This window comes from Chenopodium quinoa, unplaced genomic scaffold (genome assembly GCF_001683475.1).
Source record: "Chenopodium quinoa cultivar QQ74 unplaced genomic scaffold, ASM168347v1, whole genome shotgun sequence".
Lineage (NCBI taxonomy): Eukaryota > Viridiplantae > Streptophyta > Magnoliopsida > Caryophyllales > Amaranthaceae > Chenopodium > Chenopodium quinoa.
Genome location: NW_018745617.1, coordinates 4,735,937 through 4,808,025, shown reverse-complemented (window position 1 = coordinate 4,808,025; position 72,089 = coordinate 4,735,937). Strand labels below are relative to the sequence as shown.

Genomic DNA, 72,089 nt, shown 5'->3' with positions numbered 1-72,089 from the left:
TGTACTTGGAGAACTAGGGGGAAATGTTGCCGGATTTTCCTTAAAATTGGAAAGTTGACATACATTCACTAGTGAGAGTAGACATTCAAGGATGGATTAGGTTGGAGTGATAAGGACCCTTTAGAAACATGCATTTTTTTCACTATATGAATGGTATATTCACGTTTTGTACTTGAATATGATTTACATAAAATATGTAGCACTTACACATTATAAATTATATGGTGCTATATATGTTTAGAGACAATTTACTAAATGGAGAAGGATCGTGGTTGGATGTATGGTAGATGCGATACATTGGAATTTTGGAATGGGGTTCAAGAGTTTTGCGAGAGGGCTTTAGCTTATCAACGCAAACTGGGTGGCAAAGGCCTTTATTGTCCTTGTGTTGATTTTAATAATGTGAATGTGGTCGATAGTGTTGAAATCATTAGAGATCATGTATTATGTCGTGGGTTTAGGCAATCATACCATGTGCGGATTTGGCACGGAGAAAGTGGAGAGTACAGTGGGGATCTTGATCGGAATGATGTGCGTGTTAGAAGCAATGAGATTCATGTGGACAAGGAATACGAGAATGATGACTATATTGTTGATAATGGTGAGGATGGAGCCGATGATGATCAGGCGGATGAGGTCGAGGATGAACAAGTGGATGAGATGTTGCATGGTGTTGAAGGTGAAGTGTTTGAGTTATTATCGGAGGCTTCCAAAAAGCCTTTGTATCCCGGGTGCAAAAAATACTTCAAACTATTGGCCGTGCTAACACTTTTCAACATTAAGTCGAAGTATGGGTGGACGGACATCAGTTTTACTTCTTTGTTAACCGCATTATGTGATAAGTTGACTGATGGGAATGAAATTCCTAAGTCTTACTATTACGCAAAGAAGCTCATGTATCCCTTTGGTTTGGAGTATAAGAAGATACATGCATGTCCTAATGACTGTATTTTGTATCGAAATGAGTATGAACAACTGCAGGAGTGTCCACGATATAAGCGGTCGCGGTACAAGCGCATAAGTTGCAATTCTGGCACGGAGGGACCTCTTGCTAAGGTGTTGTGGTATCTTCCCATTATTTCAAGGTTTAAGCGTCTGTTCTCAATACCAAAAGACACTAAAAACTTGAGGTGGCATGTAGAGGGAAGAAAGAAAAACAGAATGCTGAAGCATCCAGTTGACTCTCCATAGTGGAAGAACATTGATTTGAAGTTTGAGGAATTTGGTAATGAAGTCAGAAATTTAAGGCTTGGGTTGTGCACGGACGGGATGAATCCATTTGGCACTCTTAGTACCCAACACAACACATGGCTGGTACTTTTAGTGATTTATAATTTGCTCCTTGGTTGTGCATGAAACGCAAGTATGTAATGCTTTCATTGCTAATAACTGGTCCTAAGAAACCTGGAAACGACATAGATGTTTACCTTGCGCCGCTTATTGACGACTTGAGAAAGATATGGGACGATGGGGTTTCCATTTTCGATGCTCATCAGAACGAGATGTTCACATTACGTGCAGCCCTTATGTGGACCATGAATGACTTCCCTACATATGGCAACTTGTGTGGGTACAAGGTCAAAGGGAAAAAAGCATGCCCCATATATATTGATGACACATCAAGCGTATATCTGACTCATTCTCACAAAGATGTCTACCTATGGACTCGAAGGTTCCTTAGGCGTGATCACCCATACCGTAGGAAAAAAAGGCTTTCGATGGAACCGTGGAAGAGGATACTGCGCCTAGACCATTGGCTGGAGCTGAGATTAGTGCTCGGGTGAAAGGGATACGAACAGTGTTTGGAAAATCAGAAAAAACTGTGGTCTCAGCTGCTGTGTTTAAGAAAGAATCAATCTTTTGGAAGCTTCCGTATTGGAGAGAACATGACGTTAGGCATTGTCTTGATGTGATGCATATAGAGAAGAATGTGTGTGATGCTCTTTTGGGGACGCTTATGAATATCCCAGGCAAAACAAAGGACGGAGCGGTTAGATTTGAAAGAGATGGGGATTCGTCCAGAATTGTGGCCTCAAGAAAAGATTAGAAAGGGGAAGGAGCCGAGAATAGAAGATGAAAATGTTTCGAAAAAAGGAAAGGAGAAGAGCAAGGGAAAGGGAAAGGTCAGAGATGCGTCAAAGAAGAAAGATAAGGGTAAAGGGAAGGATGAAAAGAATTATTTACCCCCGGCTTGCTATACATTGTCAAGGGTAGAGAAACGTATGTTTTGTGCATGTCTGTACGACATTAAGGTTCCATCAGGGTACTCATCTAACATGAAAAGATTTGTAACCTTAAATGGAGAATTGAAGCTGACAAGTATGAAATCCCATGATTGTCACATTATGATGCATGTATTCCTACCGATTGCAATCCATGGTATTCTACTAAAACACGTGAGGGAAGCGATTACAAGCCTTTGTTCATTTTTCAATACAATTTGTAGCAAAGTTCTTGATCCTTGTACACTAGATACTATGCAAGCAGATGTGGTTGTGACTTTGTGCAAATTTGAGATGTATTTCCCACCCTCATTTTTTGACATAATGGTTCGTCTAGTTCTTCATTTGGTGCGTGAGATTAAGTTGTGCGGTCCAGTGTTCATGAGGTGGTGCTACCCTTTTGAAAGACACATGGGTACATTACAAGATAAAGTACGGAACCGGGCTCACCCTGAAGGAAGTATGATGCAAGGGACCGTGGGTGAGGAGATAGGTAACTTTGTGGCGGACTACATAGCCCTTGCTTAACCTATTGGTCTTCCTAGTTCTCGACATGAAGGTAGACTTGATGGTCATGGCACAATTAGGTCGAAATGAATGTCACCAGACCGAGATGAGTTCTTACAAGCACACCTTTATGTGTTGCAACATGTTTCAGATGTGCACCCATATTTAGACGAGCACATGGCTAGTTTGCGTGATGAATTTCCATCCAAAGATGAAAGGGCACTTATGCAGTTGCATAATAAGAGGTTTGTTGATTGGTTTTGTGATCGAGTAATGAGTGGATTGAATGATACTAATGTGACCGATACAGTACGGTGGCTTGCGTACGGTCCTAGGGATGATGTCCGTTCATTTGAGGGATATGACATCAATGGGTACACTTTTTGGACCGAGGGTCGTGATTTGAAATCTTCTTCCACCCAAAACAGTGGTGTAACTCTTATGGCATCGTCAAGGGAGTTTACAATTTCTAAGGATAAATCACCTGTCGATGCAGAGTTGTCATACTATGGTCGAATTCAAGAAATATGGGAGCTTGATTATTGTGACTTCACGGTTGCTCTTTTCAAGTGTAAGTGGGTTGATAATATCAGGCGTAACGTCAAATATGAGGACTTTACTCTTGTAGATATTGGCCACTTGAATGATAGTGCAGAACCATTTATCCTTGCATCTCAAGCTAAGCAAGTGTTTTACGTAACTGACCCAATGGATTCAAAATGGTCTATAGTGCTAGCTGGCAAAAGAAGAATCCTAGGCATTGGAGACGTTGAGGATGAGGAATAATATGATGCGTTTGATGATTCAGCACCTTTCACTGTTCCTAGACCTGTTGTACTAAATGACATAGACAACGAAGCAGGTTATATGCGATCAGACCACAACGAAGGAATTTCAGATTGAGGTAGTTTGATTAAAAGTTAGTAATGGTTTCATTGAAAATATAGTTTAGTTATCATGTATATAGGAGCATAAGTAGGAAAAAATGACATATTTGTAGTTTGAAATTGCCTAAGTGTACTCATTATCATGCATACACAAGGTTATAGGACCATAAGTAGGTAAAAATGGCTTAAATAGCTTCTACTTAACCCGATTCTTTTGTTTTGTGTATGAACTAACATTTATTCATTCTAACAACCTATATTCAATATATTTAACATGTTTGTAGTTTGAAATTGCCTAAGTGTACTCATTATCATGGATATACAAGGTTATAGGACCATAAGTAGGTGAAAATGGCTTAAATAGCTTCTACTTAACCCAATTCCTTTGTTTTGTGTATGAACTAACATTTATTCATTCTAAAAACCTATATTCATTATATTTAACATGTTTGTAGATTGAAATTGCCATTTTGTACTCATTAGCATGCATATACAAGGTTATAGGACCATAATAAGTAGGTGAAAATGGCTTAAATAGCTTCTACTTAACCATAATAACTATCATGCATATACTTTACTATACACTAATATTGTTTTATGATTGCTTTGACAGGTGCTTATATCTCATGGCGGACGATCATGATCCTCATTGTGTAGAGGACATTGACGATGATGAGTATGAGGACGAGTACGAGGATGAGGACGAGTACGATGATGATGAGTCTTATGATGTGAATAAGGTGGATGACTTGGGTGAGCCAGAGGATCAGGCTCAAGATGAGTTCGAGCGTAGGCTTGAAGATTTTGAAATTTCAGCTGAACGTGCACCGCCTATTGTAAATACAGCACGTGAGATTGTTGGTGAGAACCCGACTCCTGAAAGTCAAGGCCAAGGACAAGATGAAAACAACACAGGTGGTGGAGGGGGGGAAAAGGCACCGGCTCAAAGAAAAAGAAGGGGTCCGACGAGAAGCTTTAAGAAACCGGACGGTTCCATGGTCTTGGAGTATGACAACAACGGCCAACCCGGGCCCAAATGGCGTCGACAATATGCTAATCAAGTTCTCATATGTTCGCGGAAAATCCCCATTACACTTGTAATGCGGCAAGTACCTCCGGATTTGATTCAAACATTTTGGGATGATACAAGGGTAAGTGTGTTTTTGGCACATTTAGACAATTTAAGATACCTTAACCTTATGGTTGTTACAAAATAGAAACTAATAATCGGTTTTAATTTGTGCTTGCAGAGGCTGTTTTCTATTCCTAATGATCCCGAGAAGAGAAGGGTGTTTGAATCTTTATTAGCGGAAAGATTCAGAGGCTTTAAGACCAAGTTGACTAATGGGTGGATCTACAAGAATAAGAAGAAATCAAAAAAGAAGAATGCTGATGAGGATGACCGTCTCCCGTGGAAAATATGGCCGACCGTGTCAAAAGATGATTGGGAAGAGTTCGTTAGAATGAAGACTTAAAAGAAAGCCATTGTAAGTTTGTGTAAATCTGATCTCAATTGAATAATATCTTGACACTTTTTGTAGCAATGATAGTAACATTTTTAGTTTTGTAGGAACTTCGAGAGCAAAATAAAAAGAATGCAGAAAAGAAGGAATACGTCCATCGTATGGGTCCTAAGACTTTTGGTGAAAAGAGACTTGAGTGGGTCGATTCGGGTTTATACCCTAAATTGCTTCTAGTGGCATCGAAGGAACCCTCTAGTTCCACGATCACTACATTGGTAAGTTGTGCCGGTGATTTCTTTTGTTCTCTCCATACGTTTGATAAGGAAACCGGAAAATGGGTCATCAAGGGTCCGGAAGCCAAAAAACTGGCGGATAAGTTTGTAAGTTACCTATGAATTGTTGAAATTAAGTCGCTTTTGCATCTAAATCACTGTACAAACCATTAACTGTTTTACTGAACTCATTTTTCCTTATGCTATAGCTTGAGCACACTCAAGAGATGGTGGAGGGCAAATTTGAACCAAGTATGGAGAATGACCCTTTCACCATGGCTTTGGGAAGGCCATACCATCCAGGACGAGTAGTAGGTTCGGGAGGGTCATTGCTTGGATGGAATAAGGTGATGGGTCCCGAATACACAAAATCGGGTAGATCTTGAGCCAGTGTTAACTCACCGGGGGAGTTGGATGCCAAGGTGGCATCAATTAAGGAACAAGTACGCAAAGAGTTAGTTGGTGAATTGAATGCTTGGGCGAAGCTGATGAACTTACCGACTTTGCCGTTCCTCACGAGTACCCCGGTCGACTCATGTTCTGAAACAAAAGGACAAGGAGAAGGTGATAGACATGGAGGAGATGAGATACGCGGTGAAGATGTGCCACCTGAGGTAAAATCAATTGGGTTATTAAATTTTTTAAAATACTGAGTTAATTGAGATTTGAGGTGCAATGATTGATGTACTGTTGCAGGTTCCTACTCCTACACATGCGGATTCGATGGAGCTTGAAAATCCAACACCGCATGAATTTCCAGAGTTACAGGTGATTTGTAACCCTCTACCTTAATGAATTTTGTTATATTATCTATGCTGTTGTAAAAGTCCTATTTAACTATCTTCTTTTTATATATATACTTGTGTAGGAAGACATCCGGTGTGCACTTCTAGCCCTAGGGCATGCAAATAGTACGGCGTTGAGTTGGGTGGCGTATGGTAGTGCCTAACCGACGATGGGTGCTACGGCGGGGCCACATCATTACTCGGTTGGGATCGATTCAGTGGTTGCGGGGTTCGAAGACATCCCACTACCCGTACCGATAGAGGAGGGTTAGATAACAACGCTTTGGCAAGCTGTGAGTAGCTTCGTTGATTGGCCACGTGCATGGGTGAAGTTGATTAATAAGGAGGAAATTTTTTTTTTTCTCAAACCATATCATAATTACATATGTATAAGTGAATGTGAGTTAAAATTGCATAAAAGAAGCAAAGTTCTAAGTTTTTTGGCGCATTTCATCAAAATAAAGCTATTTTAAGCCGAAATGGCTACTTACTTGCCTATTATCTTCATTTCTCAACTTATAAACTCCTTCATCTCAAAAAAAATCATAATGACATATTTATAAGTGTTTGTCATTTAAAATTACATAAAAATCGCCAAGTTCTAAGGTTTTGGGTCCAATTCATCAAAATAAAGCATTTTGAGCCGAAATGGCTACTCACTTGCCTATTTTCTTCATTTCTCAACTAATAAACTTATACATTCTCAAAACATACCATAGTTACATATGTAAAAGTGATTGTGAGTTGAAATTTCATAACAGAAGCAAAGTTCTAAGTTTTTTTGCGCATTTCATCAAAATAAAGCCATTTTCAGCTGAAATGGCTACTCACTTGCCTATTTTCTTCATTTCTCAACTTATAAACTCCTTGTATCTCAAGAAAACTCATTATAACATATTTATAAGTGTTTGTATTTTTAAATTACATAAAAATCGCCAATATCTAAGGTTTTGGGTCCAATTCATCAAAATAAAGCATTTTGAGCCGAAATGGCTACTCACTTGCCTATTTTTTTCATATCTCAACTAATAAACTTATAAATTCTCAAAACATATCATAATTACATATGTAAAAGGGATTGTGAGTTGAAATTGCATAAAATAAGCCAATTTCCAAGTTTTTTGGCGCATTTCATCAAAATAAAGCCATTTTGAGCCGAAATGGCTACTCACTTGCCTATTTTCTTCATTTCTCAACTTATAAACTCCTTTCATCTCAAAACAACTCATAATGACATATTTATAAGTGTTTTTCATTTGAAATTACATAAAAATTGCCAATTTCTAAGGTTTTGGGTCCAATTCATCAAAATAAAGCATTTTGAGCCGAAATGGCTACTCACTTGCCTATTTTCTTCATTTCTCAACTAATAAACTTATACATTCTCAAAAAATATCATAATTATACATGTATAAGTGATTGTGAGTTGAAATTTCATAAAATAAGCAAAGTTCTATGTTTTTTGGCGCATTTCATCAAAATAAAGCCATTTTGAGCCGAAATGGCTACTCACTTGCGTATTTTCTTCATTTCTCAACTTATAAACTCCTTGCATCTCAAAATAACTCATAATGAAATATTTATAAGTTTTTGTCTTTTGAAATTACATAAAATCGCCAAGTTCTAAGGTTTTGGGTCTAATTCATTAAAATAAAGCATTTTGAGCCGAAATGGCTATTCACTTGCCTATTTTCTTCATTTCTCAACTAATAAACTTATACATTCTCAAACAATATCATAATTACATATGTATAAGTTATTGTGAGTTGAAATTGCATAAAAGAAGCAAAGTTCTAAGTTTTTTGGAGCATTTCATCAAAATAAAGCCATTTTGAGCCGAAATGGCTACTCACTTGCCTATTTTCTTCTTTTCTCAACTAATAAACTTACACATTCTCAAACCATATAATAATTACATATATATTAGTGATTTTGTGTTGAAATTACATAAAAGAAGCAAAGTTCTAAAGTTTTTGGGCCCATTTCATAAAAATAAAGCCATTTTCTTCATTTCTCAACTTATAAACTTATTCTTTCTCAAAATATTTTAGATTTCGCATGGAAGAAAAAATTCAAAGAGAAAGAGGGAAGAGAAGCCTAAAAAAATTGATCAACGTAAAAAGAAGGGTAGTGAACAACGGTCCAAGAGTGAACAAGCGTCGAAGTTGCACTCTTCGAAAGGTTTACCCATGCCACCTACTCCACTTGTTGAAGACATTGTTCTTCAATCGCTCTCTGCTCATATGACCTTTCTTCACAACCATTCTTGTCATTTGGTCGATCCCATGGAACTTGCACTTCTTAAGGCAATGTTCCACTATGATGAGGATGCAGTTGCATGGATCAGCAAATAAGATGTGAAGGAATTTCTACTTGGTGTAAAGCTTAACATTTCCCTCATTCAAACATTCATGAGGTACTTCAATTCCCACATAATCTATACTTTTTTCAAGTTATTCAAATTGATGGTGATTATCCTACATCTGATTAATTATTCAATGTCCATGCACGTAGAGCACTACAGGAACACTTAACTGACACTGATTCTCCTTGTAAAGTTCGGTGGTTATGCCCCGAGCAGTTATCCACTACTAGAATCATAGGCAACCCTCATGATGTGTTGTACTATGTTGAACAGAGTATTAGGGAATCAGAGCGTGCGGGTGTCAAGTTCATATTCGCCCCATGTTATAGAGAGTAAGTCTAACCATGTCAAATTCAATCGATTTGGCCTCATTATATGTTGACTCCTAAATATTAATTTGCTTGTCTATTTTGAACTTATGTAGGGAGCATTGGAGCCTCATGGTGATTTGTAATTCCACTAAAACAATTTATCACCTTGATTCAGCTCGATCATCGGAGAAGTGGCTCGTGAAGTCTATATTGCAAAAGTAAATATATATAGCAACCTAGTGATGATTATTGCTAATAATAAATAATTTAGTAATCATACGACTAATCAAATTTGAATGTACTTTTTTTTACTACAGTGTTATGAAGAAGCTACATTGTCGTGCTCCAAAGGGTCCAACATGGAAGTCACCGTTGGTAATTTACATGATATTGTGATTATCTTGAAAATCTATGTTAATAAATATTTTCTCATTTCCTTTTCATGTTTCAATGATGTGATTTGTTTTTCATATACTAGTGCGCACAACAAGAGAATGGACTTGATTGTGCTTTGTATGTGATGAGATTCATGCTTGACATTGTGACTCATTGTACGAACACTCAATAGCTTGATGAGGTAAGTCCTAAAACTTATTGAAATTCTATATTGATGTGATTTCTAGCCTTAGACACATAATATTACCCAACAATGGCATGTTATGAGAAACAAAAAGGCCATTTCACAAGAAAGGTAGAAAATGGGCTGAATAGAACTCATATGGGCCATTTTTGGGCCATTTTGTGTTAATATGCTCTTTTAATGTGATTTCTTTCCTTATACACCTATAACTAGATAATATAAACATGTTATGAGATAAATAAAGTTCATTTAATAAGAAATGTAGGAAATGGGCAAAGTAAAGTCATATAGGCCATTTTCGGGCCATTTTTAGTAAAAAGCGTCATAAACCTTAATAAAATGCTCTCCTATACAATTTTAGGGCTTACACACATACAACTACCCAACATTGACATGTTATGAGAAAGAAATAGTTCATTTGATAAGTAATGTAGGAAATAGGCTACATAAAAGTCATAAAGGCCCTATTTGGGCCATGTTGAGTAAAATGCGTTGTTAAACTTATTGAAATGCTATATTGATGCGTGATTTCTAGCCTTAGATACCTAATATTACCCAAAAATGACATGTTATGAGAAACAAAAAGGTCATTTCACAAGAAAGGTAGAAAATGGGCTGAATAGAAGTCATATGTGCCATATTAGGGCCATTTTGTGTTAATATGTTCTTTTGATGTGATTTCTTTCCTTATACACATATAACTATATAATAGTGACATGTTATGAAATAAATAAAGTTTATTTAATAAGAAACATAGAAAATGGGCAAAGTAAAGTCATATAGGCCATATTCAGGCCATTTTGAGTAAAAAGCGTCATAAACCTTAATAAAATGCTCTCTTATACATTTTAGGGCTTACACACATACAACTACCCAACATTGACATGTTATGAGAACGAAATAGTTCATTTGATAAGTAATGTAGGAAATGGGCTACATAGAAGTCATATAGGTAATATTTGATAAAATACATATTGTTTTTCCAAATTAATTAATTTTAACATAATGTTTTTGTATTTCAAGTTTTGCAAGGTCCAAAAGGATGGTCTGTTGACAATTAAGGAGCTTAATGAAGTTCGTGACATGTTGGCGTCTTTTATTACCTTCAACATGTAAATGGTTTTGTAATTGTAAATTATTTATGTTGACTTTTGAACTATATAACTTATTATTCATTGTATATTTACTTACTATTACTTGTATATGTCAGCAACTTTTTTTTTTGTATTGCGTTTGGGAATATTTATATCTATATATATAATTGAATTCTTGTTTTTAATATTATTTTTGTATCTTATTGTAATAATTAATAATATTATTATTAGTTATTATAATAATAATATTATTAATTATCATATTTAATATAATTGCTGGAATTACAGGTTATTATTATTGCTGGAAACAGGTTTTTTTTTAAATATTATTGCAGGAAAATTTGAAAAAAAAAATAAATAAAAAATAAATAATTTGGTAAATAGGCACCGGTTAGGCACCGGTTAACCGGTGCCTAATTGGGCATATGGCACCGTTAACCGGTGCCTAATTGGGCATATGGCACTGGTTTTCAACCAGTGCTAAAAAGTGGGTTTTTGGCACCCCCCACATAGGCAGCGGTTCAAACCGGTGCCTTAGACCGAGTTTGAACCGCTGCCAAAGCACTATTTTCACCTAGTGAATAGCCCCCTGCTCAGCCGATTCTTTTCATAATTTCAGCAAATAAAATAATTCTTAGCTTTAGAAAAATAATATCTTGTCTCTAGTCACCAAAACTTTTACCCAATACACCCATGAATGGTGTCGGTCTCTTAATGCCAAAGAAAGAAAAGAATTAGATGTGTTCCACTTGAGGGGAATTTATGGTATCAAAGAGGTAGATCTTGACTTAGATTTTATTCATACCGCTCTAGAATATTGGGATGTTGATACTCATTGTTTTAGAATAGGGTATGATGAAATTAGCCCTTTGCCGGAAAAATTTGGTGCTATTTTAGGTTTCCTTGCAATAGACCTCATAGTAATCCCTAGAATAGATGCATATTATTACAAGGATTTTCAACGCTTCTTCAATTTGAAAGAAAGGGATCTATCAAAAATAGTAGATGGCAACATAGTTAATTTGAAAGAATTTGCTCGACATTATTTTGATAAACCTTACTCCGAATCTTTTCATATATATAGAAGAAGGGATTTCTTATTTTGTATGCTTAATCAATTTTTTCTTACTAGTGGTAAAAATAATGAGGGTAATCAATTATAACCACCATACTAGAACAAATTGAATCAGGAAGAAATCCAATGCCATTGATAGTTGGAGAGACTATGATTAGTCTTGATGAATTGAAAAGGAACCCAAAAGCACCTTTTCGAGGTTCTCCAATTTTATTACAGGTAGAAAAATAATATTTTTAATTACAGAAATCAAAAATATATTTTTGTATAGTAATAATATATTTGCATTGCAATTTTTTTATAGATGTGGCTAATGGAAAGGCTATAATTAATTAGCCCTCCGAACAACATTGAGAAGTACACTCCGAATTGTTTCGTGAGGAGGAAGAAACGCTTCTCTAAAATGGGGCGCCACGAATGGAAAAGGGTCTTCGAATCTCGCAATTTTTTTATCATGTGGGTCGTCCCGTGGTGGAAAATAGAAAGGATGGTTGGTGTCAACAAGCAACCTTTCTGCCGTCTTCCAAGTTTGTCCTGTATGACTTATTACTATCCCTGAAGGGTAAAAGGACAATACGGTTTACTTCAGAAATTCCTTCCGGAGATCTTCGTCCTCCCTACGAGTTTCCTGTCTCCCAGGAAGTAGACAGATTTGATGCTTATTGTAGTGCTAGACCTTTATGGGAAGTAATTACCCAAAAGATTCCTCCTTCCTTGCCCAATGATGTGAAGAAGTGGCTGTTGAAGAAACCTTCAAAGGACTCGAAGAAAAATCAGGGTAAAACTGATGTGAAGAGTCATCTAGGTGACAAGGTGGTTCCTGTTAGGGAATGCTTAGGTGAAAGAATTGAATTCAAGACACCAGCAATGTCTAGGAAGAAAAGTACTACAAAAGATAAGGGAAAAAGGAAAGCTGACTCCACAGAGAAAAAAGCTTGGGTAGAAAAGAAGCATGGAGTCTTAGCTGAAGGGGAAACTATCTACTCTAAGATTGAATGTAGGTCCTCCAAAGGATGCCTACTAGCTAAGGTTATGGATAAGGAGGAGGAGGCAGACAAAAATTAGAAAAGGGCTAGGAAAGAAAAGGAAGATTAGGAGCATTGCTTAATTTCCAATTATTAGAATTAGTTTATATTTTTTTATTTAAAGTTAATTTATTTCAGCTTTATTAAAATTCCATTAAAAATATAATTTTATTTTATTAATGAAATTTCTGCTTTTAATGAATTATTTACTTTAAATTTATTTTATTAAAGCAATGAAAACCGAAAGAAATTAATTTTCCAGAAATTCTTCGAGTACGGAAGTCGAAAATTTCCGAAAGAACACCGAAATATTCCCTAAATTTAAACTGCGATTTGGCGCCACCTATCTGCGACTGGCGCCGGCTACGGCGGTCTGGCGTCAGGCGACGGTGCCGTTGTCGGGCGCTAACGGTCGTCGGCTGGCGCTAATGCTCAACTGCTGGCGCTGGAACGTTTTCTGTGACGCTGATATTTCGCCGATCTTCTGTCGAATTTTTAATTAATTGTGGGATGCGAGATTTTTTGAAAATAAAGCGGCCGGACCCGTAAAGGGTTGCCTACGTATCCTTTCTTAAGGAATCAGGCCAAACGTAGCTCTCTTGAGTATCATACTCAAGTAATTATGGGTAGTATTTCTTAAGTTGGTCAAGATTTGTCATGTCGCCCTTATTGCCATCCATATTAGTTAGTTTTGATGCACCTCCTGACAGGATTGTTTTGACAATGTAGGGTCCAGACCAATTAGGTCTAAATTTTCCCCTTGGATTTAAAACATTTTTCCTTAATGCTTTTAGCACCAAGTCTCCTACTTTGATGTTTCTTGTCTTGACCTTCTTATTAAAATGCCTAGCCATACGAGTTTGATAACACTGAGTGTGATGTAGAGCTTCTAGTCGCTTTTCATCAAGTAGAATTAGTTCTTCATATCTTGCCCTAGTCCATTCGACTTCTTCAAGTTTACTCTCTAATGCAATGCGTAGAGATGGAATTTCTAGTTCGATAGGTTGTACGACATCCATTCCATATACCAAGGAAAACAACGTATTTCCTGTTGATGTGCGGATTGACGTACGGTAACCCCGCAATGCGAAGTGAAGTTTGTCAGGACAATCCTATAATTTTCCGTCATTTTCTCGATGATAGTCTTTAGAATTTTATTGGCTGCCTCGACTGCTCCATTTGCTTGAGGCCTATAAGGGGAAGAATGATGATGTTGAATGCCATATTTTTATAGCAATTCTTCACATTCGGCTTGAAAGTGAGTTCCATTGTCACTTATCATTTCATGTGGGACTCCGTAACGACAAATAATATTTCTCTCGGTAAAGAGTGCTACATGTTTTGCAGTGAGTTTAGTGTATGATTGCGTTTCGACCCACTTTGTGAAGTAATCAATTGCTACTAAGATATATTCGTGGCCTCCTGTTCCTGGGGGAGTGATTTTGCCGATGATGTCAATTCCCCATGTAGAGAATGGCCATGGTGACGTGTAGGTGTAGAGTAAGGACGGAGGAACATATTGTAAATTGGCATAGATTTGGCACTTAGGGCATCTTTTTACATATTGATGGCAATCCCTATTCATTGTAGTCCAATAATATCCTTCTCGCATTATTTTTTGGACTAACATTTTGCCATTTCTGTGCGTGCCACAGATTCCTTCGTGGACTATTCTCATTGCTCTTTGTGCATCCTTTTTTCCTACACATAAGAGAGCTCGTCCCTTAGGTACCCTTTTATGTAGCTCGTTGTCTATGAGTACATATTGGGAAGCCAAGAGTTTTAATGCTCGTTTTTCTCTTTTGTCAGCTTGAGGAGGGTATTCTCCTTTGGTGACATAATTGAGTATATCTGTGTACCACAGTTCTTCTTCTTCTTCTTCTTCTTTTTCTTCTTCGTGTTGGACTACTTCCTCGTCTTCTATAGCCTGGATGTATGCTGGTTTGTGCCTTTTCTCTATAGTTAGAGGCATTTTCTCGATTTCCGATGGAATCCTAACCATTGAGGCTAGTCATGCCAAGGCATCAGCAAATTGATTTTCTTCCCTAGGTTGATTTGTGTATTCTACCTTTGCTAACTGATCGGTAAGAGTTTCCAGATAGGTTTGGTAAGGGGCTAGACTTTCGCTCCTTACTTTCCACCTTTTAGATATTAGATTGATAATCAAAGAAGAGTCCCCGAATATCCTTAACTTTTTTACTCCCAATGCCAAAGCTGTTTCAAGGCCTACCACGCATGCTTCATATTCAGCAGCATTGTTGGTAACATCGAAATCAAGCTTTATGGAGATTGGAACATGCTCTTCTTTAGGTGATACTAGTAATACTCTAACGCCACATCCCTTTTGGTTTGAGGCTCCGTCGAAGTGCAAGGTCCAAGTATCATCTTCAGTAACCATTAAGTCTTCATCTGGAAACTCATTGTCTTGTATTGGCGTCGAGTCTTCTATTGGAAAGTCTGCTAGAAAGCCTAACACCACAGATCCTTTGATAGCTTTTTGCGGCATAAACCTTACATCAAACTGGGCTAAATTGACTATTTATCTTGATATGCGTCCATTGAGTGTAGATTTCTCGAATAGATACTTGAGTGGATCTAATCGGGAGACTACAAAGACATTATGCACTAGCATGTAATGTCTTAACTTGGTTGTGGCCCACACCAAGGCGAGGCATAACTTCTCAAGTGGCGTATAGCGTGCTACGTATTCGAGCATCTTCTTGCTTAGATAGTAGATTGCGTTTTCTTTGCCTTCTACTTCTTGTCCTAGCATAGCTCCCATTGTTTCTTTGGTAACCGTCAAATACAACCTAAGAGGTATTCCGGGAAGTGGTGGTGCTAATACGGGAAGATTTGCGAGATAGGCTTTGATCTTTTCAAAGGCTTTTTGACACTCGTCATCCCATATCACTGGTACATTCTTCTTGAGCTTTTTGAAGATTGGTTCACATATTGTCGTCAATTTTGATATGAACCTACTTATGTATTGCAACCGGCCAATAAATCCTCGAATCTGTTTCTCAGTTTTGGGCGGTGGCATTGACATGATTTCTTTAATCTTGGTTGGGTCTATCTCTATTCCTCTAGAGCTTATGACATAACCCAAAAGCTTGCCTGAGGTAACTCCAAAAGCGCACTTAGATGGGTTCAACCTCATATTATATTTTCTTAACCTTTCGAAAAATTACCTTAAGGCTACTTGATGGCCTGGATGGTCTTTTAATTTTACAATCATGACGTCAACATATACTTCGACTGCTTTATGCATCATGTCATGGAGTAAGGCAGTTGCTTCACGTTGGTAAGTAGCACCCGCGTTTTTCAACCCGAATGGCATTACCGTGTAGTAGTAAGTGCCCCATGGTGTTATGAAAGTTGTTTTCTCCATGTCTTCTTCTTCCATGAGAATCTGGTTTTAACCTGCGTACCCATCCATAAATGAGAGAAGCGCGTGATTTGCCGTGTTATCTACCAGAATATCGATGTGTGGTAAAGGGAAGTCGTCCTTTGGACTTGCCTTAATTAGATCTCGATAGTCGACACACATTCTTACCCTTCCATCTTTTTTTGGAACTGGGACGACGTTGGCGACCCATTCGGGGTATTTAGATACCTTGATAAAACCTGCAGTTATTTGTTTTTGGACTTCTTCTTTTATTTTAAGAGTTATGTCGGGTTTCATTCAACGTAACTTTTGTTTTACAGGTTTCATTCCTGGAATTAGTGGTATAGTGTGTTAAGCTATTTCTCTATTAATGTCTGGCATATCTTCGTATGGCCAAGCAAATACATAGATAAATTCTTTAAGTAAGTTAATTAAATTGGTTCTTTCTTGTTCATTAAGTGTTAATCCGATTTTAACTTCTCTTTTATAGGTTGAATCATTTGAGATATCAACCGTCTCAGTTTCTTCAATTGCCGGTGTTTTCTTTTCGAGTTTTTCCATTGCTTTAATAATTTCTTTGTCTTTTTATTGTTAGTTAAGCAATGCTTGTCATCTTTGGTTAGAGAAGAACACAAGAAATAAGGAGAAGAAGAAATATTATTATACTCTGAGATCATTACATCAAAGAGTGATATGTCCTTAGGGACTTGATCACTAACTATTCTAGGAGAAGAAATAGGAGGGGAAGTTGTTACTACTAAAGACCTAGAAGACTCTATAGGGAGAGACTCCGACTCAGACGACTCTTCAAACATTGGTCTTTTCCCTGTCGTGATGGATATTTTTCTTCCACTTGGAGTAGTCACCTTGATAGTCTTGCGCCACCCTTGTAGTAATCCTTTAGCTGGAGTGATTAGCTTCGAGGGATCGAAGCTTTCGCTTTGTAAGACTGTTTGAATGAGCGAGGAGTTATCTTCTTTGTAAGTTGGCTCATTATTTTCTCGCCCAAATAGTAATCCCATGACGTTAAAGTCAAAGCATGGGGGTGCTTTCTCCTTATGGACAAGAGTTGGGATTTCATCTATGAAGTAACAATCCAAGAAAATCTCAAATCCCGGTTGCCTCATGCCGTTTACAACAAATGGATCGTGAAATTCATGGCATGGATAGTCCTCTCCTTTTATAAATTGACCATTAAGTGTAAGAGGGTACTGCTCCATTGGGATTGCTTTCTTTTGAGTGCGAGCGTCTCTACGTGCCTTTAATTTTTCTGGGGCTCGCTTGAGATCTTTCCGAGTCGGTTTGAAACCAAGTCCGAAAGTGTCTAACTTAGGGAGGCTAGGTGACTCCAACGATTTTTCTATTCCATTCTTCCTTCCTAGGGTCATCCTAGGAAAATGTCCTTGTTTTTTCAGAATAGCATTTACAATCATGTTGGAATGGAGGTCATGGCAAAGAGGGGTCCTTTCATCCTCCTAGATTAAGGAGACCTCTTCGTTAAAGCCCCATAATTCTCCATCATCCTCGTCGTGCTCCACATTAATGATTGGTTGTTCTGTAGACTTGATCCTCATAGGCGAAGCATCGATGCTGAAAGGATTTCCCCCAACTATAGCTTTCACTTGTTGGTGGAGAGATGAGGCGACGACCTTTAGGTCATGAAGCCAAGGGCGTCCCAACAACAAATTGAATGAAGCTTTATTGTATACTACTTGGAAAGTAGTAACATGTTCTATTGCTCCCGCCGTTACATTCATGGTAATTTCACCAAGAGCTTGACGACGAGTGTTGTCGTAGTCCCTTATTCCTTGTGTAGACGGAGTTAAATCTTTATCCCTTATGCCTAGAATCCTTGTAGTTCTAAGTGGACAGACGTTGATGGACGATCCATTATCTACAAGAGTCATAGGACATTCATTCTCTTACTGACCACCGTGAGGTTTAATGCCTTGTAATCTTTATCACCTTCTGGGGTAAATCCTTGTCAGAATAGGTGATCAAATTGATTGGACTAGGAAGATCACTTGTGAGGAAGTTGGCTAACCCCTCAGAAGTAGTTATGAATCTATCCCTATTTTGTCCAAGGCATTCATTACAGCCAACCTATGTTCTCGAGATGTTGCCAAAAGTTAACATACGTTCATCTCAACTTTTGTTTTGTTACACTGCTTGACGATATCATTGTCTTCAATGATAGGTATGGGAACTTGTTGTGTGGTTGGCATAGGTTGTGTTGAAATGGGAGGTTGCATTCTCCCAGATCTTGTGAGGACGTCTATTGATGAGTCTTCTTCAGCCCAAAAGACATCCATGGCGTATGACACAGACGGTGGAGATCCTACTATGTCTTTTAAATAGACGTCTTCTTCATCACTGTCCCAAACTCCAGTAATGGTTGCATCGTCTTCTTGTGGAACTTGGACTAGTTTCTTTTCATCAATCATTTTCTGAACTAAATCCTTGAATTTGAAACAGTTTTCGATAGTGCGACCCCCTGATTGATGATACTGACAGTAATATCTATCTGTCCTTTTCAATGATTCGAATGGTCTCTGTTCGAGATGTTTGATCTCGCCACTCTCTGATAGCATTTCGAACATTTGTGCGTATGGAATCCCAATTGAAGTGTAAATTCTATTACTCTTCTTGGGTTTTTCAGTGACTTGTAAAGGAAAACGTTTTGCCTCATAAGTCGTTCTCACGGGTGTGATTTCTCTCTTGTGTTCATCTTTCGGAAGTGGAACCTCGTCATATTTCTTTTGAAGTTCCTTTATAGCCTTAAGAGTTTCACGTAGTAAAGCGATCCTTCCATCATAGACAGTGTGAGCGATTGTATGTCTTCTTTACTTACCGGTTCTGGAAGGCTATCCATGGCGTTGAAGAATATCTCCTCGTCTTCTTCAATGGCATGGATTTCTTTGACAGGTTTAATGAGAGACGAGGGGTCAACCTCCTTTTCCTCATCAGAGATAGCCAAGGCATGAGCGAGAGGTGCATTATCAATGTTTGGCTTCTTACTGGCAGGGGGCAATGGTAGCTTGTTGTTATCGATTAAGTCTTGGATAGCTTCCTTAAGCTTCCAACAGTTTTCGGTGAGATGGCCCCTACCTTGGTGATACTTACAATGTGAATTAGGGTTCAAATTAGCCGACCTCTTTTCTACTGGTGGGTTCCCAAATGGTCCAATAGGAGTTATAAGACCTTTTGCATTTAATCGATCAAATGCGGTGTCATAACTCATGCCAATAGGAGTAAAGTTTCTCCTAAATGGTTTCTTTTGTCCTTGATTGTTTATAGCAAGGACTTCACCTAAATTAAAAGTGCTAACGTTGTTTGAGTGGGTGGTTTTGGAAGAAGAAGGATTTTCGTTCTTCTTTCCTTTCCATCCACTATTGGAGTTATTGTTGGCAGCTTTTAACTTAGCCAAGTCGTCTTCAATATTGATCACAATGTCATAGACAGCCTTGAAGGTATGGAGATTGTTTTGATACTTGAGATGCTTGGAATATTTTTCTTGAAGGTTTTTGATGAACAAACTTATAGACTCTTTTTCACTCGGCACCTCAATCATCTTAGCTGAGGTTTCTCTCCATTTGTTAAAGAAAGAGGTGAAGCCTTCGTTCTCTTTCTGCTTGAGGATTTCAAGCTCCCTATGGTCAGTCTCAACTTGAATGTTACACTTGTATCTATCAACAAAAGCGTTTGCTATGGACTCCCAGGTAGAGCCTTTTCTTTCTCGAGAGAAAAGAACCATTGTTGGCAAACTGTCTCGAGAGATAGTGAGAACAGAGAGGGGAAAACCTTCTTATCGATACCCTTAAAACTCATTATTGTTTCGATGGCTCTTAAATGAAAATTTGGGTTATCAGTTGCTTTGAATTTGGGGTTGTCGTTGGCATTGAACTTTTGCGGAAGAAGATCTTTGTCCACCGAGACCCCTTGTGAAGTAAGCCCTTGAAACTTGTAGTCGCTAGATAGCTGGCTTAGACTCTCTTGCATGAGGTCCATCTGTTGTTGTTTCACGGGATCATCGATCTTAAGTGTGAGGAGCTTCAGTGCCTCAAACACGGTAACCAGTTGGTTCCTAAGCTCATTGACTTCTTCTTGTGTTGCCATTAGTGTCCTAGATTTCCTCTTACGAGCTATGGGTTTGTCGAAAAGTTGGACTTGTACGAAAAGGTTGTCTTTGATTAACCTTCCTTCCTTTCTTGACCACGCGCTGTAATTTAAACCATTTTGCGTTTTAATTACTTGACTCGAATCGACTTGACTTTACGGTTTTAAAGAGGAAAAAAAAATGGGTGCATATTTTTTAGGCAAAAATAATGTGTATATTTTTAGGGAACTATGTATAGTTTTTAAATTGGAGGATAAATATCTGACTTACCCCCCTAAAAAAAATGACGGAAAAAATGCGCATGCAAGACTCTCTTAGACATGGTCAAAGTGTGTGTATTGGTGTGTGCGTTGAGTGTAAGTGACATATTTGGACTCGTGTAAGACCATGGGACTTAGTGCCTAAATTCAATTAATGACTCGACAAAGTATTATTGACAGTAAATTTAACCGAATTAACTAGCAAACTGGTTAATTAGACACTAGGTGATGACTCGATCAATAATCCGAACTGTCGTCAAAACGACAGGAATGGCGCCTCTCTTTGCAGTGTAGCGCCAGACGATAGAGATGTCGCCAGGCGTCGCACTCCACAGAGTGGTGCTACAGTTCAGACTTTGGCGCCACTGCCGGAACTTCAATCTGAGACTGTTTTTGGTGTTATTAATCAACAGGGGTATGCCTAAAGTCGTACTAGGTCGATTCTGATTAAAATATTACACTTTATTTATTTAAATTAATTAATCAATTAATTAATTAGGCAAAGTTCTTTAAGTTATTAATTTATTAAATCTCAACACAAGTCAAACAAACGGTTAAGAAAACATATATATATGCACAACAAATAATGCACAATTAGTCAAGTAAGCACAATATGATGCAATGAGTTTGCAACCTAACCATGGCTCTAGTTCTCTAAAGTTAGGGATATGGTTTAGTCAATAGAGGTTCCATGGTTAATTGTCCGGATACACTGCACGGAAGCCTAACCGTGAAGGGTTATCGCGAGTGGATGGGACACCGCGAGTTTTAGAAAAACTCGCTTCCATGGTTTGGTGAATTCAACATTCTCGGATGTACCCTTTGTTGCTCAGAGCGTTTAATCAGGTAGATGGAGCATGAATTCCCAGAGGGTTATGTCCATATGTAGAACACATATAGGATTCAGAAAAGTGAGAAAAACTCAATCAGGAAGTAGGATCGAGCAAACAATGCGAAAAACTGGTCAAAATTAGAACGCATATTTCTGGCTCGGTATTGGAAGAATTTGGCGCCAACAAACAGAGGTTGGCGCCAGGATTTAGCTGTAGCGCCTAGTGACATGGCTGTCGTCTGGCGCTACGGTTTAATGTCTGGCGCTAGCTTCTGTTCGCTGACGCTAATTCCTACATTCCTCAGCAGCTTTCTGTGCTTGATAAAATTTTCCAGTTTCGCGCAGTGTTATTTCGGTCCTAGTTGTGAAAGATATTTCTCAAATTTCCTACGTGTAAAATCCTATGTTTTAAACCATTACGGATGGTCTTTCCAATGAGATCTTTTTTTTATGCATATGACAATAATGTTAATCAAAATTACGCACATGAAATACTTAGAACGTTTCGAGTCTCATCCACTCATTCTAAATCAATGCCGAAACAAATTCAGGAATTAAAATAGAAATCCTCCCCAGTGGAGTGGCCAAAAAATGTAGGGAATATTTCAAGAGTTAATCCCCTAGCTTGAACCACACTGTGATCATACACTAAAGTACGGTGGCGTCCAAAGGGAAAGAAGATAGAGCAAATGAGTCGCCAACAAGTTTTTTTTAGAAACTTGTAAACCGTTCACGAGGTGAAGGTTACACCCCTTAACGATCCAAGAGATCGTCAACTCCAATAGGTCTTGAACCAAATAGGGTTCGGGGATGAAGGTACAAATCCAACCTAAAAGAGATTGAACCTGCCCTAATAATAGGCCTCTACTTTAATCTGATCGTATTCATGTGCACTTTTTGACTAACATGCAATCAATAGGATTAACCCTAATCATGTTTATCTATGTTTGTTGAATATTAATGCACATATAAATCTATTATTGGCGATCACTTGAATTATAATAAAATTAACCCTAAACAAGATTATTAATTATCTTATTAAGCTTGATTACAAGTACTAATTCCCTTTAAAAATGCATAAAGGCGTGATCAAGCAATAACAATAAATAATCATCATAATAATAATAATAATAACAATCATAAAATTATAATAAAAATAATCATAACAATAATAATTATGTTAATAATCATGAATCATGTTAATAATAAAACATAGCAAGATCCTACGCATGATACTAACAAGATTAATAACAAACCCTAGCATGTCACTAAACAATAAAAATCATATATTTAACCCTAACATGATACTAACAATCATAAATATTAGGAAGAGCATAAAAGGCATCACAACAATCATACTTGATATTAAAATTACCCTAGAAATGACACTAAGAATATCATAATAACAACCTAAACATGATTTCTACATCATAACATCAATAAAAACCATTAAAGCACTTACTTTGATACCTCGTACCTCTTTCTAATAACAAAATACACACGTTAGTAACTTCAAGGAAAATAATAATTAAACAATAATTAAATTAAATAATTGAAAGAAAGATTTGGGACCAAACCCTCAGAAATTAAACCTTTCACGTCTAGGGCGAAGGCAACTTCGAATATGGCTTGGTGTATCTAGATCTAATGAATGCGAAATTTTGTATTTGAGAGAAGCTAGTTTATAAAAGAGAGAGAGAGAGTAGTAATCAAGAGAAACTTGATGAGATTTAGTGAAAATAGAGAAAATCGGTGATTGTAGGTGATTCAAAACGGAGTTTTTACGACGTTATTTATAAAGAAAATCAGCCAAAAGATAATATATCAAAAACAGAGTTCTGACGCAAAAATCAATTTTGCGCCGGACGCTGACCTTAGCGCCAGACGCTAAGATTGGCACCAGGCGCCAAGTCTAGCGCCAGGTGCCAATCATAGCGTTAGGCGCTACAGCTGGCGTTTGGTGCTGACTCAGAAATCCACGCGTTTTCTTAAAATCAGATAAAAATTGCCGTACAGGAGGATAAAATCGTATTTTTCCTCAAAAAATATTCTTTGATTCTGATTAAAACTCTAAAAAGTCAACAAAAGTCAATTTGTCATTGCTAATTGAATTAGGAATGAAAAGAACCTTCTAGAAGAATTTAGAATACTAAAACCATTTCTAATTGCATTAGGAATGATAAATCTATATTAGGCCCTCCCTTAGATCATTGGGCCGCATATAAGGCTCAAACCGGGCCTAGTTCAGGAAATAAGCCATAATTTCCTTAATATTTATCGGAATTGGGCTTACAATATATCGTTGGAAAACTCTTGTCAAGCCCCATTCAACTACACTACTATTGGACCCATACCATGGACCAATTAAACTGGATCGCCTGTTTTCTTAAAATAAGTTTTCAAAAAAACAGAGAAAAGAGAAAAGAAATTAAAACTATCCGCAACACTAAACTTTCCACACTTTCATTTCATTCGATTATGATTCGAAGTGAAAGGTACTCATCACTGGGTTTGGTTTTGGGGAGACACAAATGGGTGTCTACACTAATCCTATCATGAAGAATTAACAAGAAATCTCATATAATCAATTTGATTTCAATACAAACATCAATGCTTCTCCCACATTTGCATAATTAACCCAAAAGGTTGAGTTTCACCCAACCCCTAGCAAGAAGATTACTCACAACTCATGTTTATCAACATGCAAACAAGTATTTGGGTTCTAACTTATTCAATAATTAGGGAAAAGTGATTAACAATTGAAATAACTATCATCCAATAAAAAATTATCGAGAACTAAGAAGATTTAAATATCATGCAAGAACAAATAAAACTAGAAATTTAATGGAGAAAAGTAGAAGGAAGTTACTAAATTGAAGCTTGGACATGTTGAATACGAAGTGCCAATTCTTAAGGATGAATCTTGAAACCAACTATTACAATGATTAATTTGATGAAAACTAAGCTAAATTAATGATCTAAAGGGGAAGTATTTATACTCCCCAAAAAACATAAGGAAATCCTTTAAAAGAAAACGGATTCCCAGTGAGGAGCGCCCGCTCCACAAAGAGGAGCGCTCGCTCCTAGACTTGGAGCGCCAGCTCCGTTCTGATGCTCGCCCGCTCCTCCTGCTTCAATGGAAAGTCCGATTTGAAAGTAACAAGGATGAGCGCCCTCTCCTGGTCAGGTGCATGCCCGCTCCCCTGTTCTACAACATAAGCAGTTTTCAAGTTTAAAGGAAGGAGCGCCCACTCCTGGCTAGGTGCGACCGCTCCTTACATACTCTGGATTTGGGAAGAATGTTGCTAAAGTTAGGGAGCGCCCGCTCCAGGGGAGGTGCACGCCCGCTCCCACTGGAGTGGGCTCTCCCGTCTTTGTCTTCGAGCCTTGAAAGTTACTCCATGATTTGAGTGCTTGTCAAATTGAAACATAATACTTGCAAAACATGGACAAACACAAGCAAAGAGGGGGCGAGGCCAAGATAAATAAATTTCATTCAAAAACGGATTAGAAAGAGGGGAAAAGATTACAAAATCTGGTTTAATTTAACACTATAAGTTGTCAAATAAACCACTTATCAGGTGTCAAAGGGTACCATGGTTAAGAGTTTGGACGCGTTAGCAAGGCAGCCTCCCTTGAGGGTGTATGCCAACAGGTGGCTCCGCGAGTTCGTGATGAAATTGAACTCGACTCTGCGGTTTGGGTGGATTTAAAAACTCGGATGAACCCTTATTGCCATGAGCGTTTTCGGGTTTATAGAGCGTAAATCCCCCGGGCTAGCCACATACGTAGAATAGGTACTATTTTGGCAAAAAAAAGCCTAAAAAGCATATGCAACTTCCTTAGTGGAGTCGCCAAATTGTAAGCGTCGTTCGAAGTGGGCCTACGTAAAAGCATGTTGTGAATATGCTTGGCACTCATAGGAAGTGAGAATTGACATATAAGATTAGGGACAAAGAAAGTAGGGAGTCGCCAACAAGTTTTTAAGTAACTTGTAAACCATTCACGGATCATAAAAAGCAACCACGATTAAGGGACAACGATAGGCAACAACGATTCACCCGTGGAGGTTACACCCCATTCATAATCCATAAGATTACTAACTCCGTATGGTTCGGAACCACGAAAGTAGGATCGGGGATGATGGTACGAAGTGATTCATGGAGTCACATTCGCCCGTATTGGCCTTTACTCGATTCTTATAGTGAAAAGTGGTTCCTTTGATCTCAAAGGCATACAAACAAAGACTCAATTTGCTCCAAACTATATTTATGCTAAATTGGTTGAATATTAATGCAACATATTTGTAGGGAATAAATTTCAAGCGTTAACCCCATGCTTGAACCCCACTGTGATCATACACTTAAGTACGGTGGCGTCCAAAAGGGAAGAAGATAGACCAAAAGAGTCGCCAACAAGTTTTAGTAACTTGTAAACCATTCACAGGGTGAAGGTTACACCCCTTAACGACCCAAGAGATCGTCAACTCCATAAGGTCTAGAACCAAATAAAGGTTCGGGGATGAAGGTACAAATCCATCCTAAAAGAGATTGAACCTGCCCTAATAATAGGCCTCTACTTTATTCTGATCGTATTCATGTGCGCTTTTTAATCAACATGCAACCAATAGGATTAACCCTAAACATGTTTATCTATGTTGGTTAAATTGAATGCACAAATAAACTATTATTGGCAATCACTTGAAATCATAATCAAATTAAACCTAAACAAGATTATTAATTATCTTATTAAGCATGATTACAAGTATCAAATTCACTTTAAACATGCATAAAAGGCGTAATCAAGCAATAAATATAAATAAGCATCAAGCAACATAATAAATTAATAATAATAATCATAATCAAAATAGTAATCATAATAATAATCATCAAAATAATAATAATCATCATCAAAATAATATTAATAATAATCATAATCATCATAAATTATAATCATTATAATCATGTTAATATTAAAGCATAATAATAGCAAGATCCTAGGCATGATACTAACAAGATTAATAACAAACCCTAGCATGTCACTAAGCAATAAAAATCAAATCTTTAACCCTAATATGATACTAACAATCATAAATAATAGGAAGAACATAGGAAGCATCGTAGCAATCATATTTAATATTAAAATCACCCTAGACATGATACTAGGAATATCATAATTACAATTTAAACATGATTTCTATATCATAACATCAATAAAAATCATTAAAGTACTTAATTTGATGCCTCGTACCTCTTTCTAATAACAAAATAAACACGTTAGTAATTTCTAGGAAAATAATAATAAAAACAATTAAATTAAATAATTGAAAGAGAGATTTGGGACCAAACCCTCAGAAATTAAACCTTTCACGTCTAGGGCGAAGGCAACTTTGAATTTGGCTAGGTGTTTCTAAATCTTGTGAATGCGGAATTTTGTATGTAAAAGAAAGTTTAGAAAAAGAAAGAAAAAGAGATGGATGATTAGAGAAAGATGGTAAATGATTAGAGAAATCTTGATGAGAATTAGCGAATGATTAAAGAGAATGAAAGAGAATTCAAAACTGGTTGTAGGTGAATGAAAACGGATTTTTTACGTCATTATTTATAGAGAAAATCAGCAAAAAGATAAAATTAACAAAACAAAGTATTGGCGCACGCGAAACAAATCTGGCGCCTGCACCAGCTCATTGGCGTCAGGCGCCAACACTAGCTCCAGGCGCCAATGCCAGCGCCAGGCGCCAGGGCCTAGTGCCAGGCGCCAATGCGTGGCGTCAGGCGCTAGTCCTGTTTTTAACACGTTTTTGAAAATCAGATAAATTTGCCGTACTAGAGGATAAAATTGTATCTTTTCCTCGAAAATGCTTTTTGATTTTAATTAAAACTCAATTTATCAATGCTAATTGAATTAGGAATGAATATAACTTTCTAGAAGAATCTAGAAGACTAAAACTATTCATAATTGCAGTAGGAATGATAAATCATATTAGGCCCTCCCCTAGAGCATTGGGCCGCATATAAGGCTCAAATCGGGCCTAGTTTGGTAATTTGGCCATAACTTCCTCAATATTCATCGGAATTGGGCTTATAATATACCGTTGGAAAGCTCTTTTCAAACCCCATCCAACTACACTACTATTGGACCCATATCATGGACCAACAAAACTGGATTGACTGTTTTCTTAAAATAAGTTTTCAAAAAGAGAGTAGAGGAAAGAAATTAAAACTATCCGCAACACTAAACTTTCCACACTTTTGCTTCATTCGATTATGATTCGACGTGAAAGGTACTCATCACTGGGTTTGGTTTAGGGGAGACACAAATGGGTGTCTACAGAAGCCCTCACTTTGACTAAGTTTGGTGAAACGAAAGTCAAAGTATTGATAGGGCCGGAAAATGATTCATAACGTTCTGCGATCCTAAACCACTCTTGTAACGCCGATACCTGCAAAACTAGCGTCAGTTAAACAGATAAAAGAGTTAAGAAATGCGTATCTTGCACCGTCGAGCACACGTCTCTGAAAGTAATCGATTGTTTTGATGACCTCCTACAAGCTAGAGAACGTCATCCCGCTTGAAAACCACTACGCCTGTAACTGCTTCCAAATTAGAAGATTGCTTCGCCTGAAACGATCCTCCTCCGCATTGATAGTATTCCACGTCCAAGGGAATACCATCGAAGATTATTTCTCTCGAAACAATCCTCATCCGCATTGATAATATTCCACTTCCAAGGGAATATTATCGAAGATTATTTCTCTTGAAACAATCCTGAGTTGTTAGTGACAACTCTCCACAATCTAGGGAACACCACCTTGTTGTTTCGATGTTCACTCGTCTCTGATCAAAGAGCTTCTTTTTGGTATTTTCACGCGTCTCTAAACAAAGAGCTTCTTTTTGGTATGTTCACGTGTCTCTGAACAAAGAGCTTGATAATAGGATGCCCACACGTCTCTGAGTGAAAGAGCTTGAAAATAGGAGATCTTTGATGATGTGTCCACGCGTTTTCAAACAAAAGAGCTTTTGAATGATATGCCCACGCGTCTCTAGAACAAAGAACTTTGATGGAGATGTTCACGCGTTTCAGAACAAAAGAGCTTTTGAATGATATGCCCACGCGTCTTTGGAGCAAAGAGCTTTGATGGAAATGTTCACGCGTCTCTGAGCAATAGAGCTTCGGTACTTGAACGTTTGTCGATCTCTAAAGCTCGCCTGAACTTTGTTTCCGCTAAAACAGTATGTTGGTGTTTCCATGGTTAGGCGCTTTAAGCTAAGTGAGACGATCTTTCATCAGGTCGATCACTTATTGTAATCAAACTGACTACTTAGTCATGTCAAATTGCTTATAGGGGCTAACTGGCGTACCAAGGAACCCGAAATTGTTGTATGAGGTTGAAATCACCTTTTTGAGAGGCTTCGAGCTCTATCGCTGCTGAAATATCTCTGGCGCCAAGAATTGGAGTAGGGTCTTCCCTATTCTGCTGCACCTGTATTTATTTTGACTATAGAACTTTGTCAATCTTTTTAATTATCTTAGGGTTAACCTAAGGCTTAGCATTGCTTGACTCATTGACTTGACACGACTCAAGGTATAAACTTGACTCTCTGTGATTGACTCGAGGTTGACTCGACTCAAAGTGAAATGACACAAGTATTAGACTCAAATCAAAGTGATATGACACGACATGACTCAATGTGTACATGACTCGTGTGTGCATTGGAATGTGATCGTGCGACTCGAAAATGTACAAAAGCAAAAAATTTCGTCATTTTTGTGGAGGGTACCGACTTTCTCCCGAAAAAGAAAGACGCGAAAAAGAATCAAAAGTTTAATTTGAAGATGCATGTTGAATGAACTTAGTCAAATGTCATTTGATACTATCTCTCAAGGTGCAAGGATTAATCCATTCTAGGGTATCTTAATTGTTGACTCAATGATGAAAGTATTTGGGTAACATAGGCACGGAGGCTAAGCACTTCATACTTCGTGATGCAATGACAATTATGATTGATGAGTGATGTGACAAGGCATGCTTCAGCGTTATGTTAAGATTCCATGACAAAGGGTTCCTAAGGGAAGTATATTTAGTCATGTATCTGTGCGGTGTGTGATAGTGATTCTAAAGCTAGGACGCAAGGGCTAAGTGTGTGGAGAAAATATTATTGAAAAGAGTCAAATGGTGGTGACTCTTAGGCTAGGTAAGCTAATGATGTAGGGATCAAGCCCCCAAGTCTAGCTCTAAATGAAAATGGATGAGCGTAGGAAATCCCTTGATATGATCATGGTGTAAGTGTGTGAATGTGAATATGAATGCATGTTTATTACGGCCGCACCTCGATGTGAGGTTGCCTACGTATCCGTTAGGAATCAGGCCGAACATAGCTCTAGCCGAACCTCGCACAAGTGTGTATACCTCAAAAAGGTCTTTTTAAGGGTTGTAACGTGGTTAGGCTAAAGGTTTGAATAAGAAGAGAATAAAGGCTCAAGACCCTAGATAAGCCCCCAAGGTGTGCAACCTCGCTTTCGAATCTTTGTGTTTTTATGCTTGAGTTCCTACTCTTTTTTAGCTCTTTTTGCTTTACCATTTATTTTATTTTTATAAGCGTGGGCAATCCCGATCATGTGGTCTATCACTCACTTGGCATTCATGTTTCTCAGGCACGGTACCGAGCACTCGATAAGAGACGCAATCTGAGACGTGTTCTTATCGAAGATATTTTCATATCAAAGACATTGGATCACTTGCCCTTTTGTACACTTTTATTTTTTTTTCTTTTGCTTATTTTTGCTATTTTTAATTTTTGAATCACTCAAGTCTTTTTTAGAATTGCATGAGTTGCACACCATCCCATCCCAAGGTTAGGTAGATGTAGGTTGAAAAAAGAAGGGTCTATCGTTAGATGAGGCTCAAAGTGGTTTATGAAGAAAGGATTGTAAATTTGAAAGGTGAAAGGAGATATGATGTGGCTACAAGGGGTGCCTCAAATCATTGGTATACCTTGTGCTTAATTCAACATGGATTTTTTTTATTTTTTTTATTATTATTTTTTTTATATATTTAATGCAATATAATGAAATGATCATATATAAGGAAATAAATGCTCATTTTATTAAAAAAAGGGGAAAAGGAAAAAAAAACTACAAAATTAATCTAAAGGAAAAGAAAAGGTGTCTATGCTAGACTTATTGGGGAAAGGAAAAAATGAAAAAGAAATAGAAAAAGAGGTCATGAAATCTTGTCTTTGAAGCTCGCCTCTGTCTTGCGTTGTTTGCTCCGACATCATCTAGTCTTCTCGCTAGCTAGAGGCAATGGGATCTTATTTGCCTCTATGAGATCTTGAATGAGGTTTTGAAACCTGTAGCATTCATCAGTAGTATGACCGCGCCCTCGATGGTACTTGCAATAGGAGTTTGGATTCCATCTTGAAGATCGATTTTCTGGTGTTGGATCCTCAGTAGGGCCAATAGGTTTGATTAATCCTCGATCATAGAGACGATCAAAAGCAGAATCTTAGGTCATTCCAATGGGTGTGAACTCTCGCCTAGGTTTCCTTTTAGATCCTTGATTGTCCATGACTAAGACACCGTTATGGTCAAAGGTACTAACATTATTACTAGAGTGGACGTTTTCGAAAGAAGAAGGATTGTCGTTCTTCTTTCCTTTCCAGCCACTGTGGTTATTATTGTTAGTAGCTTTTTGCTTTGCGAGGTCGTTTTCGATTTCAATTCCAATGTCATAAACGGCCTTGAAAGTATTCAAGTTGTGTTGATATTTTAAGTGCTTTGAATACTTTTCCTTGAGATTCTTGATAAACATCCTCACATATTCTTTTTCGGTAGGAGCCTTGACCATATTAGCGGAAGTTTCCCTCCATTTATTGAAGAAAGACGTGAATCCTTCGTTTTCTTTTTGTTTTAACATCTCAAGTTGTCTACAGTCTGTTTCGTCTTGGATGTTGCACTTATATCTATCTATGAAAGCGTTTGTTATCGACTCCCAAGAAGAGGTTTTTTCTTTCTCGAGAGAAAAGAACCATTGTTGACAAACGGTTTCGAGAGATAGTGAGAACAGAGAGAGGAAAACCTTCTTATCGATACCCTTAATACTCATTACGGTTTCGAAAGCTCTTAGATGAAAATAAGGATTATCTGTTGGGATGTCAGTGGCGTTGAACTTATGTGGAAGAAGTTCCTTGTCCAACGAGACCCCTTGTGAAATCATGTCCTGAAATTTATAATCTCTAGATAGCTTGCTTAGACTCTCTTGCATGAGGTTCATTTGTTGTTTCTTCGCAGGGTCATCAATCGTGAGTGTGAGTAGCTTCAGTGTCTCAGTCACGGTAACCAATTGGTTCCTAAGCTCATTGACTTCTTCTTGACTTGCCATTATCTTGTTAGCCTTCCTCTTTTGACAAATCGATTTATCGAAAAGCGAGACCTGAATAAAGAGGTTGTCCTTAATTAATCGTCCTTCTCTCCTCGACCAAGTACTGTGGAAAAGGAAATTGGGGATATTTATTGTTAATTATTTGACTCAAACTTTATTTAACATGCGATGGACGGAGGAAGTGAAGAAAGATTGGAATAGAATGTGAAGGAAAATGATGTAGATGGAGGGATATGAAAAAAATTAGGAATAGGATGTACCCCCAACTCATACGACGAAAAAGACCGACTCATGCATGAACCTAAGACATGGTCATGGTGACATATACTCAAAGTGTGTGCTGAGACTAGTGAGTGTAGGTGACATGTTACGACTCATGTCATGACCATGTGGCTAGACTATGTGACTAGACTCAATTAATGACTCGACAAGGTACTATTGACAGCGAAAATTAACCGAATTAATTAGCAAACTGGTTAATTAGACACTTGGTGATGACTTAATTAATAATCCGAACTGTCGGCAAAACGAGAGGACTGGCGCCGCACTGTGCAGTGTAGCGCCAGACGACAGAGTTGTCGCCAGGCGCCACACTCCACAGAGTGGCGCTACAGTCCAGACTTTGGCGCCAATGCTAGAACTTCAATCTAGGACTGTTTTCGGTGTTATTAATCAACTGAGGTATGCTTAAGTCGCTCTAGGTCAATTCTGATTAATATATTAGACTTTATTGACTCAAATTAATTAATCAATTAATTAATTAGGCAAAGTTCTTTAAGACATTAATTTATTTAATCTCAACACAAGTCAAACAAACGGTTAAGAGAAACATAGAATATATGCACAACAAATAATGCACAATTAGTCAAGTAGGCACAATATGATGCAATGAGTTTGCAACCTAACCATGGCTCTAGTTCTCTAAAGTTCGGGATATGGTTTAGTCAATAGAGGGTCCATGGTTAATTGTCCAGATGCACCGCGCGCAAGCCTAACCGTGAAGGGTTGGCGCGAGTGGATGGGACACCGCGAGTTTTAGAAAATTCGCTTCCATGGTTTGGTGAATTCAACATTCTCGGATGTACCCTTTGTTGCACAGAGCGTTCAATCAGGTAGATGGAGCATGAATTCCCAGAGGGTTATGTCCATATTTAGAACACATATGGGCTTCAGAAAAGTGAGAAAAAATTTAATCAGGAAGTAGAATCGAGCAAACAATACGAAAAACTGGTCGAAATTAGAACGCATATTTCTGGCTCGGTATTAGAGGAATTTGGCGCCAGCAAACAGAGACTAGCGCCCTGTAGCGCCTGGCGCCAATGCTGGCATCTGGCGCTACAGATAAATGCCTGGCGCCAATTCTCTGGTCGTTGGCGCTAATTCCTACATGCCTCAGCAGCTTTCTGTGCTCGATAAAATTTTCCAGTTTTGCGCAGTGTTATTTCAATCCTAGTTGTGAAAGATATTTCTCAGATTTCCTACGTGTAAAATCCTATGTTTTTAACTCATTACGGATGGTCTTTCCAATGAGATCTTTTTTTATTCATATGACAATTATGTTAATCAAAATTACGCACATGAAATACTTAGAACGTTTCGAGTCTCATCCACTCATTCTAAATCATTGCCGGAACAAATTCAGGAATTAAAATAGAAATTCTCCCCAGCGGAGTCGCCAAAAACTGTAGGGAATAAATTTCAAGCGTTAACCCCATGCTTGAACCCCAATGTGATCATACACTAAAGTACGGTGGCGTCCAAAAGGGAAGAAGATAGAGCAAAAGAGTCGCCAACAAGTTTTAGGAACTTGTAAACCATTCACAGGGTGAAGGTTACACCCCTTAACAATCCAAGAGATCGTCAACTCCATAAGGTCTAAAACCAAATAAGGGTTCGGGGATGAAGGTACAAATCCAACCTAAAAGAGATTGAACCTGCCCTAATAATAGGCCTCTACTTTATTCTGATCGTATTCATGTGCGCTTTTTAATTAACATGCAATCAATAGGATTAACCCTAAACCTGTTTATCTATGTTGGTTGAATTGAATGCACAAATAAACTATTATTGGCGACCACTTTAAATCACAATCAAATTAACCCTAAACAAGATTATTAATTATCTTATTAAGCGTGATTACAAGTATCAAATTCCCTTTAAACATGCATAAAAGGCGTGATCAAGCAATAAATATAAATAAGCATCAAGCAACATAATAAATTAATTATAATAATCATAATCAAAATAATAATCATAATAATAATCATCAAAATAATAATAATAATAATCATTAAAATAATAATAATAATAATCATAATCATCATAAATTATAATCATTATAATCATGTTAATATTAAAGCATAATAATAGCAAGATCCTAGGCATGATACTAACAAGATTAATAACAAATCCTAGCATGTCACTAAGCAATAAAAATCAAATATTTAACCCTAACATGCAAGATCCTAAGCATGATACTAACAAGATTAATAACAAACCCTATCATGTCACTAAGCAATAAAAATCAAATATTTAACCCTAACATGATACTAACAATCATAAATATTAGGAAGAACATAGGAAGCATTGTAGCAATCATATTTAATATTAAAATCACCCTAGACATGATACTAGGAATATCATAATAATAATTTAAACATGATTTCTACATCATAACATCAATAAAAATCATTCAAGTACTTACTTTGATGCCTCGTACCTCTTTCTAATAACAAAATACACACGTTAGTAACTTCAAGGAAAATAATAATCAAAACAATTAAATTATATAATTGAAAGAGAGATTTGGGACCAAACCCTCAGAAATTAAACCTTTCACGTCTAGGGTTAAGGCAACTTTGAATTTGGCTAGGTGTTAATAAATCTTGTGAATGCAGAATTTGTATGTAAAAGCAAGTTTAGAAAAAGAAAGAAAAAGAGATGGATGATTAGAGAAAGATGGTGAATGATTAGAGAAATCTTGATGAGAATTAGCGAATGATTAAAGAGAATGAAAGAGAATTGAAAACTGGTTGTAGGTGAATGAAAACGGACTTTTTAAGTCATTATTTGTAGAGAAAATTAGCTAAAAGATAAAATTAACAAAACAGAGTATTGGCGCACGCGAAATAGAGTTGGCGCCAGCACCAGCTCATTGGCGCTAGGCGCCAACACTAGCGCCAGGCGCCAGGGCCTAGTGCCAGGCACCAATGCGTGGCGTCAGGCGCTAGTCTTGTTTTTAACGCGTTTTCGAAAATCAGATAAATTTGCCGTACTGGAGGATAAAATCATATCTTTTCCTCGAAAATGCTTTTTGATTTTAATTAAAACTCTGAAAAGCCAACAAAAGTCAATTTATCAATGCTAATTGAATTAGGAATGAAAAGAACCTTCTAGAAGAATCTAGAAGACTAAAACCAATCCTATTGCATTAGGAATGATAAATCATATTAGGCCCTTTCCTAGAGCATTGGGCCGCATATAAGGCTCAAACCGGGCGTAGTTTGGTAATTTGGCCATAACTTCCTCAATATTCATCGGAATTAGGCTTATAATATATCGTTGGAAAGCTCTTTCAAGCCCCATCAAACTACACTACTATTGGACCCATATCTTGGACCAACCAAACTGGATTGTCTGTTTTCTTAAAATAAGTTTTCAAAAACATAGAGGAGAGGAAAGAAATTAAAACTATCCGCAACACTAAACTTTCCACACTTTCGCTTCATTCGATTATGATTCGACGTGAAAGGTACTCTTCACTGGGTTTGGTTTTGGGGAGACATAAATGGGTGTCTACAATATTATTCTAAAATATTAGTGATCACTTGAATTAACAACAAGATTAAAAAGGAATTTAAGCCGGTTGTCCAAATTATCTTATTCGGCGTGATTTTCAATTACATATTCCCTTTAAACATGCAATAGTGATCAACTAAAAATATAATAGAATCAATATTAATATTGAAAGCAATTTAACAATAAATTATTAGTCAACTCAAATATAAATAATAACCCTAATCATGATACTAGCAACAAGAATAAAAATAAGAGTAATTTAGTGATTAATTACTCACTTTCCGCGTTTCCTTTAATTGCTACATCATGAATAAACTGTTAGTAACTTCAATAAAAATATAAATCGAATGGAAATTAAATTAAATAAAGGTAGAGTTGATTTGGTCCAAACCCTCAGTTAATTCTACCTTTCACGCTTTGGTTAAACTATAGAACTTTGGGTATTGTATGAACTCCTTCGAGTGCTTAGGGGAAGTATTTTGAGAGAATAAGAAGGCTAGAAATTAGAATAAAGAGGGAGAAGAGAATGATTTGATGACCAAGCTTGTTGAAGATAGAAAAAGGGGTGATATGACCTCTATTTATAGAGAAAAAAGAAGGGCGAAAAAACAAGATACGATCCGAATTAAATCAAAATAAAACTCGATAGACTTCTGTAGGGAATATTTCAAGCATCATCCCAAACTTGAACCCCACTGTGATCATACACTAAAGTACGGTGGCGTCAAAAGGGAAAGAAGATAGCAAAAGAGTCGCCAACAAGTTTTAGGAACTTGTAAACTGTCACATACAAGGCGAAGGTTACACCCTTTAACGATCCAAGAGATCGCCAAATCCAATAGGTCTGGAACCATGACTGGTAGTTCGGGGATGAAGGTACAAATCCAACCTAAAAGAGATTGAACCTGCCGTAATAATAGGTCTCTTTTTTATTCTGATCGTATTCATGTGCGCTTTCTGACTAACATGCAATCAATAGGTTAACCCTAAACCTGTTTAATCTATGTTGGTTGAATATTAATGCACAAATAAACCTATTATTGGCGATCACTTGAAAATTATAATCATATTAACCCTAAACAAGATTATTAATTATCTTATTAAGCGTGATTACAAGTACCAATTCCCTTTAAATATGCATAAAAGTTGTGATCAAGCAATAACAATAATATATATCAAGCAACATAATAATAATCATCAAAATAATAATTATAATAATAATAATAATAATTAAAATAATCATGATCATAAATTATAACAATTATAATCATAATTAAAATAATAAAATTAATCATAATTAACATAATCATGTTAAAGTATAATAATAGCAAGATTCTAGGCATAATACTAACAAGATTAATAACAAACCCTAGCATGTCACTACACAATAAAGATCAAATATATAGCCCTAACATGATACTAACATGAATATTAGGAAAGAAAATAGGAAGCATCGCAGGAATCACAATTGTCATATTTGATATCAAAAATTATAGTTGTTACCCTAAACATGATACTAGAAAGATCAAAACGTCCTAACATGACACTAGGAATCATAATAACAACCTAGACATGAAATCTAAATCATAATATCAATGAATCAGATTAAAATATATTGTAGATAAAAGGATATGGCCAAAATAGTAGGACAGTGTCAGTTTTGGATAGAGTTTCATATCTCATTCATATCTTTTTCGTTATAGCTCGGATTTAATATTATAATATATCATTGGAAAGATAATTTCAAGATCTATCCAACCATAAAATATTTGGATAAAGATTATGAGGCACGAAAATAATATCTAACTGTCTTTGAACATCTTTAAATTCGAATAGAATTAGGATTTAAGAAAAGGAAAGTTTTAAAAAAGGAAAAGTTTTATTTAACTCAAATTCTTTAATCTTATATTTGCAAAAAGGATAATTAAGATCTTTTAGAAAATTATACAAGCTTCTAATTAATCCTAATTAGTTTAGGAATAGGATTAAACCTTTGGACCCTCCACATGATCATTGGGTCGTAGGTAAAATCCGGTTTGGGCCCAGTTTATTATTTTAGCCATAACTTCCTCATTATTCATCGGAATTGGGCTTATAATATATCGTTGGAAAGGTCTTTTCAAGCCCCATCCAACAACACCATTATTAGACCCATATCATAGACCAAACTAAACTGGAATTCACGTTTATCAAAATTAGGGTAAGAAAAGAAATATTTTAAAAAACAGAAAGAAAATATATTTTAATATAAACATCCTCATCACTAGACTTTTCACACTTTCGCTTTGTTCGATAATAAAATGACATGAAAGGTATTCATCACAAGGTTTGGTTTTGGGGAGACACGTACGGGGTGTCTACAGAAGCCCCCACTTTGACTGAGTTTGGAGAAACGCAAGTTTCGAAAAGAAAAGTCAAAGTATTGATAGGGACGGAGAATGATTCAGACGAACGTTCTACGATCTTAAATCATTCTTGTAACGCCGATACCTGCAAAACTAGCGTTAGTTAAACAGATAAAAGAGTTAAGAAACGTGTATCTTGCACCGTCGAGCACAAGTCTCTAGCGGTAACCGGTTTGTTGTAACGATCTTGCGCAAGCTAAATAATACCGCCTAAAGACTGCTACGCCTATAACTGCCTCCAATTTCCGCTGTGATAGTCTTCGAAAAGATCATGGCTTTTTGATCCTTAATGCTCCTATTCCAGTATGTCGGCGCTTTGCTGCTTGTGAACCAGTATGTCGGTGCTTTTGCTGTGATGACAATCCTCTTTTCGTTGGGCATAGTTGCCAACACAACTCTTGTATGATGTGTGACAATCCGATTTAGGGAAAGTTGTCAATGGTTTGTAACAATCCATCCTTGGAAATGTTTCCACGATGAAGCGACAATCCGTATCTCGAAAAATTTGCCAAAATCCAATTTTTGGGAAACGTTGTTGTAGGGGATAGCTCCTGCTGAGCTATTCCTTCTAGCTGGGCTCAGTGGAGAAGAACGTTCTTACAGGAAAAGAGTCGGCATGAGTGACCTCATACCACCTCTTGAGGGGCTAGTTGTATAGGATAGCTCCCGCTGAACTATCGCCCAGCCCCCAGGGTGCGCACTTACCACCGAATAAGCAACTAAAGGAGGGCTCATCAGCCCGGCAGAGTCAGCCCGCAGGACTGACCAGGCTAAACTCTCCACGAAGGAGATAGTACGCCTATAAATAGAGGGTAAAGTACAACGGAAAAGAGGTTAGACACTCAAGTTATTACACTTTCTATATCTCTCTAAGTACACTTTCTCTCTCTAAACACTCTCTAACTTAAGCTTCGGAGGGGGGTTCCTTGAGCCACCCCCGAGGGTAGCTTACGTGTGCTGCCGTGTGTAGGTTATTGGCGGGACCCAGCTCACCCAGCAGAACCCTTGGATCCATACCTGGAACAATTAGCGCTAAAAGGAGGGGACAGGATCATCTAACCTGAGGTTCACCAACTAAGCTAGGGACTAGTTAACTAACCACCATGGCCGAAGAAGAAACTGTACAAACACCCTTATCCAAAGCCAATGAGACCAACCAAACACCACAAAAAACACCCTCAGTAACCCGCAATCCAAAAGGATCCACCGAAAATCCCAAATCGACCATCTCACAAAAATCCAACCCCATCGGATTGACATTAGCTGCAGCTAAAGCGGCATCAAAACCAGTCAATCCGATAGGATCCAGTTCCATTTTCAAATATGGAATGCCGTTAACAGGCGCGAATAATGAGCCCATTGTTTCAGCACCTGTAACCCAGAAACTGCGACCCGTAAACATGCCAGCCATCTTACAGAACCTCTCTAATGCAAAAAGGAACAGCTGGCAGCAATGACAGCGGTCCTTACCAATATGGGTAAGGGGGCAAGCCCATCACCGACAACGGCGGCTGCGGAGCCCGCAGCGAAAAAGCCGGAAGTGTCAACTCTCACCCCCGAGCAGAAAGAGCTCATTCAGCTGAGGAAAAAGGTATTGGAGCTGGAAGCTCGCAACCTGAATTGAGAATGGAGCGTGGAGGAAATAACCCCAGCTTGAATCAGCTCGGAGAAGCGGGTCCCTCGCAGTAGGTCACCGATCGCAAAGCGAGGACCCAGCCCAAAGAGAGACAAACGAGCGGGAATCCAGGTTGTTCCGGATGATTCCCCATTTTGCCAGGAGATTCTGGAAGAACCCATGGAGAAGGTGAAGATGCCGAGCTGCAAGTTCAATGGAACCACAACACCCAAAAGCCACATATCAGCTTTCGAGAATTAAATGGTACTCTACACCATGACAGACTTAGTCTGGTGTAAGGCTTTCCAACCAACTCTGGAGGGGCTGGCAGCGGAATGGTACGGCGCCATCCCCAAATGTTCTTTATACTCGTACAGCCAGCTGAAGAGAATGTTCATGGAGCATTTCATAACCTTGGTGGACAGGTACAAGATGACAACCGAGATGATGTCCCTAGTTCAAGGAAAGGATGAGCCCCTGAGGGAGTTCATCATCAGGTTCAACAAGGAGGCAACAACCATTCCAAATATGAGCCAGGTGGTAGCGCTGTTAGCAATGCAGAGTGGCCTACTGCCAAGGTCACCATTTAGAGCATATATGGGGCGTAAGAGCCTCAAAATGCTCGCTGAAGCGCTAGGTAAAGCGCATGAGTTCATCAAAGCAGACGAGACTGACAGAGCAATGCTGGGTAGAAAAGCAACAGGTGACTCAGTTTAGCGAGTAGAGGTCACCCGGGAAGAGAACACACCCAGGGTGGACCAGCCAAGTAGGGCTGAGCAAATCCGCAGAGAAGCGGACAGGGCAGTGGGACTGAGAAGGTCCGATCCAAGGAGAGGGCCAAGGCCTGGGAAGTTTGATCAATATACCCCACTAACCCATTCTAGATCGCACATATTCAGCGTAAATAAGGCTGATGATAAATGGAAGAGGCCTCCAAGGATGGTAAACAGGAGTCGTGATACCACTAAGTGGTGTGACTTTCACGGAGACTATGGCCACACCACTGAAGAATGCACACACTTGAAGGACAACATAAAGGACTTAGTCAGGAGAGGATACTTGAGTCAATTTAAGCAGCGTGGTGACCCTCCCAGAAGAAGGGGAGGAGGATAGAGCGGGTCGAGCTGACCGCAGAGGAGGTAATAGGGGCCCAGGTGGAGACAAAGATGGAGATGGCAAGCCAGAGGGCAGGGTGTATGTGATCAGCGGGGGTCTAGTACATGGGGGGGACAGTTAATAGAGTGCGAGCTGACCTGCGGGCAATGATACATCAAATAAATGACAATGATAAGCGTAGATGGCCACCTCTTCCCCCGCAGCCACGAGCCACGTTTGACGAGTTTGACCAGAAGGGCATAATTTACCCTCATGATGACCCGCTGGTGGTGACAATGAGAATTGCAAACTGGGAGGTGGATAGAATACTGATAGACGGAGGCATCTCAGCCAACATCATATACATCAGTGCGTTCAATGAGATGAAGTTGGACAAAAAAGACCTGAAGAGAGTAAACTACGAGGTCATCGGGTTTAATGGCTCGGGGCTTACCCCAGAAGGCATAATCGAACTCTTAGTCCGGGTAGGAGAGAGGTCAAGAAGGCGTGATGTCCGAGCAGAATTTCTCGTGATAAACTCCCCTTCACCCTACAATGTAATCATGGGAAGACCGCTCATCCACAAGATAGGCGGGGTGGTATCCACTTACCACCTGGCCATGGCTTACACAACTAATGAGGGTCGGTTAGCAAAGCTTAGGGGAAGCCAGAAGACAGCCCAACAATGTTACATAAATGCCTTAAAGCAGCCTGCCAAAACCAGACAGCAGTGCAGTTGTGAGAAGGCTCCCAGAGCAACCTAAGAGGAAGTCGAGGAAAAGGAAGCATGAAGAGTATCACAGGGAAAAAGATAAACAGAAGTTGGCAATGGAAAACTTTGAGCCTGCAAAAGAAGAAATGGCCAGACCACTTCCCAGCGGGGAGCATGTCACAGTCGAGCTCACAGAAGGTGATCCCTCGAGGACGGTGAAAATTGGGAAAGACATTGATCCAGGAATAGGGGTGCACCTCATAGAACTGCTGAGAAAGAATAAAGACATTTTTGCGTTTTCCGCGGATGAGATGCTCGGAATTGACCCAGCAGTCATGGTGCATAAGCTGAATGTGGAGGATATTAGGCCAGTCAGGCAGAAAAAGCGAAGCTTCTCCACGGAGAAAAACCAGGCAATCCAGGAAGAGGTGGAAAAGCTCTTGGAAGCAGGATTTATTGAACCCTGTGACTATCTAGAATGGTTAGCCAACGTGGTCATGGTGAAGAAGGCAAATGGCCAATGGAGAATGTGTGTTGATTTCACAGATCTTAATAAGGCCTGCTCGAAGGATTATTACCCACTGCCACGGATAGACCAACTGGTAGACTCAACCAGCAGGCACGCCCTGCTAAGCTTCATGGACGCCTTCTCAGGGTACCATCAAATCAGCCTGCACGAGCCAGACAGGCAGAAAAATGCATTCATTACCGAAGGGGGAGTGTATAATTACATAGCCATGCCCTTCGGGCTGAAGAACGCTGGAGCAACTTTTTAGAAGGCAATGGATAGAGTGTTCCTTCACCGGAAGGGAAGAAATGTGGAAGTATACGTTAACGAATCGAGTGGCAGAGCAAAGATACCCCCTGGTAGAGAAGCTAGCCTTCGCAGTGGTCACAGCAGCAAGAAAGCTAAAACCATTTTTTGACGCGCATATAATAGAGGTCCTCACAAACCACCCGCCGGAGAAAGCATTACAAAAGATGGATGCATCGGGTAGACTCTTAAAGTGGGCAATCGAGCTTTCAGAGTATGAATTCGAGGTCAAGCCTAGAGCGACCATCAAGGCACAAGCTTTAGCAGACTTCATAGTGGAAGCCTCCTATGAGGAGAAAGAGGATGACATTGGGGTCTGGAAGGTGGAAGTGGATGGATCCTCAGCCCAAACGGGGAGTGGGGCAGGAGTCATAATGACGTCTCCAGAAGGAAATGTATTTTAGTATGCCATCAAGTTCAAGTTCAAAGCGTCTAATAATGAAGCAGAGTACGAGTCGACGCTGGCAGGCCTGCATATGAGCCTCGCAGCCGGAGCCCGCCGAGTACACCTGCAGACTGATTCTCAGCTCGTTGCCAGCCAACTGCAGGGGGCGTATGAGATAAGGGAAGCCACTATGATGAAATATGTAACCAAAGTGAAAGAGCTGGCAGCCCAGCTAGTCCATTTCCAAATAGACTTGGTCCCTAGAGGAGGAAACTCTCAAGCTGACGCCTTATCTAAGTTAGCCAGCTCCACCTTACAAAGCCTCACAAAAACAGTGATGGTCAAAGTGTTAGAGGAAAGCAGCATCGCTGAAAAGGAGAGGTAAACTGCGTCAGGAGTCAAAGAGCCTGGTTCTCAGACATCTTGGCGTACAAACTTCATGGCTCGCTGCCCGATGATGAAGTACAGGCGGAAAAGGTGAAGAAAGATGCAAATTGGTATGTAGTGATGAATGGAGAGCTCAACAAGAAAGACTTCTCAAAGCCGCTACTGAGGTGTATTCTAGAATGGGAGCAGGAGGGCATTATGGAAGAAGTCCACTTCGAAATATGTGCCAACCATATCGGCGGGAAAGCATTGGGAGTAGAAGTCCTTAGAAGAGAGGCATATTGGCCAACTCTCACGCAAGACGCACTAGAATATGTCAAAAAATGCGACAAGTGTCAAAAATATTCACCAGTCACAAATTAGCTAGCAAACGATCTGATTGTGGCAGTAGATTACTTTACAAAGTAGATAGAAGCTGAGCACACCAAGTACATAAAGGCAACCCAGGTCAGAACATTTATATGGAAGAGCATCATCACTAGATTCGGGGTGCCACAATGCATAGTCTTTGATCATGGGTGCCAATTTGACTGTGAGATATGGGCACCAAGTATGCAAGTGCCTCAGTCTGCCACCCGCAGAGCAATGGCCAAGCAGAAGCAGCAAACAAGCTGATCCTGACAGCCCTACAGAAGAAGCTGGAGGAGTACAAGGGCCTGTGGCAGACTTAGTCCTCGAGGTCTTGTGGGCAAATAGGACCACTGAGAAGGAGTCAACCGGTAAAAGCCCTTTCACCCTGGCCTACGGGGTTGATGTAGTTGTCCCTATGGAAGTGCAAATCCCCAGCCTGAGGATACAACACTATGAGAAGCAAGGAAATGAAAAGCGCATGCTGGAAGAGCTAGACTTCCTGACAGAAGTAAGGCTAAAAGCAACCCTTAAGCTGGCAGCCCAAAAGAGCAGGATCTCAAAAGCTTTAAACAAAAGGGTCAAGCACAGGGAGCTCCTACCAGGAGACTTAGTCCTCAGGAGGAAAGCAGCAATTGGAAGAGGAAATCAGCATGGAAAGCTGTCAGCAAACTAGGAAGGCCCTTTCATCATCCACGAGCAGGTTGGACCAGGCGAGTTCCTCCTTGCAGATCAAGAAGGTCAGGTCTTAAGAAACAGTTTCAATGCTGATGTGTTAAAGAAATATTTTGTTTATATAGCCTAAAACATAGCTATTTCAAGTCGATAAACCTTTATTCAGTCCATGTTATGTTAACTAAGGCATTTGAGCCATTTTTATTCAATGAAATACAAGCCTCTGCGTGAGGAGTATGTTGCATAAATTTGTTTAATATGTGCCCAAGCATTATATACTAACATGCAGAAATCAAACAAGAATAATAATAAAGTGTTAGAGGCAAGAAGCACTCTAGCGCAAAATGACTAAGTGAAAGCATCCCTCCTTAAAACCTCACTTCACCTGCAAAAAGCAAAACAGGGCACCACCTCGGGGACGCCTGAGGGGGAGCCTGACACGTTCAGCTTGAGCAGCGGAGAAGAGAGGAAAAGAAGAAGATGAGCTATATGGGCAACACTAAGGTTCTCTTAGTCCCATTCATCCGATCTCTTCGAGGGGGAGAGGAAAGGAGAAGACAGTCAAGTCGCGGCATAGATAAGCTGAACGACACAAATAAGTCATAGCGAAGCAAGCTGATACACAGACGAAATAAGCAAAAAGCTAATCGACATAAACAAATCTCAGCAAGGATAAGTTAAATAACGCTCAATCAAATATGTCAATCAGCACGCAGAAGAAGCCTTTGGTCATAGCCAAGTGAAGTACACAAACGCGCAAACACTTGAAGCAGATAAAGCAGGAAGGACAAAGTGTAAAAAGTCCCTGCTGAAGCACAGCAGAGCGCAAAATAAACAGAAAAACGCTAAGCAGCTAAATTAAAAAGACAGGAAGGCCCAACCTACGAGGCCCCACCAAACGTAATAAAGAGCAAGCACGCAAACAATGAAGTAAATAGCAAGAAAAGCAGCAAGGAGAGATCATAAGGAACATACGTTATAAGGCTGAACCCCTGCCCACCAAGGCAGAGTAAACATTCAGCAAGTCAGTCACAGAACAAATAAAGCTGAGCCCTCATCCACCAGGACGAGGAAACACTCAGCGGATAAAGTTAGAAGATCACAAATTCAAGTTAAGCTGGACAGACCCAGCAACGAAAGAAAAAGTATTCTGGGTGAGGGAAACTCAGAGGAACCACTGGAGTAGGAGGGTGACAGCCGCCATAACCTTTATTGATCATCACTCAGAGACTCCACTCCAATAGCTGCACCAACGTTAGGCAGAGATGCACCTCCAAGTTCAGCACGATCTGGTTGGGGATCTTGCAGCCAGCAGCGCGAGGGTGATCAGCGGGAAGATCGAATAAACCAGCCTCACCTGCAGCTTCAACCTTAGCCCAAAAGGCATTAAAGCGAGCCTGCTGGTCTTCACCCTCACCATACAAGCTGCTAACGCATTGAGCCGCAGCTTCCCATCCTCCATCATGGCGATTAGCCAGGAGCTTAGCAAAAGCAGGAGAGAGCGCAAAAGACTTGAGAGCCTCTCTCCTAGCAGCCTCCAGCGCAACAGCATGCGCAACCTGTAAATCTGCCACATCCGCCTCTAACGTCTTCATCCTGGCCTGAGAAGTCCCCAATTGCTCCTCGGAGTCCTTCAGCTTGGTCTGAGTGAGCTAAAATTCTCCCAATTGGAGCTACAAGGCATCCGCCTTCTCCCTCAGCAAAGTCACCTCATTGGCCATAGCATCCCTCTCAGCTGGAGCCTAATGAACCTCCAGATTCTTCTGGGAAAGAGTTATACCCTATTTCTGATATTCCTTCTCCACTGACAGCAAGGCATAAGACAAATCCCCCACAGACATAACAAGCTGCAAGAAAAGCAGAAAAGAAAATTCAGCCAAAGTGGGAGTTAACAAAAGAAGTTAACAATAAAAAATAAAGTATTATAATCAGTAAAACAAGACAACAGCAACAAAACAAGTAGAGAAAAGCTGAAATGAGAAAAAGAAAAGCCAAAAGCAGAGACTAACCTTCTGCAAATCATGGCAAGAAGTAGCTGCTGGAAAGCTGACTGAGCTGCGCGTAGAATCCGCAGGGAGACGAACCCCCTGAATCAGGCGGTATCCTACAGTACTACCCTTCTGAGGGTTGCCTACAAATAAAGACTCATCAGCCCTCACATTCATCAAAGGTCGAAAAGGAGCGTTATCTGCTCCAGAAGGACAAAGTATTGGGCGAAGATGAAGGTCAATAGGGACCTCAGCAAACTCAATGGCCCCAGTAGGGCGAAAAGTCCCTCCAACAGAGAGTGAGAATGCAGAAAGAGGATTCTCAAAGGCATCACCCAAGAACTGGTGAACACAGCGGTTAAGCTCACTGGAGTTCTCAGTGTCTCCCCCACCAACGTTCCCACATGGAAATCCAATGTTGGCAGACGTGGAAGCAAGAGGGTCTGGGCCAGGAGAAGTGCGAGCCTTTTTTGCCTCTGGCTCTTCCCTAGCAGGGGCACAAGACACAGGATCATCCTCCAGGTCAATCACTGGACGATCCTACTGGAGAGAGCCCGCAGCTCGGGAGAGCCCACCCTGGGTAGCGCTTCGAAGCTGCCCCCTCAGCCCGTAGGGACGCGGCGGAATCCTTGGAAGCTCTAGGACAGATTCATCAGGGAGCTGAAAATCAGTAGCTGCAACAGAAGGAACTGCAGTGCCCTTCGCAGCAGCAGCATCATCAATAGAAGTAGGAAAGAGCAGAACATGCTCAGCAGAGGAAACGGGTTTTTCACCCGCAGCAGTGGTCTCAATCCCCTTAGAGGGAAAATGGAGAACACTGTCAGCAAAATCATCGGCGGTAACCTTTGGTTCTTTAGAAGCTTGTTCACGTGGCCTTTTGGCAGCAGAAGTCTGAGGTGCCACCCGGCCGGAAGCCGCGACAGACTGCTTCTCAGAGGAAGTAGTAGGCGCCACTAACTCCTCAGAATCTGAAGCCTCTATTCGAGGAGCAGGGCGAGTATCACGCCTACTCCCAACAGTAGAAGACGAAGGCTCTGGCTCAGCGCGGCTGGATCCAGCACGCTCGCTAGTAGCCACGGTGCCAACAACAGCCCGCAGCTCAGCGGGAGCCAAAGGCACTTCGCCCTTCAGGTAACCCGCAAATACCTCCAGCGTATCAAAGAGATGAGGAGGGTTCTCAAGAGTGGCAGTCAAAGGGTCCTTCCAATTACCGGCCAGCCCGAGCATGCGTTTGTCCAACTTGTCATAGCTTAAAAACACAAAATGACAAAAAGTGAAATAAGGCAGAAAACACAGAAAACACAAAAAAAAAAGGCAGAAGGTAGAAAGAGCTTACCAGACTCACGTGTAAGGCACAAACGCATGGCAGAAAGCTGCTCATTACCTACGATGTAAATAGAGTTGGGCAGCCAGACCTTGGGAAACTTGGAGTCACTTGTCCCCGCTTCCTGCAGAGCCTCAAAAGCTTCTGTCTCACTGTAGACACCTAAAATTGTCTCCCAAAACCAAACTCGATGATGAACAACCTTTCACCGCCATTATTGGTCGAGTAGAGTATTTAATCTTGGAGTGCTTAAATCCATATTTCCATTTCATAAACCAACCCAACTCCTAGCCCATTTTCCAAAACCATAACTTATTTTCCTCTTTTCGTGCCTTTAAACCCAAAATAATTCATTTTGTGTCCTTTAAAATCATTCATTTCGTGTCCTTTTTATAAAAACGTTTAATCCAGTTCATTTTGTTCCATAATTTGGGTCCAATTATTTAATAGTTGGATGGGGCTTGAAAAGAGCTTTCCAAAGACATATTATAAGCCCAATGATCATGTGGAGGGTCCAAATTATTTAATCCCATTCCTAAACTGAAAGGAATGGTGTCCTTCGAACAAGTGTACTATTCCGTTAGTGGGTTCAGAATTATTAAAAAGCTAATATATTCAGTGAGGTTAAGTGATCGGAATGCCTGGGTAGAGGCCGCTTCCGATCAGTAATTTTAATGAATAATTAATATTACAGCTTAATCTTGACTGAACCCTTCGGGTCACATCCAAGCATTCAACAAACCGAACCGACGAATTAATTCGGAAGGAATTAATTGAGTCGACCGAGTAATATTTATTTAGACGTCGGAAATTCGAGCTTAGAGCGTCGAAACCGAGCGTCGGAAGTCGAGTCGAAAAATAGTGAAAGACGAGACGAGAAATAGTAATAAATCAACAAAAGACCAAAATACCCCTAGCATCGGAATGCCCAAGAAAACCGAGTGCTAAGGGCGTGTGGCCTAGCATGGTGGCTAGCATGCGCACCAAGCCAAGCCTAGGCTGGCTGGTGCGTGCTAGCGCACCCATGCTAGCATCGCACGGCTAGGTGCTGCCTAGTGCGTGCTAGCATGCTAGGCACAGTATTGTGCGCGCAATGGTTCGTAAGCCATGCCGCAACAAGCTGCAGCAGCTAGCACGCTAGGCGCGCCAGCTCGCTACAGCTAGCAGCAGCATGGCTAGGCCATTGCTTGCTGCCTAGCAGCGCTGGCCAAGACCAGCAGCAGCCCGCACAAGCATGCAGGGCTTGCTGGCCAGCAGCGCCTGGCAGCCCGCATGCGAGTGCTGGGCCTGCTGGGCTTGTTGGGCGTGGCTGCCACGGACAGCAGCACATGGAAGCCCACCTTGGCTGCCTTGGTGCCCAAGGGTGGGTGCCATGTGGCTAGTGGTCCTTGAGTGTGTGTGGAGTGAGGTGGCCGGTTATGGGAGAGGGGGTGGGGAGCAAGTTTGGTCCCCCCTTCTCCAAGTAGTCCTCACCTAACCACTCACATGAGCTTGCCACTTGTTGATTTATTACTAGCTTGATTATTAATTTTATTTTAGCTTTAAAATAAAATGGAAAAATCATACTATCCCACATTGATGGGAGAGTAAATGATACTCCCATCATTTCCTATAAATACCCGTGTATGGGCATTGGGAATGATGCTTGAGTAAGAGTTGGAAAAGGCATCACAATTAGTGAAAACCTTTGAACTCAATATAATTACTCGGGTTTTATTGTTCGGGTCGTGCTAACCCCAAGACATTGGACCTAGTCGGTTTTGTTGGTGCGGGTTGACTTCGTTGGAGGTCTCCGTGTGAGCGGGACTTGAAGCTTTCAAGTAAGAACTCATTTTGGAGCGAAACACGCGTCAAAGGTAATTAGCTTATCTTAATCTTGTGATTAATTTAATTATGTTTATGGTTTTATTTATTGCGAGTGTGGTCTTGTTTTTGGGTTTGTTTCCGCGGTGAGCCGGACTCACCAAACCCCAACAGCGGTATCGGAGCCTAGCTCGTTTATTTTAAAATCATAATATTTTCAAGGTGTTTTAATGGCTTAATTTTTCTGTTTTTAAGTTGCTAATTAGATTAGTAACTCGTTTTTCCAATTTTTACCTCGTATTAGAGCTGTCTTCAGCTCCCGAACCCAGATTTTGACCTAAAAATAGTGAATTTTGGGTGGAAAAGGCGTTCCGGAAATGGTTTTACCCTTTCAGAACTCTGTTTTTAGCCAAAAAACGACCAGAAATGCATTTTTCGAGGGATTTTTCGTTTTGACAAAAACTTTTAAGTCTTTCTAACCTTGAAAATTGATTGCATATTTATGGTGGTTATGAATTTGGTTCTTTCCTTTATTTATATGCAATTTTAGACCACTTTTAGCATGATGACTTGGTAGTAATTGGTGCTTGAAAGTTTGGTTTTATTTTTTCACATAATTGCAAATTAATTGCATTAAGTGTGAATAGTTGTTCTTTGTTGCTTCCAAGCACTAAAGATTCAATATTTATTTATGATAAGTGATTGAAACTTTGAGTTACTAAATTCCATGAATTTTGGTTAAACTTTGTTGATTTAATCATTTTTTAGTTGATTGGAATCATAAAGTTTAAAACTTGTGATTGAAATTGGTTTATCTTCATATTGGAAGATATAATTTTTTCATGGATTCACAAGTATTAAAGTTGGAGTCTTTATTGAACTTATGTTCAATTTTCCAACTCCCTTTTATTTTGTCAAAATCTCAAGATTAATTTAAAGTGATTAAATTAATAGTGAGAATTGCCCTAATTTATTTTATTACACCAAGTTAAACCAATTTTATTAAAGAATGGTTCTTGGAAATAAATTTGGTTAATTGCATTTGGATGAATTATTTAAGTTGGACATGTTATTTTTCATTTTTCCTCAAAATTGATTCTAAAATTAATTTAGAATTGATTTATAATGTCACACACAAAATCGATAATTTTCGAAGCATTAGCACGCAACACGAGGCCTAAGAGCCCCGAGCTAGCTCTCGGCTAGCTGCGCTGCTCACGCAACCCATATGTGGCTGCCGAGGCTGCTGGGCACTTCGTTCTCAAGTGCTTGGTGTTGTGCGTGTGTGTGCGAGGAAGGGCGTGGGCTGCTGCTCGCTGCCAGCAGCATAGCGCGCCTGCCAGCAGCAAGCAGTAGCATGGCGTAGCGCATGCGAGCACAAGCAGCCCACATGCATGCTTGGTGTTGCGGGGGTGCGCATGGGCATACTACGTGCTTGTTGTACGGTACGTACAATCCCATAATTGGCACAATAACCCTGGGTTATTAAGGCGATGTTATTTAAAGTTAATTTTAGCGTTGCTTAATATGTAAATAAGGGTATTTTTTGGACTCCAAGTCTTAGTGCTAGGCACTTAGACATTGTGGAATACGTATTTTGCTTAAATTGTCGTTTTAATTATTTTAATTATTTTGTTTATTTAATTAAAAAATTTAGAGGCTAGGCCTTGGGTTTTGAGAGACATTTGCAAAATTAATTTTGGCAAATATTTGGGTTCACCGACTTAATTAATTGGATTAGTTAAGTTGGATGCGGAATTTAGTGGGAGCGTCTCTAAGTTATTACCATAACCGGTTAAAACAACTTTGACTAATTTAATTAGGCGTGTTAATTGGATTAACCACCTAGATTAGTTACTAGTTCTCGCGCGTTTTATGCATTCTTACTTGTTTATCATTGTAAAATGCATGGGCCATTCACAGATAGTGAATGGATAAATGGAATGTAAATTCTCTCACAGGTTTTATGAAATGGCAACTAGTGGGGCCCGATTAGGATAGAAAATACGGATTGTGATCCGTGATATATTTTTGTAAATCTAAATACGGTCTGCGAACCGTTGAGTATTTTTATACCTTAATATTTAGATTATTCCTAATCGTAGATACTAGCAATTGTAATATTTTGGTCAAGTCTTGAAGACGGGGTTCTTAGAAGACAAAGCCATGAGGTTGCAAATGAAGACCTTTTGAAGACTTGAAGATCTCAAGGGGTCATGCTAGTTGCCAAATGCATCTCTATTTATGTTTTCAATATATATTTATGTTTATATATATGAATTATATGTTAGATGCACGTTTAGGATTTCGAATGTTGAGATGATTAATTAAGTTCACTTAAATCAACCAACATAGAAACCCTAGGTCCCTAAAATATTGAGTACAACTTGCCATTCCAAAACACACTTACCAACCGAACGAGGGTAGTGGTGGGCTACGCCAAAGCGAGGCATCACTACTTCTCCAAGGAACGTAAGGCATACCGGGTATGCAAGGTGGTTTTGGTTATACTCAACGATATGAGTGATGGAAGTCCTAACATGTCGTGGCAAAGTGAATAAATTGTTTAGAGAGCATTGGATGCGACGATTTATTCAACCAAGAGTGGCTTGGAGCCATTAGCAAAGCGTTGCTTACCTTAGGAGATTGAGTGTTAAGACAAGCCAAAGCATGCTTAACCACTCTTTGTTTCTGTGGATCTTGGAATCGACTTATTCTCACCTAAAATGGGGACAATCTTTAATGTGTGAATAAGACGTTTTAAATAAGTTTGATTAAAATGCATGAATTCAATCTTATTTAAGTATAATGAACGGTTTTTCATTTCAAATTCTTTCAATTGTAAAATCATGTCTTCAAATAACTCAAACAACCAATTCTCGTTACACTCAATTCTCGACAAGGAGAAGCTGAGTGGGCCAAATTTTCTTGATTGGCAAAGGAACTTGCGAATTGTTCTCATGCAAGAGCAAAAGGAATATATCCTTGATGAGGAAATGCCCGAAGCTCCCAATGAGGAGGTAACTCAAGCTGCCCTAAATCGATGGCAAAGTGCCAATCGAGATGTCAAATGCATCATGTTTGCCACAATGTCTCTTGAGCTTCAAAAGACTTTCTTTGAAAAAGAGACGGCTTTTAAGATCATTTCTGAATTGCAGAATATGTTCTAAGAGCAGGCCAGAACTAAAAGGTTTGAAACCCACAGGCAGATCCTTGAGAGCAAGCTGAAGAAAGGAGAGCCAGTCAGCCCACATGTACTCAAAATGATTGGATTGTTTGAAAACATGGGAAGGCTTGATGCGGGGTATTCAACCGAGATGGCAATTGACATCATTCTCCACTCGCTGCACAAAGGCTATGATCAGTTCAAGATAAACTATAATATGCACAACATGGAGAAAACCCTCACCGAGCTTCATGGTATGTTGAAGCAAGCTAAGCAAACGCTCAAGGATGAGGGAAAGCATGATATGCTCATGATTAAAAAGGGCAAGCCGTTCAAATTTTTGGGCAAGAAGAACAAAGGCTTTAAGGGGAAAGGTAAGAAGAAAACTTTTCTGCCTAATTCTAAAGCTACCAAGGATAAGAAGGTAGCGTCTTCTAAATCTGATTCCGAATGTTTCTACTGTAAGAAGAAGGGACATTGGAAGAGAGATTGCCTCAATTTCAAGGAAGATAAGAAGAACGGAACTGTTGCTTCTGAATCAGTTATATTCATTATAGACTTTAACTTCACTAGCTTAACATCATGGGTATTAGATACCGGATGTGGCTCACACCTTTGTTCCGACTCTCAGGGACTAAGGAACGCTAGAAGGCTAGAGAAGGGAGAGATTGAACTTCGGGTCGGCAACGGAGCCAGAATTGGTGTCGTAACCGTAGGAACTCTCAGTTTGTCTTTGCCCACCGGGCTAGTTTTGGAACTCGATAATGTTTATTATATTCCTAACATTACGAAAAACATTATTTCAATTTCAGTGTTGGACGCCAAAGGTTTTGAATTTCGAGTAAAGGACAAAGAATGTTCGTTTTATCTTGATAATGTTTTATATGGTATTGCACATTCTGAAAATGGCCTTTATGTGCTTTCTTTAGACAAACAAGTTTATAATGTGAATAATGATACCAAAAGAGCTAAGACCATAGAGTCAAATCAGACTTACTTGTGGCATTGTCGTCTTGGCCACATCAACATCAAACGCATCAAGAAACTTCTACAAGAAGGTGTTCTTGACTCTTTAGATTTAGAATCGTTTGAGAATTGCGAGGGATGTCTATTAGGCAAGATGATTAAACAGCCATTCTCCAAGTTGGGAGAAAGGGCAAGTGACTTATTAGGTCTTATACATACCGATGTATGTGGACCAATGAGCTCAATCACAAGAAATGGACATCGATATTTCATCACTTTCACAGACGACTATAGTAGATATGGCTATGTCTACCTCATGTCGCATAAATCTGTTTGAAAAGTTCAAAGAATTTCAGAGTGAAGTTGAAAATCAGCTTGGCAAGAAAATCAAAGCCCTTCGATCGGATCGAGGTGGTGAATACTTGAGCCAAGAATTCGATGACCATCTGAAAGAAAAGGGCATACTTTCAGAATTGACACCTCTAGGAACTCCACCATGGAACGGAGTATCCGAAAGGAGAAATCGAACATTGTTAGACATGGTACGATCAACAATGGGTCTTAGTGATCTTCCTATCTCTTTCTGGGGACACGCACTTCTAACTGCGGGACTACCACTAAACCGTGCTCCATCAAAAGCCGTAGAAAAGACTCCATATGAATTATGGACGAAGAAACCTCCTAGGTTATCTTTTCTAAAGATATGGGGATGCGAAGCATATGTCAAGAAATTGATTTTTGACAAACTTCATCCCAAATCTGACAAGGTTTACTTTGTGGGCTACCCAAAAGAAACCAAAGGGTATTACTTCTACAACAAATCGGAGAACAAAGTGTTTGTTGCTCGCGATGGTGTCTTTTTGGAGAAGGAGCGCCTTTCCAAAATGACAAGTGGGAGGAAAATCGAACTCGACGAAGTTCGTGAGGATGAGCAAAAAAATCATAATGACAGTCAAAGTGCTCAAACAACATCTGTTGACGCAGGTCAAAATGATCAAAATGTGCAAAGTCGAACCGACAATGCAAATGCTCAATCCATTACCCTACGTAGGTCTCAGAGGCTGAGATCTCAACCTGATAGATATCTTGGTTTAGTATTAACCGAGAATCAGGACATCCTGATTATGGATGGAGATGAACCGGAAACCTACAAGCAAGCGATGGCAAGCACCGACTCTTCTAAATGGCAACGGGCCATGAGATCTGAAATGGATTCCATGTTTGAAAATCAAGTCTGGAACTTGGTTGACTTACCCGAAGGTTATACACCTATCGGATGTAAGTGGATTTTCAAGTTGAAAACCGACAGAGGTGGAAATGTATTCATTTACAAAGCTAGATTGGTGGCAAAAGGTTACAAACAAGTTCATGGTATTGATTACGATGAAACCTTTTCACCAGTCGCAATGCTTAAATCCGTTCGGATCCTCCTAGCGATTGCTGCATATTACAATTATGAAATATGGCAGATGGACGTCAAAACCGCCTTCCTTAATGGTTATTTGGAAGAAACTGTGTATATGACACAGCCTGAAGGTTTTTTCGACCAAAACAATGCTAGGAAAGTTTGTAAGCTTAAGGAGTCCATTTATGGATTAAAGCAAGCAAGCAGAATTTGGAATCTGCGATTCGATGAAGCCATCAGTAAGTTTGGTTTTATCAAGAATCCAGATGAATCTTGTGTTTACAAGAAGGTCAGTGGGAGTGAAATCGCCTTCCTAGTCTTATATGTCGATGACATATTGCTCATTGGAAACAGCATTCCGTTGTTAGAGTCTGTAAAGGCCTGGCTTGGATAGTGCTTCTCAATGAAAGACTTGGGAGAGGCTCAGTACATACCAGGCATCAAGATCTATAGGGATAGATCGAAAAGGATGATTGGATTGAGTCAGAGTACTTATATTGATAAGGTACTTGCTTGATTTAGCATGGAGGAGGCCAAGAGAGGTCACCTGCCAATGTCACATGGCATAACCCTAAGCAAGAAGCAGTGTCCACAGACACCTGATGAGCGGGTAAGAATGAATCAGATTCCATATGCTTCGCTTATTGGATCGATCATGTATGCCATGATATGTACTAGGCCAGATGTATCGTATGCCTTGAGTGCTACGAGCCGTTACCAATCAGACCCAGGAGAGGCGCATTGGACTGCGGCCAAAAATATCCTAAAGTACCTAAAAAGGAACAAGGATAAATTCCTGGTGTATGGTGGTGCAGAGGATTTAGTTGTGGAAGGTTATACCAACGCAAGCTTCCAGACAGATAGAGACGATTTCAAATCGCAATCTGGATATGTGTTCTGTCTAAATGGAGGGGCGTTTAGTTGGAAGAGCGCAAAGCAGATTACAACTACAGATTCTACAACTGAAGTCGAATACTTAGCAGCTGCTGAAGCAACTAAGGAGGCTGTTTAGTTTCGTAAGTTCGTTGGTGAACTTGATGTTGTACCCTCTATAAAGGGTCCAATAGCCCTCTATTGTGACAACAATGAAGCTATTGCTCAGGCCAGAGAGCCTAGGGAACATCAGAAGGTCAAACATGTCAAGCGGCGATTTCACATGATTCGAGAATGGAAATCAGAGGGTGAAATCAGAACTTGCAAAGTTGGAACGGATGACAATGTAGCCGATCCACTTACTAAACCTTTGCCTCAAGTGAAGCACAACAAGAACGTTGAGGCAATGGGAATCAAGCATGTAGGAGACTGGCTTTGATTTCCTTGTTTAGTGTTTTAGTTAATTTTGAGAAAAATTAATGTAAGACGCTAAGGAAAAACATTCAAGTTTTGGAGTAATATTAAATTTCATGTAATATTTTATTACTCCGTTATGCTATTTAATTGTGGTTTAGGATTAAGTAATGAGTCCATTCGATTCTAAGAATATTCAAAATAGGGTATCAAGACCAGTCTTGGTAAGGAAACACCTATTAAGTGAACATTGAATATTATAATCGAAAATTATCCCTAATCAAGGTCATTTAAACGATGGACGATTAATGACCGATTGAGATTAGTGTGTAGTTTGATTTATAGCACCGTTTCATGTGCTACAAGGACATGATTGTCATAAATCATTTGCACAGGTATTAGTTTAGAACCATACTGGTTCGACCTATGAGAATACTTTAAGAAATTAAAAAATTTGTCATAATTATACTTCTCATTATGGCTATCGGAACCTATTTCCTCGACCATGAGTATTGTGAGTTCTCTTGGTTGAGTACTAGTTCGCTTTGATGTTGTCAAACGTCTGCCGTAATAATGGATTATAACGACAACACTCGGGCGACTAGGTCCTCTCAGTAAGAGGAGCTACATTACAAGACTGGGAATGTCCCCGTACTAAAATAGGGAAGATGTCTTTGTTGTATACAAGGCCTCTTGTAGAGCGAGACTTTAAAATGCATGGCCGTGCTCGGATGGATTTTAGAAATCATCTGTTAATTGACAGTCGGACTCGGAATCGAGAAACACTTTAGGACGTAATAAGGATGACAAAAAAAATCTTACCTTATAGTTCATGAAGAGACATTAAGCGACATAGGAAAAAGGTTGTACACAAAATGCGCACTTGTCCGGAAGGACAAGTGGGAGATTGAAAAGAATGGTGTCCTTCGAGCAAGTGTACTATTCCGTTAGTGGGTTCAGAATTATTAGAAAGCTAATATATTCAGTGAGTTCAAGTGATCGGAATGCCTGGGTGGAGGCCGCTTCCGATCAGTAATATTAATGAATAATTAATATTACAGCTTAACCTTGACCGAACCCTTCGGGTCACACCCAAGCATTCAACAAACCGAACCGACGAATTAATTCGGGAGGAATTAATGAGTCGACCGAGTAATATTTATTTAGACGTCGGAAATTCGAGCTTAGAGCGTCGAAACCGAGCGTCGGAAGTCGAGTTGAAACATAGTGAAAGACGAGACGAGAAATAGTAATAAATCAACAAAAGACCAGAATACCCCTAGCATCGGAATGCCCAAGCAAAAGTGCTAAGGGCGTATGGCCTAGCATGGTGGCTAGCATGCGCACCAAGCCGAGCCTAGGCTGGCTGGTGCGTGCTAGCACACCCATGCTAACATCGCAAGGCTAGGCGCTGCGTAGTGCGTGCTAGCATGCTAGGCACAGCCTTGTGCGCGCAATGGCTAGTAATCCATGCCGCAACAAGCTGCAGCAACTAGCACGCTAGGCGCGCCAGCTCGCCACATCTAGTAGCAGCAAGGCTAGGCCATTGCTTGCTGCCTAGCAGCGTTGGCCAAGGCCAGCAGCAGCCCGCACAAGCATGCTGGGCTTGCTGGCCAGCAGTGCTTGGCAGCCCGCATGCGAGTGCTGGGCCTGCTGGGCTTGCTGGGCGTTGCTGCCACGGACAGCAGCACATGGCAACCCACCTTGGCTGCCTTGGTGCCCAAGGGTGGGTGCCATGTAGCTAGTGGTCCTTGAGTGTGTGTGGAGTGAGGTGGCGGGTTATGGGAGAGGGAGTGGGGAGGAAGTTTGGTCCCCCCCCTTCTCCAAGTGGTCCTCACCTAACCACTCACATGAGCTTGCCACTTGTTGATTTATTACTAGCTTGATTATTAATTTTATTTTAGCTTTAAAATAAAATGGAAAAATCATACTATCCCACATTGATGGGAGAGTAAATGATATCTCATCATTTCCTATAAATACCCAAGTATGGGCATTGGAAATGATGCTTGAGTAAGAGTTGGAAAAGGCATCACAATTAGTGAAAACCTTTGAACTCAATATAATTACTCGGGTTTTATTGGTCGGGTCTTGCTAACCCCAAGACATTAGACCTAGTCGGTTTTGTTGGTGCGGGTGGACATCGTTGGAGGTCTCCGTTTGAGCGGGACTTGAAGCTTTCAAGTAAGAGCTCATTTTAGAGCGAACCACGCGTCAAAGGTAATTAGCTTATCTTAATCTTTTGATTAATTTAATTATGTTTATGGTTTTATTTATTGCGAGTGCGGTCTTGTTTTTGGGTTTGTTTCCGCGGTGAGTCGGACTCACTAAACCCCAACATAAACCGATTAGGATTAATTGGAAGCTTCTATAAGTTTCTGAAAGATCTTAATTATCCTTTTTGAAAACATAAGATTAAATAGTTTGAAATTGAATAAACTCCTTTTTTAAAAAAAATCCTATTTCTATCCGAACTGAAAGATGTTCAAAGATAGATAGATATTATTTTCATGCCTCATATTTTATATCTGAATTTTATATGGTTGGATATCTCTTGAAATTATCTTTCCAATGATATATTATAATATCAATTCCGAGCTATAACGAAAAAGATATGAATTAAATGTCAAACTCTATCCAAAACTGACACCGTCTCACTATTTAGCCAATATCTTTTTTTCTACAACGTATTTAGCTCTGATTCAATTGAGTTCAAAAGTAGACTTCAATATCTTTCCAATGATATCTTATTTCTCTTATTCCGTTTTCTGGATCAAAAGATATGATAAAAACAAAATCCGCAAAAACTGTTGTCTATCGCAAGAGTTTTATCCGATTCAAATTCTTATCTTTTCTTGATTATTTGACCTTCTTTTTTCTCTATAAATAGAGGTCATATCTCCCCTTTTACAATTACAAACAAGCTTGATCATCAAATAATTTTCTTCTCCCTCTTCAACCTAAACAATAGCCTCCCCATTCTTTCACTATTCCTTCCTTTAAGCACTCCAAGGAGTCCATACAATACCTGAAGTTCTATACTTTAACCAAGGTGTGAAAGGTATAAATAACTGAGGGTTTGGACCAAATCAACTCTACATTTATTTAATTCAATTGTTTCAATTTTATTTATATTTTTATTGAAGTTACTAACAATTTATTCATGATGTAGCAATTTAAATGAACGCGCGGAATGTGAGTAATTAATTAATTTAATTACTCTTATTTTATTCTCTTATTGCTAGTATCATGATTATGTTATTTTGTATTTAATTTGACTAACACTATTATTGTTGAATTGCTTCCAATATTAATGTTTATTCTATTATTATTTTTATGATCACCATATTGCATGTTTAAAGGGAATATGTAATTGAAAATCACGCCTAATAAGATAATTTGGACAACCGGTTTAGGTTCCTTTTTAATCTTGTTATTAATTCAAGTGATCACAAATATTTTAGAATTATGTGTTGCATTAATATTCAACCAATTTAGCCTAATCATAGTTTGGAGCAAATTGAATCTTTGTTTAATTGTACGCCTTTGAGATCGCAGGAATCACTTTTCACTATAAGAATCGAGTAGAGGCCAATACGGGCGAATGTGACTCCATGACTCACTTCGTACCAACATCCCTGATCCTCCTTTTGTGGTTCCGAACCATATGGAGTCAGTAATCTCATGGATTATGAATGGGGTGTAACCTTCACGGGTCAATCGTTGTTGCCTATCGTTGTCCCTTATTCGTGGTTGCCTTTTATGATCCGTGAACGGTTTACAAGTTCCTTACAAACTTGTTGGCGGCTCCCTACTTTCCTTGTCCCTAATCGTTATGTCAATTCCCACTTCCTATGAGTGCCAAGCATATTTACACATGCTTTTAACGTAGGCGCACTTCGAACGACGCCTACAATTTGGCGACTCCACTGGGGAGGATTCTTGGTTATTTATCGATTTGAGTGATCGGTATTTAATTAAGATGAGTGGATGAGACTTGAAAGATTTTTAAATTGTATTCCTGCGATTTAATTGGCATTGTCACATATGCATATGCCTTTTAGGTTACCTATTTTTCCACAATAGTACGTGTTCTACGTATATGGCTAGCCCGGGGGATTTATGCTCTATCAACCCGAAAACGCTCATGGCAATAAGGGTTCATCCGAGTTTTTAAATCCACCCAAACCATGGAGTCGAGTTCGATTTTATCACGAACTCGCGGAGCCGCCCGTTGGCATACACCCTCAAGGGAGGCTGCCTTGCTAACGCATCCAAACTCTTAACCATGGTACCCTTTGACAGCCAAAAGCTAGACCATAGTCGAACATAGAACTTGACTTTAGGTTGCGAACGTCATTGCATCATATGTGACTATATGCTTATGTGTGCATTTTTTTTATTGACCTTTATTTAATATTTTTTTTCCTCTTATCAAACCCCTTTTTTTTATTATTAGATTCGAGCCATAGATTTTTTTTTAATTTTTGAGTCACCCGGATTTTTATTCTCGTATAGGCGTATACTGCACAAGAGTCAACTTGTTTTGGTCATATTCGGAGTTCTAGAAAGAATTAAGTGTCATGTAACTTATGGATCTGTAGCCCCGAGTTTTATCTTTCATTTGGAATTGGTTTAGTCCCAATCAGAGTCACAGATCAAAAGTTATAACCGATATACTACGCCCTGTCCAGTTTAGGTGTCTTTTTAGCGTCAACTTTTATTTTGTTTTATTTATTTTATTTTTTTTATTTATCTTTTCGTGTCAAGCTAGTCTTAGCCAAGTCCTTTAATCCGTGTCAAATCGTAAATGATAGGATTACAGATTTTTTTATTTTTTTCTTTTTTTTTATATAACTCTTCTAGAATTCTAGTTCTCTTCCTAGTTTCTTGTGATCAATTGTTATGCTAACCTTAACATGTGTTCTTCGTATTTGATTGTGGTTGATCTTATTTATGAATAACTATTGCCAATGGACCGTTTTCACCTAGTAAATAGCATAAACATTAAAATTGGACAAAATTAATCAAGTTAGTAAATAAAATTGGACAAAATTAATCAAGTTAGTTTGTCTTTTAGTCTTCCGTGCTATTTGGTCATTGGGTCCCTTTGTTTTTCACAACGTCCTCATGTCTAGCCATGCAATCATACCATGATTCTTAATATACTCACCTAATCACACATGTTGAGTCATTGCACACACTTTGTCTTCGAGTAATGCACTATATTGTTTATGATCATATATTAGGACCATGCATGCGTCGTTTTCCGTCGTAATAGGAATGAGTGGAGATTTCCCATCAGATTTCAAAATTGTTTCTTACACTCTTCCTTTCCAATCTGAGAATTGAGTGAATGCATTAAGTGAGTTCATCCTTACAAAGTACTTGAGTCTAAAATCACTAGGCAATAGTTGGAAGAATAAGGGGAACGTCACTCCTTCCTTCTTTCCTTCCAATCAAAGCATCAACAACAAGAAACTTTTTTTTTTCACCAGGCGGCAAGAAGTTACTCATAAACAGCCATGAAGACAATGCGCGATGCATGCTTCTCACCAAGATTTCATTTTTTCTTCTTCTTTTGTTTCAAACCCTTCCCCCTAAAAAGTCTAGCATAGGTTCTCCTTATCCATGTGTCTATTTGTCACATTTCTTACCTTCTTCATAAATGAGCATCTCTTTCTTACATTCGATCATGTGATAAAAATAAAAATTAAAAAAAAATTAAAATTAAATAAAATTAAATAAAATTAAAAAAAATAAAATAAAATAAAATCATCAATTGCCGAACTAAACACAAGGTACACCAATGATTTGAGGCACCTTTGCAACCCTGTCATTCCCCATTAACCACTGAATCACATATCCATTTCTTCATCAACCACTTTGAGCCTCGTCTAACGTTTGGCCTTCATTTCTTCAACCTACATTCACTCAACCCTGGGATTTGAAGATGTGTAATTGTATAACATTCAAAAAGAAATTAAAAAATAAGTAGCAAAGAAAAAATAAAACAATGTCTAAAGACAAGTGTTCCAATGTCTTTGATATGAACACGGCTCAAATTGTGTCTCTCATCGAGTGCTTAGTACCGTGCCCGAGAAACATGAATGCTAAGTGAGTGATGGACCGCATGATCTGAGATTGCCTACATTGATTGAAAAGAATGAAAAAAAAAAGTTCAAAGCAAAAAAAAAAAAAATGTGTTGAAAATAAACTTGCAAAATTCAAAATTTTCAAATTCACAATTACACATCTTGGGGGCTTAGCTCGGGTCTTGAGCCTTTTACCCCTTTCTTCCTTAAATCTGTAGCTTAACCACCTTACAACCCTTGAAAGACCTCTTTGAGGTGTACACACACTTGTGCAAAGTTCGGTTAGAGCTACGTTCAGCCTGATTCCTAACGGATACGTAGGCAACCTCACATCGAGGTGCGGCCACATTCATATTCATATCCATGCATGATCAAATCAAATAATATCCAATGCTTACCCCTACCCATCTAGAGCTAGACTTGGGGGCTTGAACCCACATCATTTAGCCTACCCAACTTAAAGAGTCATCATCTTTGACTCTTCTCACATCTCTTTCCATCCTATAACCCTTGCAGCCAGCCTTAGTATCATATTCACACACATCACTCACACATCCATAACCATATCAATCATCCTTCCCTTTAAGAGCCCTTTATCATGAAATCTTGTTTCAACACTGTGCATGTTTCATCATATTTAAAGGAAACATTCATTAGAAGAAACATTGTATACTTGCTTAGCTTTCTGACCTGAGCAATATTCATTGTTTCATGCACCGCGTAATGTGCTAAGAAAAATTTATATATCAATGATTTGTAATCATACAAAGCATATCGTTCTTAGCTCCTTGACCTAAGCAACATTCATTATGCAATAATCACTTCATCTGTATACGTGCTTAGCTTCCAGACCTAAGTGACGTTCAAGATCGTTTCTTTACACCATATATGATGCTTAGCTCCATGACCTAAGTTCATTCATCTATTGTGTCACATGATGTAATTGTCCTGAGCCTCCTGGCCTAAGAACATGCATCATGCATAAACTATTTTCAAGACAAGCAATTCAATCCATACGATTCATTTCGTCTTGCTCAAGGAGGAAGTTTAAAACTTCTTCCCTTTTTCATTATTTTCTTTTAGGGAAGTTCAAAAACTTTTTCAAAATTTTTATTGAGGGAAGTTCAAAAACAAAACTTCATTTTTCACGTCTTTCTTTTTCGAGAGAAAGTCGGTACCCTCCACTCATGACAAAAATTGACGGAAAATTTTTGCTTTTGCATCTTCGTTTGCTTGTGTCTGCACACACACATATACACACACACTCACAACTCATACACATGTCATGTAACATTAAGTCAAACTTGGTCAAGTAAGTGGTCAAGTCAATCACAATATATACGAGTCCATTGGCAAATTTATTTTTGCAGGTCTCATCTACAGCCCACGTTCGGGGACAAGCGGACCATTTACAGCCCACGTCCGGGGACAAGCGGACCATTTACAGCCCACGTCCGGGGACAAGCGGACCATCTACAGCCCACGTCCGGGGACAAGCGGACCATCTACAGCCCATGTCTGGGGACAAGCGGACTATCTACAGCCCACATTCGGGGACAAGCAGACCATCTATAGCCCACGTTCGGGGACAAGCGAACCATTTACAGCCCACGTTCGGGGACAAGCGAACAAACTAGAGCCCACGTCCGGGGACAAGCGTACCATCTAAAGCCCACGTTCGGGGACAATCGAACCACCATCATTTCATGACGCAAGGTTCTCGATACACAGAGACTTGCAATCTCATCATCTGTCGACTTTCCTCAAGCATGGAAAGTATTATCCGGTGGATTTCTTCAAGCATAGAAAACTGCCAAATTCCTTTGTCGGCTTTCCTCAAGCATGGAAAGCATTATCGGTGGATTTCTTCAAGCATAGACAGACACCAAAATCATATGTCGACTTTCCTCAAGCATGGAAAGTGTCATCCGGTAAGTTTCTTCAGGCTTAGAAAGCTGCCAAACTCATCTGTCGGTTTTCCTCAAGTATGGAAAGCATTTCAACAAACGTCATCCGGTGGATTCCTTCAAGCATAGAAAAGTACCAAACTCATTTGTCACCGATACACTGGTGTCAGATAAGCGTTCTATCCTTTTACACTTTTATCTGTGGAATTAACATTTTTTGCAAGTATCAGCGTATACAAAGTGATTTAGGATCGCAGAACGTCTTAAATCATTCTCTGTCCCTATCGACTACTTTAACTATCGTTTTCGAAACTGCGAAACTGACAATTCTAAAAACTTAGTCAAAGTGGGGGCTTCTTTAGAGAGCTAAAACTGTCTCCCGAAAACCAAACCCGATGATGAACAACCTTTCACCACCATTATTGGTCGGGTTGAGTATTTAATCTTGGAGTGCTTAAATCCATATTTCCATTTCATAAACCAACCCAACTCCTAGCCCATTTTCCCAAACCATAACTTATTTTTCTCTTTTCGTGCCTTTAAACCCAAAATAATTCATTTCGTGTCCTTTAAAATCATTCATTTCGTGTCCTTTTTATAAAAACGTTTAATCCAGTTTATTTTGGTCCATAATCTGGCTCCCTGATTTAATAGTTGGACGGGGTTGAAAAGAGCTTTCCAAAGACATATTATAAGCCTAAATCCGAGTTATAACGAATAAGTTATGGCTAAAATATTAAACTGAGCCCAAACCAAACCTATGCCCACCTTACCTACGACCCCATGATCATGTGGAGGGTCCAAATTATTTAATCCCATTCCTAAACCAATTAGGATTAATTGGAAGCTTCTATAAGTTTCTAAAAGATCTTAATTATCCTTTTTGAAAACATAAGATTAAATAGTTTGAAATTGAATCAAACTCCTTTTTTTTAAAAAAATCTTATTTCTATCCGAATTGAATGATGTTCAAAGATAGAAAGATATTATTTTTGTGCCTCGTATTTTTTATATGAATTTTATATGGTTGTATAGCCCTTGAAATTATCTTTCCAATGATATATTATAATATCAATTCGGAGCTATAACGAAAAAGATATGAATTAAATGTCAAACTCTATCCAAAACTGACACCGTCTCACTATTTCGGCCATATCGTTTTTCCTAAAAATCATTTTAAATTGATTCTAATTTGAGTAGAAAGTAGACTTATATAGCTTTCCAACGATATCTTATTTATCTTATTCCGATTTCTGGATCAAACGATATGATAAAAACAAAAACCGCAAAAACTGCTGTCTATCGCAAAAGTTTTATCCGATTCGAATTCTTATCTTTTCTTGATTCTTCGATCATCTTTTTTCTCTATAAATAGAGATCATGTCTCCCCTTTTCCAATGATAAACAAGCTTGATCATCAAATAATTTTCTTCTCCCTCTTTAGCCTAAACACTAGCCTCCCCATTCTTTCACTATTTCTTCCTTTAAGCACTCCAAGGAGTCCATACAATACCTGAAAAACTATACTTTAACCAAGGTGTGAAAGGTATAAATAACTAAGGGTTTGGACCAAATCAACTCTACACTTAGTTAACTTAATTGTTTTAATTTTATTTATATTTTTATTGAAGTTACTAACAATTTATTCATGATGTAGCAATTTAAATGAACGCGCGGAATGTGAGTAATTAATTAATTTAATTACTCTTATTTTATTCTCTTATTGCTAGTATCATGATTATGTTATTTTGTATTTAATTTGACTAACGCTATTATTGTTGAATTGCTTCCAATATTAATGTTTATTCTATTATTATTTTTATGATCACCATATTGCATGTTTAAAGGGAATATGTAATTGAAAATCACGCCTAATAAGATAATTTGGACAACCGGTTTAGGTTCCTTTTTAATCTTGTTATTAATTCAAGTGATCACAAATATTTTAGAATTATGTGTTGCATTAATATTCAACCAATTTAGCCTAATAATAGTTTGGAGCAAATTGAATCTTTGTTTGTATGCCTTTGAGATCGCAGGAATCACTTTTCACTATAAGAATCGAGTAGAGGCCAATACGGGCGAATGTGACTCCATGACTCACTTCGTACCATCATCCCCGATCCTCCTTTCGTGGTTCTGAACCATATGGAGTTAGTAATCTCATGGATTATGAATGGGGTGTAACCTTCACGGGTCAATCGTTGTTGCCTATCGTTGTCCCTTATTCGTGGTTGCCTTTTATGGTCCGTGAACGGTTTACAAGTTCCTTAAAAACTTGTTGGCGGTTCCCTACTTTCCTTGTGCCTAATCGTTATGTTAATTCCCACTTCCTATGAGTGCCAAACATATACACACATGCTTTTAACGTAGGCGCACTTCAAACGACGCCTACACTCACGAGCAGGTTCAGAGGGAGAAACTGTGACCCCAGCCATGTTGGTGCGAATCTCTCTGAAGTTGCGCGGAGCAACAAAATTGGAAGGCGCCCTCACCCAGAAGAACATGCCAGTCCAGTCCCTGAAACGCCCAAGGTTTGGGTAGGACAAGACTCTACTCTCTTTAGGAGCGACATAGTACCACCCTGACTCAGTCCTAGAGGCTGATCTTTTCAGGCTCATGAGAGACTTGAACAAATGCAGGGACTCAGGGTACCTTCGAAACCTCAAAAACCACAGTAGACAAATCAAGGTATGAAGCGAGGCAGGGTGCACCAGAGATATGCAGATGTTAAAAGCACGTAGCAGCTTCTCTAAGGTAGGGTCTAAGGGGAACCTCAAGCTCTAGTCTAGCTACGAGGCAAACACAACAATATGACTTGCAGGAGGGGCTGATAACTTCTCACCGTTAGCAGGCAGAACCAGCTCGTAGCCCTCCCCAAAACCGTAAAACTTCTGCCCAACCGCAGCCAGGCCCAGTCTCTCAGCGTCCTTACGCGAACTGGAATCTAGCACAGTTCTTAGGCCCATAACACTTGTCATCAAGGAAGAATTCAGTCTTGCCCTCCTTTACGGCCTCAACAACATAAGTGGGCTGACAGTCGAAGTATAAGCGATCACCAGGAGACTCAACCATTCTACTTGATTGAACTGCTGGGGAAGGAGAAGGTGATGGAGTCCTAGTATTCCCACCGCACACTACATAATGATCAAACCGATGCATGTCAGCCATGTCATCAAGCTAAGCAAAACTGTTTAAAGGTTGAACATGGGGAATGGGGCTAACAAGAGACACATCAGGGGGATTGGCCTTAACAGCATCATCCAACATTTTATGGCGCATTGCGCGCAACATCAGGCGAGTAAGATGGGATAAGGGAACCCCATCCAGCGTAAGCACTCGCTCACAGTAAGGATCAAAGAAATCAAGACGGGGTATACGCTGGAAAAGGCAAAGTGCACTACCCACAGCGGGACGACTACTGCCTAACCCAGACGCAGCAGTAGGAGTCAAAGCAGTACCTATCCCGCTCGCAGCGGGGGGAAGATCAGGAGGCATAACAGTTTGTAAAGGAGTAGGAGAAATAGAAGAAGTGTGCGCAGGTTGCTCACCTGAAAAAGAAGATCGGAAAAAGGAGGAATCCGATCCTGTGGCCGTTTGAGGCTCACTCATATTCTGACTATCAGAGGCGTCAGACATTATGAAGTCTACAAAGTAATACAGGCCCGCAAAGGAAGGAAAAAGCAATGGGACACGAGAAAATCAAAGAATCAGTTTAGGAAAAACTGAAGGAATAAGTAGAAAAAGCCAAGAATGCAAATACAACAACAAAAGAGAAGAAACGGGAATAGCGACAATTGGGAAGAATCAAAAGGCATAATCTTGCGAAGAAAAAGTAAAAAGAAGCAAAATTGGGAAAATACAAACAACAAAAGGTACAAAGTAAGTACCTTTAAGGAAAAAAAGTTGCAGAAGAAACAGAGTACAACAACAATGGCGGAGATAAAAGCCCAAGCAAGACAAAAGTCCGAATCTGCAATTAAGAAGAACAAAGAAGGAAAAAGTTAACAAAAGAGCAAGAATTAAAGGAGAAAAAGCAAGTAAAGCTAAAGTCAGGACAAAAATAAAAACGAAGAAGCAAGAACTTTCCACAACAAAGGAGGATCAGAGACGCTTGACAGAGGAAGAGCAAAGAGCGAAAATTTAAAAATGCCAAAGTAACGAAGAGGGAAGATGAAAAAATTGGAGGCGTAAAAGAAATAAGTGAAAGAGGGGGACAGTGAAATTAATATGGAGTAAATGGGCAGTTAAACACAAGGCAAAGCCAAACCGCCATGTCACTTCAGTAAAATCAAACTGAAAGCCCGGATTGCCAACAAGTGTCCCACTCATGCACATGGGATTCCCGCCTAAAAAAAATAAAAAAAAATTTTGAGAAGGGAGCACTTCAGCGGGAGTGATCAAAATCTTCTCTACAAGCTCGTCATTTCTCAGACTTCAGCGGGAGTGATCGAAAATCCTCTCTGCAAGCTCGTCATTTCTCAGACTTTAGCGGCAGTGATCGAAAATCCTCTCTGCAAGCTCGTCAATTCTCAAACTTCAGCGGGAGTGATCGAAAATCCTCTCTGCAAGCTCGTCATTTCTCAGACTTCAGCGAGAGTGATCAAAATTCCTCTCTGCGAGCTCGTCACTTCTTAAGTCTGGAACCAATGTCACCATACAAGCAATAGGGCAACAGACTCAGCAATAGCAATGCCTGACCTCCCAAGTCTCCAGGGCGCCTCAACACCTTAGAGACTTGAGGGGCTAGGAGTGTGCAGGTTATTTCAGTCAGACGACCCATTGAGTCAGGGCCGATAAGGCTACACGCTCAGAACAACTGGCATGAAAGAACCTCACGCCATCTCTTGAAGGGATAGTTGTAGGGGATAGCTCCTACTGAGCTATTCCTTCCAGCTGGGCTCAGTTGAGAAGAACGTTCTTACAAGCAAAGAGTCGGCAAGAGTGACCTCATACCACCTCTTGAGGGGCTAGTTGTATAGGATAGCTCCCGCTGAACTATCGCCCAGCCCCTAGGGTGCGCACTCACCACCGAATAAGCAACTAAAGGAGGGCTCATCAGCCCGGCAGAGTCAGCTCGCAGGGCTAACCAGGCTAAACTCTCCACGAAGGAGATAGTACGCCTATAAATAGAGGGTAAAGTACAACATAAAAGAGGTTAGACACTCAAGTTATTACACCTTTTGTGTCTCTCTAAGTACACTTTCTCTCTCTAAACACTCTCTAACTTAAGCTTCGGAGGGGGGTTCCTCGAGCCACCCCCGAGGGCAGCTTACGCGTGCTGCCGTGTGTAGGTTGTTGACGGGACCCAGCTCACCCAGCAGAACCCTTGGATCCATACCTGGAACAGTTGCCAATGCTTCGTAACAATCTATCATAAGAATTTTGCTACGATCGACAATTCACATCTTGAATATAACTCTTGAAAGCAATCCACCTTGGAAATTTGCCAACGCTATGCGACGATCCTTTTAGGAAAATATTTCGACAATTGACAATCCGCGTCTTTGCAAAAAAGAGTCGACCGACAATCCACTTCGGGAAAATTTTCCACTTACTAAAATGAATGACAATCCACGTTGAGGAACCTTTGCCGATATTTATGATGAATAGAGACCTACGACAATCCTTTGGGAAATTTTGTCATAGGGAACTGGGTGTATGACAATCCAATCTAGGAAAACTTGCTAGCGATGACAATCCAAACTTGGAAAAAGTTTCCAAAAAGAGAAGGAGCACGATAATCCACGCTTGAAAAATTTACCGGAGATGACAATCCAATTTTGGAAAAATTGTCGTTGAAGAAGATGCGCGACAATCCATATTTGGAAATATTGTCAGTTGGGGATGACAATCCAATTTTGGAAAAGTTTTCGTTTAAGAAGAATGTGCGAAAATCCATATTTGGAAATATTGTCGTTTAAGTGCTTGTTTTTAAACCGATACATTGGTGCTTGTAATAAGTCAGTGTTTTAGGCGCTTAAGCTAAGTGAGACGATTTTTTGTCAGGCCAATCACTTACTACGATTGTAATCGAGCCGACTACTAATCATGTCAATTTGCTTATAGGGGCTAACTAGCGTACCAAGGAACCCGAAATTGTTGTATGAGGTCGAAATAACCATTCTGAGAGGCTTCGAGCTCTGTCGCTGCTAAAATATCTCTAGCGTCAAGAATTGGCTCTGTCGCCAAACGCTGGTATCTAGAGTCAGGCGCTGAACTCTGTTGCCAGACGCCAAATGTTGTTGCCAGATGACAGCCTTGTCGTCTGGTAATGGAGTCGGGTTTTCCCTATTCTGCTTTTGCTGCCGCTGTTGCTTGGTTTTGCTTCGAACTTTGAGCTTGGTCGTTTCCTTTCAACCAAATCCGCTCAAATCTTTTATAAATTAAAGCTCTTCATCTCTAATATACTTATCTATGTAACTCATCTAATATTGGAGGAATCTCCTGTGTCATATTCGTGGTTTTTTTCGAAAAAAATCCAGGAATGTCTTCGCTTGCTGGGATGCACCTGCATTTATATCTTTGACTATAGGACTTTTCTTATCTTTCTTTAGGGTTGACCTAAGAATTAGTGTTGCTTGACTCAATGTGATAACATGACATGACTCAATGTGTACATGACTCGTGTGTGCATTGTAATGTGATCGTGCGACTCGAAAATGCAAAAAAAGCAAAAAATTTCCGTCATTTTTGTGGAGGGTACCGACTTTCTCCCGAAAAAGAAAGACACGAAAAAGAATTGAAGTGAAGTTTTTTGAAGATGCATGCATGTTGAATGAGCTTAATCTGTTAATTTTGTCTCTCACAGTATCTCAAACTACTAGTTGACTCGATAATGAAAGTATTTAGGTAACTTAGGCACGGAGGTTAAGCACTTCATACTTCGATGCGATGATGATTATGATTGATGAGTGATTTTGTTATGACAAAGTATGCTTCAATGTCGTGTTAAGATTTCATGACAAAGGGTTCCTAAGGGAAGGACTATTTGGTCATGTATTTGTGATGTGTGTGATAGTGATTCTAAAGTTAGGCCGCAAAGGCTAAGTGTGTGGAAAGATATTATTTTTTAAAAGAGTCAAATGGTTGTGACTCTTAGGCTAGGTATGCTAATGATGTAAGGATCAAGCCCCCAAGTCTAGCTCTAATTGAATAGGGATGAGCATTGGAGATCCCTTGATATGACCATGATATGTGAATGTGAATATGAATGCATGTTTATTACGGTCGCACCTTGATGTGAGGTTGCCTACGTATCCGTTAGGAATCAGGCCGAACGTAGCTCTAGTCGAACCTCGCACAAGTGTGTGTATACCTCAAAAAGTTCTTTTTAAGGTATGTAATGTGGTTAGGCTAAAGGTTATAGAAGAAGGGGATAAAAGGCTCAAGACCCTCGATAAGCCCCCAAGGTGTGCAACCTTGCTTTTGAATCTTTGTATTTTTATGCTTGAGACTTTCTACTCTTTTTTAGCTCTTTTTTTTTTTTTTTTTTTTTTTTTGCTTTAGCATTTATTTTATTTTTATAAGTGTGGTCAATCCCGATCATGCGGTCTATCACTCCCTTAGCATTCATGTTTCTCAAGCAAGGTACCGAGCACTCGATAAGAGACGCAATCCGAGACGTGTTCTTATCAAAGACATTTTCGTATCAAAGACATTGGAACACTTGCCCTTTTGTACACTTTTATTTTTTTTGCTTATTTTTTGCTATTTTGATCTTTTTAAGTCACTCAAGCTTTTTAAATTGCATAACACCATCTCATCCCAAGGTTAGGTAGATATGGGTTGAAAAATGAAAGGTCTATCGTTAGATGAGGCTCAAAGTGGTTTATCAAGAAAGGATTGTATATTTGAAGGGTGAAAGTTGATATAATGTGGCTACAAGGGGTGCCTCAAATCATTGGTATTCCATGTGCTTAGTTTGACATTTTTTTATTATTAGTTTTTTTTAAATGCAATGCAATGCGATGATCATATGTAAGGAAATAAATTCTCATTTTATTTAAAAAGTGAAGGGTAAAAATCAAACTCTAAGAAATAAATTCAAGGAGGATAAAGGGTGCCTATGCTAGACTTATTAGAGAAAGGGTTTGAAAAAAAATAAGAAGAAAGCATGAAATCTTGGTGAGAAGCTTGCCTTGTGCATTTGTTTCATCATTACCCTTTTTTTTTTTTGTCAATCACAAGACTCAAAATCGATTCAACATGCATAGATGGAAGAATATAGGAAGAATTAAGGATGGAGAAATCATGTAGAGAATGGAAAGATTATGTAGATGGAGAGATATGAAAAAATTAGGAATAAAATGTACCCCCAACTCAAATGACGGAAAAAACCGAATCATG

General features: G+C 39.3%; 2 protein-coding genes across 2 annotated transcripts; both read left to right on the top strand.

Annotated features, from left to right (window-relative positions):
- Positions 1-39,644: 39,644 nt before the first annotated feature.
- LOC110716766 lies at positions 39,645-40,100 on the top strand. Its single transcript, XM_021895399.1, has one exon. The coding sequence runs from the start codon at positions 39,645-39,647 to the stop codon at positions 40,098-40,100; it is 456 nt and encodes a 151-aa protein (XP_021751091.1).
- Positions 40,101-40,603: 503 nt separating this feature from the next.
- LOC110716765 lies at positions 40,604-41,242 on the top strand. The gene has a single exon (XM_021895398.1). It carries the CDS (start codon positions 40,604-40,606, stop codon positions 41,240-41,242), a length of 639 nt encoding a protein of 212 aa, XP_021751090.1.
- Positions 41,243-72,089: the final 30,847 nt, after the last annotated feature.

Bases quoted from the DNA above. Each gene is read 5' to 3' on its own strand.
- LOC110716765 (XM_021895398.1), top strand. From the start codon at position 40,604: ATGGGGGGGACAGTTAATAGAGTGCGAGCTGACCTGCGGGCAATGATA.
- LOC110716766 (XM_021895399.1), top strand. From the start codon at position 39,645: ATGGTACTCTACACCATGACAGACTTAGTCTGGTGTAAGGCTTTCCAA.